We start from the raw sequence: 59,510 nt of genomic DNA on the forward strand, positions 1-59,510 counted from the left end.
CGAATTCAATGACAAAATCTAAAGGAAACAAAAACGCAGAAACTATAAACTGCAAAACTAAACTCTAAGCCATCTCCAATCAAAACTACTCCTCTAACAAGTCTTCCCTTGCTACAACACAAGCTAATTGAATGAAAACTTCAACTCAATTCAATCTCTTCCAGCACCAAGGAAAACTTTCCTGGAAAAGCCGGTGAAGATTGGAACTGCACAGCTCGAAATTTCGCAGATCTTGAATCCGATTTCTCTGGATCGATACTCTCTGATAGAGAGCAAGCCACTATCACCGAAGAATTCCCCTGATGATGGCTGAAACAGAGGACATACGAACAGATCTGAGCTCCGGAGAGATGTTCGCCGGCGTGTGCAAAAGATCCGAGCCTAGAAGCAAAAGAATGGAAGCTCCAACGCTAATTAGACTCGTTGAGAAGTAGATCTGAAGGAGGATGGGGCCGAAATCCTGAAGAAAGACGCCGGGACGCGGAGCTGAGCGCGGAGGAATCGACCAAGAAGCTGGAACACTGTATCTTCTCATTTAAACAGATCTCAGATTTGAACCGATGGCTGAGATTAATTTGGAGCTAAATCAACGGTGAAGAGTCATCCAAAATCCGATCCGAAGGTACTGATGTTGATCTAGGGTCTGGATCTACTCTCCTGTAGGTCGGATCGATCAGATAATCACTGGATGGTCCAGAACCGCCCAGTCTTCAATGAACGGTCCAGATTAATCCGGCTGGGTCAATGGCTGGATGAACTCAGATCTTGATCAAAACTTCTGGATCTTCATAAATGGCTCAGATCTACTCCCTATTAAGTTGGATCGACCAGATCTTCAACGGATGGTCCAGATCTGTCCTATTCTTGATGAACGGCCCAAAATGACCCAAAGCTTGATCTTCTTGTTTGAACTCCGATTCAAGCCCAATTTCAGTCCAAATAGATCCAAATCCAAGATCCTTTGATGCCTACAAAATAAGAATTAAATATTAGCACCAAATAACACCAAAAATAAGATAATTTGCAATTATGCCCAAAAATACACACAATGTACAAAATGTGGTGTAACCATGATTTAAACTATGAAATCAACATCAAACCATGCATATATGAATCAAAATAATGCAATGAAAATCATGGTTATCAGTGTACCATGCATGGTATATTGAGGCATAATTCCACACTCAGCAAGGTAATTCGCAAAAGGTCCTGGACGCTGTTCACCTGATCCATCATATCGACCGTAATATTCACCTCCACGGTCGAATCGGACAACTTTAATTTTCTTACCTAGTTAAAGTTCAACTTCGGCTTTGAAAATTTTGAACATGTCCAAAGATTGTGATTTCTCATGAATAAGGGGTACAGATAGCAAAATCTGGAATAGTCATTTATGAAGATAATAAAATATGTGTGTCTATTCCAAGATGTCATAGGGAATGACCCATAAATATCCGTATGTATTAGCTCTAAAGCATCACTACAACGGCTAGCCCCCTTATTCCTTTTGTTAGTGGTCTTCCCCTTGATACACTCTATGCAGACATCGAAGTCTGACATATCAAGGGAATCGAGAATTTCATGTGACATTAACCTTTCTAGGCGTTATTTGGATATATGTCCTAAACGCCTATGCCACAACATGGAAGAATTCTCGTTAGTCAATTTACGTTTTGTACCTATACTATGCATTATTACGTGGTCAACTGTAGGAGTAAAGGTGTTCAATTTATAAAGCTTATCAACCAAGGAACCATTGCCAACCAACACTGAATTAAAGAAAATACTGAAAATTTCATTTCTAAATGAACAAGAATAACCTGATTTGTCCAAACAAGAAATTGAAATTAAATTCCACCAATCGACTCGACTTTAACCTTCTTTCCATTTCCTGTATAGATGTATCTTTCACCATCAAGCGGAAGTCGGCTCCTAAGACAACCTTGCATAGTGACACTTATGTGAGTAGTAGCACCGGTATCTATCCACCAAGTGTCAGTGGGTACAATAGCTAGATTGACTTCTGAACTAATAAAATTGAGAAAACTCTCAGAATCTGCAGTTTGTTTTCCTTTTCCATTATTGATCCTCTTTCTCTTCTTGCTTGAACCTTGAGATCTAGATGCTAGGTGAGCACTTTCAGGTGTCTCCCTTATGCTTCCTTTTCCAGTATACCACATGGTTACCAACTTCGTAAGAAGTGTGGTAGTGTCGACCTTTTCATTTGAGGTGAATTGGTCTGCTAATTGGTCCAGGAAACTCCTAGCATCTTCTCTCTCAGTTATCGAGCCCTTTATTGGTGTCGGTATGGAAAGCTTCATGATACTCAGACACATGCGATTTGATTTCTCCCACAGCTGAAATTCAGCCCTATGCTCTATAGTGCTAGCACTAGTCAAAGGTGCGGGACGATCATTCCTTAATGCATAGTCTAAGTCCATGTAGCCTAAGACTACGGTCACATATTCTTTTCATTCAGCAAAATTCGAACCAGTTAGTGTTGAGATGTTATTAATACTGACAGTTATAGATTGTACTGAAATTAAAGAAAGAAATTTATTTAAGCTCATGATTTAACTAAAGCCAAGAACATATTAAGTAATATAAAATTATGCAAATAAAATAAAATTTTAAATGCATATAAATGGGCTCTTTATGAGATACCAAGTACAACATAATGTGCCTTCCTTTGGGCCGATACATTATTTGTTAGCGATACTCTCTAATATAACTCAAACTTTAATTGGCCACACAATGTGCCTTCCTTTGAGCCGACCCATTGTGCGCATAATATGATACTTTATATGAGTTATATTTTGGTTCATAGCTTACAACGACCTTAATCGACCACATAATATGCCTTCTTTTGGGCTGACATATTGTGTGCATGATATGAACAAAATAATATTGTGTTCTATAGTTGTAAACTACCTTATGCATATATCTGGCATAAAAGTAATCTTCCTTTGGGCGGATTACTTTTAGCATAGATATACGTCTACCAACACAAAATGCACTAAACCTACCTAAGGTGTCTTCCTTTGGGCCGACACATTAGTTCAACTTAATAGCACGTTGTGTAGATAGACCCAAGAAAATACTAGGAACCTAATTCGAACAGAAATTATTTAATCAGTCTTAACAATATAAAATTAGACTTATTAATTGATTGATACCTTATGGTAATCGATTGGTATGATCCAATCGATTATCCCAATCGATTCGAAAGCCTACTATATGCGACTACGTGATTATACATAGAACCCTTCCTTAAGAAGCTAAAGCTTCGAGTTCTATAATTAAATAGTATTATTTAATACTATTTAATCCCTTAATTATTTTTTTTTCGTTTACTATTTCACGTTGTTGAAATAACCAACGAAAACAATTTTTTTTTTTTTTGCTTTTCTTTCTTTTACTGTTTCAAATGAAACAGTAGCTTTTTTTTTTTAACGAACACTGTTTTGTTGAAACCGTGTAATCAATTAATAATAAATTTAATTGAATCGATTTAAAAAAAAACTTGATTGAAACAGTAAATAATCAATCGATTAAAAATAATTTTAATCGATTGATAATTAACGTAGTCACGAGTTTAAGGCTGAGAAATTATTTAAGAAAAATTCTTAATCAATTTTTTATCAATTTTGTTTGATATTTTAGACTTGGTAATATATTGATCGATCAAACCAATCTATTAAACCATTACTACATGGAAAATCAAGTCTTTTCCTAGATTTTCTATACAAAAGATTTCGACGATCAAATAATTATATTATACTAGAAAAACTTAATCTAGCATACAAACAATAAATCGACGAAAAATTCAAACTTTATAGCCAATGAAAATGATGAAACAAAAACTTGGCTCTGATAGTAATTGATGATTCTCATAAAACCTAAGCCGCATGAATTCTAGACAATCATAGTAAGAATTCGAATAGGAAAAATAAGAACATATAAGCATGGATCTTCGTTTCATCGAGAGCACGATATAAGGAAATAAATACTATAATTACAAGGAACCTGAATGCAGCGGAATCGTCATGGTTCTTCGTGCAGAGCTCGTCGATCCAACAATCCTGCGGAAGAAGAAGGAGGAGAAGAAGGAGAAGAAGGTTGGCCTTCCGAAGGAGTTAGGGTTGACGGCGCCGGATTCTCTTCGTCAATGGGGAACGAAGAGACGTCTCAAGATTACCCTAATCCTCTGGGGACCAACCCATTATATAGTGCACATCTATTATCAGCCCATCGATGATAATAGATGTGGGACTATAAATCCATATATACTAAACATCTATTATCAGCAAATAGATGATAATAGATGCGGGACTATAGGTTCTACACATATGAGATCCACATCCAATTACCCGAAACCCACTAGACATAAGTTAGATCACTTTAAAGGGTTCGGATTGTATTCACGTGTACAACTTACAAACAAACCCACCAAATAGGGATAATTTTATCCAACATTACCCACTTCTTCCGACTTGGTAACACAGTAGCCAGCAGCAACCAGCAGCTTCAAGCTTTTCTTTGGCAGCGGCCGAGAAGACTTGTGCCTTGATGTTCACCTTAACTGACAAATCCCCATCTGCCAGAACCTATAGCGAAGCATGTTAGAGTGTATACTAAAAGCCTAGCTTTTGGTATAAACATTTATCTAGAAATAAGAATCACATTGGTCAAATGTCTACATTTATGATAAATGTAGTTGTTCAATTAATTTATATTGTAGATAACATGGTGTGTGGTGTCACACACAGAGGATCATGTTATCAGTACCTTATAAATTATAAACAGTAACTCACGACCATAATGGAAAGGAACAAACCATTGGAAGGTCGTAGTGTAATTAGGTATTAGTTTATCTTAACTATATAATTACACTAGTACACTTAGAGTGTATTGAGTAGGATCATTTGAGGTCGTTTCTTTTATACTGGCTTTATAAAGAAACAAAGACCTCGGTTATTATGGAAGTGTGTACTCTTAATCCTAATATAATAACAAGCACATATATTTGATATTTATTTCTTTAATTTATCAATGGTGAGATTTAGTTCGATAAATCAATAAGCTCGATAAGTTGGGAAATGATATCGCTTATAGTGTGTGTTGTTGATTATAGAAGGAAACTGTCGAGATACTAGGTTGATAATGTCCTCAAGAGGAGCTCATAAAGATTGTCATGTTAAACCCCGCAGTGGACTTCGAGTCCTGATAATAAGGTTGAGTGGTACTACCTTGGACTTAGATATTAATTAAATGAGTTGTCGGAACTCACTTAATTAGTGGACATTCGATATCTTAAACACGGGGAGACTAACACGCTCATAATAAGAAGGAGCCCAAAATGTAATTTGGGATTAGTGCGGTAGTTCAATAATAGTTCTCTAGTGGAATGAATTATTATTGATAAAATTAAGTTGTGTTCGTGAACACGGGATTAATTTTATCGAGACCAAAACCTCCTCCTCCCTATCGTAGCCTCTTATTTATAGAGTACTATACCCACCTATACCCACCTTCATACCCACAAAATGAGCTACGGGATGAAGCTGAGGAGATCAGATCAAGGGTGCCAAACCATTGGTTCATGGGTGGCCTACTAGAACCCAAGCTTAGGTGTCGCTCTATTTAATTTAAAAGAATTTTAATTTTAAAATTTTCTTATGTGAAAGATATAATTTATTGAAGAGATTAAAAATTAAAATATCTCTTTTATAAATCTCTACAAAGATTAAAGAAAGAGATTAAATCTCTTTCCTTATTTGTAGATTAGAAAGGATATTTTATTTTTCTTCTTTATAAATTATTCACATGTTGAAAAATTAAAATTATAGAAATTTCTTTTATCAATCATAAAGGGATAAATTATTGGAGAAATTTTTTATAAAATTTCGGAGACAAATTAGGAAGTTTTAATTAATTAAAACTCTCCTTGTTTTGTTTTAAAGTGGCCGGCCATTGTGTTTAAAAGAAGAAAATTGTTTTAATTAAAATAATTTTTCTTTATGAAAGAATTAAGGAAATTTTGTAATTAAATTTCCTAATTTGCCTAGGCCAAGGAATAAAAGAAGAGGTGAGGGTGCCTTCATGAAAACAACCTCTATTATTTTTCCTCCTCTTTCTCTTGTGGTGGCCGCTTCTTCTCTCTTTCTCCTCCTTGTTGGCCAAACCTATCTTCTGTGGAGCTTTTGTTTGTGGCCGGATCAAGGAAGGAGAAGAAGGAGGGAAAGCAAGTCTAGTCTCTAGCATCCCTTGGAGCATTGGTGGTGGCGAAATTCTTCATCCTTGAAGAAAATTATTGTGGCCATCCTTTTCTTCCTCTTTTGTGGTGGCCGAAACTTATCTCTTGCTTGGAGTTCTTGTGGTGGCGGATACTACTGGAAGAAGAAGAAGAAGAGAGAGAAAGCTTGTATCCTGAGTTTGGGTTTTGTTCTCCTTGGTGAAGCTTTCTTTGGATTGACGAACCTAGCTAGAAGAAGAAGGTGCTTGGTGGTTTCTCATCTCGGAAGATCGTTGCCACACAACGTCCGAGGTTAGAAGAGGAATATGGTAGAAGATCAAGAGGTCTTTCTAAAAGGTATAACTAGTAATTTTCTTTCCGCATCATGCTAGTTATTTATGGAAATAATACCAAATACAAGAGGCTTACGATTCTAGTATTTCGAATATGTTTTTCGAAGTTGTGTTCTTTTGTTTTATTTTTCCTTGTGATTTGATTGTTCTTTTTGGTTAACCTAAAGTTATTTTAGGAAATTAAATATTAGATTTCTATAAAAGGTTTTGTCTAGTCGGTGGTGGTTTCTCCCATATCCAAGAAGGCCATGTGCCTCGCCACGTCAGTACTGGGAACCAATTATGGAAATTAATATTTAATGGAATTAATAACTTAAGGTGATTTGGGTCGAACATGTTAAGTTCCGCAGGAGATCCAAGTCAAAACCTAAAAGAACAAATAGATTAAGTTTTGGATCAAACGTGTTAAGTTCCGCAGGCGATCCAAAATTTAATTTAAAAGAACACATGGTAGCTAGGAGAACAGTGGAACCTCTAGGCTTTCCGAGTAGCAACCAACAAAGCAGACAATCGTAAATAACAAGCTTATGACACACGGTATGTTGATAAACCAAGAATTGGGAAAAGTTTACTTGAAGGGTTCCAGATCAGGCAAAATTGATCTGCCCCAGCTTAGAAGTTGGGCAAGGATCAAAGAACAAAGGGAACAAAAAATTTAAACATGGACATATTGGAACTTCAATGATTGTACGTGGAATGACATTAGAAACAAACAAAAACAATGTGCTTGCTAGCAGAACTTGTAGAATCCAGGAAGTAGGTTAAAGACCATTGAATATAGATCATTGTTGGCCAATTAGCAAATTATGTAGAAGGTAACAAATAGCAGTTGGTGTTTAGTTCATTAAAATCATGATGAGACACGTTTAAGATAGTACAAACATACACTCAAACTATGAACAAATGCTTTAGTTAGGCAATAGGAAATTATGACAAGTGTATATATCAAATGAGTAAGAGGAAAAAAAAAAAAAACTTTACTAGCAATAATAAAATAAGATAAAATTTATTTAAATATAAATGTGGATATAGTAGGGGATATAATCTAATGGCGTAGAAGAATTCATATAGTTGACTTCACCTAGTAGGATAAAACTTGATTGTTATAACTGTACTGACTAGATTCGACTCATGCACTATTTCGAACTAAGACCAGTGTAGAACATTCAAAGCAACAAATCGCCAAAATTTACATGATCTTCAACTTTATTCTAAAGTAGAATGTAAGGTAATTGAGGATTAAATCCAAAATTTATGGAATCTTATTTATTAAATTCTTTATAATTTAGAACATGGAGGGAGGGTAGTATGAAAAAACCTAATATTCTACAGAAGATACCTTTTTTTAGAGAAGATAATAGTTTGCAAGGGAATATCATAAAACATAAAGAAGCATGGGAAGAAAGCAATCTCAATATACCTTTAATGGCAATCGCCTTTCCCTGCCTGATGGGTTAATCATATGTTTGCTTTCAAGGATTCCAATGAAACTTCATCACCTTCATTAAATCCAGCATCTTCAATGTCTTTTAAGTTGACAGGCACAAACTTTGGTAAACCAGCATGCATGCCTACATAGATTAGTAAACAAATGTCATACATAAAGCTAATCCATCAAGAACTTCAAAAGGAAAAAGGTTAGCAAAATAATCTAGGGGTTTATTAGGTCAACATCTAAGGTAACCATGTGTTCCAAAAGCGTTTACTACAAATTAACATAGCTTATAGATTCTTGGTCTAACATCTATATCAGTAAAGTAGAAATAAGCTTGAACTTGGCACCCAATTGCATTTAGAACACAAGACAAAGATGAAATGGCTTAAGTTGATTAGCCATATATGGTCGATTAAACAATGAAATCAAACAAAACACACACTCGCACAAGCAATATAGAATTCAAACTAATGAAACAGTGTTAGTGCAGAAGGGAAAAACCACTGGGTTTAGATTGCTTTAAAGTACCCTACTTTTGTGCACAAAACTTGACAAATGGATACGAAAAAGAACCAAATGCTTTAGCCTATAGCTTAGGGCAAAGACTCTACCTAATGGATCAGCACATGGAATTTGCATGGTGCAGAATGGTGCAGAATGGTGGGCAATATGATATTTGGTATATAGGCACTTGGCATAGAATCTACTGCTGAACTGATGAAATACACACTAGTAAAGGAGCTGCCTTACATTTCATTAATCCTAGTAATTATATCTTTAATGCATCATTTTCCCATACTAAAAAAACTTGACTCTGACCAACTCAAGTTGATATATAGTTGTGATGTTTAATTTGATCTGAAATTCAAAGTATAAATGACACAGTTAGAATTACAATTGTTCTATGAAATCTTCTAATTTAACTTTCCAAAGGTTTGATGAAATCATGCCAAGTTCTTTGAGGGGTGATTGTTTGCATATCGTAAATTGATGGTAGGCCCAAAGAGAATCTGACCATTTAAATGTAATTTTTATAAGTGATGTTGGTCATTTGGAAGCATGATTTGTCTGTACAAGACAGATCATTCTTTAATAGCAGATGGAAGGATAGCATCCTTTTCTTGTCTCAAGGATTGATTGTTGACGGATTGCATTGAAGTAATTGAAAGTGCAAAGGGATCTTGTGGAGGTGTTTGTTCAAGGATACTTTCTTGAAAAGTAATAAATCACTATCAAGAAAAAGAAAAGAAAAGAAAAGGAGGTCGATGTAAGGAGTTTGGAGGGAAAAAACATAGAACTAGGATTAGGAAGAAGTAGAGGAAGGAGCAAACTAGAACCAAGAAGAGAAGAGGAAGAGGGAGAAAGCAGAGGAAGTAGATTGGTAATACTGCTTTTCTATATATCAGGAAGGAGATGGAAAAGAATGGATCTATAATAATTCTTTAAATTCTAACAAGTTGACAGCTTTAAACATTACACATGATGCCTGCATACAGCCATTTTACATAGAAACTTCCCACTATTAATTGATAGCAATGGAAATACCCTAAATTACATTAATTTACTAAAAGTCCTAGTAATTATTTAAATTTTGCATACCTCATGGCTTTGAGCTTTCAATACAAAGAAATAATTGCTAATTAAAAGTGCCTGATTTCCCTTGCTTTCTATAAAACATGGTTTTCCAGAATTTAGGATCGACCTTACTTGTATCATATTTTTTATTTAACAACCATCACTTTTATAATTGTCAATTTTTTGCTTCAAAAAATAGATGGTTATTCTTTGTGAAATGACAACTGGTCTCTCTTAAGTCTTGATTAACTGTTTGGTCACTGTTATTAAACCAATATATTTTTAAAATAATGAAATATTTCATGTTCATCTTAAACTTTCTTTCAATTATGGCCATTGCTTAAAAATTATATAATGCAATAATGTAAGAATAATGCATTTGCATATATACTTTTGAAGTTTTCTTCTAAGCTGCTTGTAGTTTTATTGTTGCTACTTTTCTTTTGATAGCTAGCTCTGTGTTAATCTGTTTTTCTAGGTAATTTTGAGACTGAAAGTTGAGTTTTCCTGCCTTTTGTGTAATGCTGCAGCTGCAAGCATTGTGGCAGAGAATGTTATGCATGCTCTTAGCATCTGGTCGGTCTAGCATAGTGGTTAGTAAGAAAAGCTTTTGATATGAAAAAGAAAAAAATGTGCTATTATTTTCTGAATTATGCACCATTGCATCTGATCACGATCTTTTCTTCTTTATGATGACACGTTGAGAATGGCTACCCTTGACTTTAAGTTATTTTTCAAAGAACAGTTCTGTAGTAACAAAACTTTTACTTGGGAAAATTTTCTAGTTTCTGATACTTATATATGCCATATATGCGTATTTTTTTGTTTGATTTACAGATTTTAAGAAAACATCTGCAGATGATAAGCTGAATTTGTTTAACTCCTTGCTTAAGGTTTATCAAGAAGAAGTTGACAATCTAACAAAGAGGGCAAAATTTGGTGAAAATTCATTTCTTAACATCTACCAGAAACTTTATGAAGCTCCAGATCCTTATCCAGCTCTCGCATCTATTGCTGTAAGCTCCTTTTTCATCAATGACTCTGTATGTTCTGTCCTCTTTCTTCTTTTGATATCCTTTGCTTTCACTTCATTTCCTTGTTTTTTCTGATAGCATAGGCTTACTTCCTAATTAGGAAATCATGTCATGTAACTTCTACATCTCTGGATCATATACTGGCTGAAAGATTGTAGTTCATTTGCAACCTATTCTATTGTTGACGACATCTTGGTTATATTGCTTTCTTATTAGGATCAAGACCAAAAGTTGTCAGAAATAGAGTCCGAGAATCGAAAAATGAAGCTTGAACTCAAAGAGTATCGGTCTGAAGCCACTCATCTGAGGAACCAACAAGCTACAATTAGAAGACTCGAGGAGAGAAATCGCCAATTAGAGCAACAGGTTAGCACAATTGCATTATCTTGCATAGTTTCCTGGATTTCCTTTTCTTGTTTAGCTGCTGTTTGTTTCTTGCTAAGATTTTCTTTTTGTTCCATTCATCTGTTTGTGTTTTAATAGCACTATTGAGTTAATTTATCACTTTATTGTGTAGCTTAAGATCAATTTGGATATAATCAAGAATGTAGAAGAGGAATTATTTTAGTTATGAATTTTTATTTCTTTAGACATACTTTAAGTTAATATTGAGGATGAGGTTAAGTTTGATAGAAATTTGGATTGCCATTGTTGCATTATGCACTTGATGCACTACACAAGGTTTAGAGGGTCGACCAACCAATTTACTAGTCTTAACCAAATCCATTGCATAGTTGAATATGGAACTGATCTGCACTTCAATTGACTTGATCATAGAGATGGATTCCTTTATCAAGGCTTTAAAAGGCATTTCAAAGTAGCAAGTGATTGGCCCATCGCATGGTGCACTGCACATGCAACATAGAGAATTTATATTAGGGTGTTTGTGGTTGCCTGGTTGGAACTAAAAATATTTGTATTGATAAAAATGGTTAGCATACATCCAACAAATATACAAATTATCATCCAGTCCAGTAAATTGACTTAAAAGATGTCAATCGTACGATATAAAACACAATAACGGTGTAGAATAGGTTATACTTGAAATATAATGTTTGTAATTAATATGTGAATTGTTTATCACTTGCAAAACAAATATTTAACAATTAAAAATTATGTGCTACCCTTTCAAAAACTTACTTTAGTATTTCAAATTCAATTTCTCTTCTTTAGTGGAGAAGATCATCACAAATGCTCTTATTAAGTTCTTGATCATCAGGTCATACTTCTTTTCACTGCATAGACAACCCCCTGTCTCACAAGAAACACCAACTTGCTTCACCTTGCTATCCAAATGCCTAAATGGATTGCATATTGTATATGCAATTCAATCCCTAGTCTTAAACTCCTAGGAGGTCAAAGAAAGCTACTTTTTAAAACACTAACCTCTTTTATGGCATATGATTTAGTATCATCATCATCTAGATGCATTTATCTCAACTATTTAGGCTGTGTACGTGGACACATTCTCCCACATTGCTCTTTGTAAAGCTATATCACAATAAATAAATAAATAAATCAAACCAATTTTTTGTGATGTTTATCTCATACACCTTACAGCTTCCACTTTATACAACCTGATGATTTTTGTATCTTGTACATATTTTTGTTCCTTTGAATTTTTAGATGGAAGAAAAAGTAAGAGAGATTGTTGAAATTAAGCAACGCAGTCTGGCTGAAGAAAATCAGAAAACTCTAGAAGTCCTCAAAGAAAGGTACTTATGCTGATAATTACTTTGAAAACTCAACATGCTATCCTGTTATATTTCTCAAACTTGGGTATGAATATCCAACACAGACATGGATCTAAATGTCCAACATAGTTGTTTCCAAATATTTTTGCATATTCTGAATGGCATGCTAGTGTTCTGATTGGAGTGTCAGTTTGAGTTGATGCTGGAGTATGGGATGTCCTAATCCAGACAAAAGAAGATAAATGAAATGTCCAAATACCAAAAATGTCTCATGGTTTTACTAGATTTAGTCTTGACCACTTCATTATCCTATCTTTGTTTTTTTCAGGGAACTCTTGATGCAGGATCAACTAAGGCAGGCCAAGGAAAGCGTGATCAATATGCAGAAATTGCATGAGATTGCTCAAAGCCAGTTGTTTGAACTTCGCACTCAATCAGGTAGCATGTTTACAATTACCTCTATTTTTTCTAGGGACCTAGATGATTTCAGCAACAAATGTAGATGTAGCTGTCAGTTACATGTAAGATCCCAGAAGTCATATTAACTTCAGTTCTTCTGTAGAGGAAGAAAGTGCTGCGAAGGAAGCTGAGGTAAATCTCTTAATGGATGAAGTTGAACGTGCTCAAACTCGGCTACTTAGTCTGGAGAGGGAGAAGGTTACAATTTCTTCATTTGCTTATTTTCATTCTATTCCAGTTGTGTCATAAAGAGTTTGCTGAGTATGTAATGCTTCTGTGTCTTTGATGATTTATTTTATAAAAATCTAGCTTTTATGTGACTTTTTATGCTTATGAAGACTTATTTCTTCTGCCGTATTCTAGTGCTTGCTGTGTCTCTGTTGTCGCTTGATATTCCAATTAGATACCATCATCATCATCTTGTGTATTTGTCTTATCTATTTGGAGTAAAAAAGGCTACATTAATTTTATCCCTCCATTGAACTCTTTGCACGGCTAAATCACTAGTGTTTAAATCAATTAAAATCTCTTTTTTCATCCATTAACTAGGTTTTCCATTGGCCTCTCTCTACACCTTACACCTTCCAATATAATTGGTTCAGTTTAGAATCTATTGGTCTCCTTCTATTCTGTTTGCACTATCTCCACTTATTTATCATTTATTGGAGCTACACTAAATTTCTCCCTTGAAATAGTATTTTTTATATCAATTCTCCTACTACAGAAAAGCAAATTTCTTTTAGGTTGGCCACACAAATTTCCTTAGTTGCTCTTTGTAGCTTAATTTTCTGGAGGACATAATGAAGAATCAATGACAACAACAGCCTAGCTGTATTGTTCCAACATTTTGGAGTCAGCCTTGTCTAACTCTAAGAACACATTGAAATATCTTTTTCTATATATTCATGAGTGATAGCACCATGAGATCCTATTGAACTCCTTGTACATTGCTTTCGATGTTTGCTTAGTTACCAAACTTGGAGTTCACTTTTGAATCTCTCTTCTTTTCAAGCTGAAGCTTGTCTACAGAGATTTTCAGTTTATTTGTATTTCTTATATTCTCTGTATTACTATTCCTATATTCTCTGTATCACTTATTTTTTTTTTATTTTTCTGCCAAGTTACTTTATAATATTTTACTGTTATTTTTTGTGCAGGGACTTTGCGTTCCCAGGTACAATCAACAGACGAAACCAATGAAGACAAGAAAAGATTTTATACTCTATTTCTTACAAAATAGACAAATATTTCTTCACCAATCGGTACAAAGACAACAATTGAAAGTTGTAACTATCTGATTGATAAGTCCTAGACTATTTGGTTGAGTTCAAGTGATCATTGCAGCATTTTCAATGTTTCATTAATGTTCAAGCTGCATAGTAATTTGCATGCCTAGATGTTAAGGCTACCTAGGGCTAGATTGATCTTTGATCTTTAGTTTTTTTATATTTCATTCCTGTATTTTGTAATACCTTTTATGCGTAGATGAAGATCTATACAACTTTTTATTGGTATGTTAAAAACATTTTGCTCAATTCATTTTTTTCCAATTAGCGTAAATTAAATTCCTTGACGTTTGCAACTGTTGCACTCATTTCATAATTGATGAAATTAATTGTTTTGTTTAAAGCAAATTCTTATTAGATGTTGTCATTTTTCCCTGGTTATTATTCAATTCTTTTTTTTAATGCATCTGTTGTAGTGATGTGGAGATGAACATTATGTTGGAGAGCTCCTTGAATGCAAAGGAGAAAATAATCTCTGAGTTGAAGATGGAGCTAACATGGAATCCACACTATTAAAGGAGAGGGAGCAGCATTTGAATGAGATAAAGAAGTTGAATGCACTAATCAATGAAAAGGTTTCAGTTCTTTGTTTATACCTAATTTTTTATACAATAACTGATATGAAGTATAAGTTGCAACATTTTGGCATTTGAGATGACCAACAATTATAGTTCAATTAAAATTTTATCACAATTTCCCGGCACAACAATATGATCTTGGACATGTTTAAAGCTATCACATCCTTTATTAACTCAATTAGATTTGATAAAATAGCAATACTTACAGTTCCTAATCTCTATATCTCTATTTTCTTGCAGGATAGTGCTCTTTTGGACATAAGAAGAGAACTTCAAGAAAGACCAACCACAAGATTAGTTGATGATCTGCTTAAACAAGTTAAAATTCTTCAGGTCCATAAAATGCAATTGATCATTTGATTCACCTTCCTAACATTTGTGTACATGCATTCTTCTTTTGGGTTCCTCTATAGTGTTTGATATTGCATACTCAAAAGTCACGCTTAAACAATTTTGCAATATAACTATACTTTTGAAGATCCATTTAGGTATTTAGCCAGTAGTTGTTTCAATTCATCTACATTCTTCCTTTCTTTATTCTTAGTAGTTTGTTCCTAATTGATGATGTATTTAGCCATGCTTTGCTCCCAGTGTAATTATTCAGAGAGATGGTTTAACATACTTGTAGTTTGTCCATTGGAGGATTTTTGACGCTACAGTTCAATGCTACAAATTTCACTTATTAAGTGTACATATGGTGTTATTCCATACCAATGCAATAGTGATTTCAAAGGTCCATTTTCAATGCTTTGCTCTCAAGTTGTTTCGGTTAGTAATGATCCTAAAGATAACCTTTTATTCTTACAAAGATTGTTCCAGATAGCCTCTGTCACAATATTATTTACAATTTTCCCTTATCATGACTATTTCAGATATATAATTTAACTTAGCTTGTTCATTGATATAGGATATGGTGAGTAATGAATTAAGTCAGCTGAACTCTTTTCTACAAAAACTTAAGCTAGTGAATAGATGAGCAAGCTTGAGTTTCTTTTAAAGATACTGCATTGCTTTTGGATGTTGCAAGTGCCCTTACACTGTTCTTGTTATTCTTTTTAAATTAGCTTATATTCTAGACCTAGATTTCTATAAGTTATTTCTAGATTTTATTTATTTAGTAGCATGATGAAATTTCTGAGTATTATACGTTGTTTTTTTTTACTAAAATTGTATTTGACATTTTTTTATAAAAAAAATTGTTGCAGGTTTATAACTCTACTGAACGAGGAGGATCACTTAATGATTGGGATATTCAGGAAGTTGGCTCAAATGATGTATCTGAGGTGATTTTCCAGTATGTTTTAGCATTTGATTTGATATCAAGTCACTATAGCCTTTTTATCTTTGGATGCTTTTTATATATAAAACTGGAAATTATATTTATGGCTTACCTATTCTGTCCTTCATGGTCTGGAAGTTTAGACTTTTATTTGAGTATATTTTCAGTTCAAATCTTCTATCCTTAAATTTTTCTGTCCCCGTGTACCTTGTCGATCGGATGGATCAGAGTACATCTCAAGACATCATGACATCCTTAAGAAGTGTGTAGTATCCTCGTGATGTGTAAGACATCTTTGAGATGTAATCTGGTCCGTCCGATCGGTAAAGGGACATGGGACAGAGAAATTTAGGGACAGAAGATCCGAACTGGTATATTTTACTAGGCGCTACCCAATTATTTTATCTCTAGCCTAGGGATTTTAACTCAAATGCATAGTTGAAAAGAATATCATGTTGACGTTTTTTTAAAGAGATAACTGTTGATTGTAATGATATTTTATCTCTCGTGAAATGTTAAAAATAGTAGCAGATTTCAATGATATTCAATGTTTTTTACATTTCTTTCTGTGAATAACTTGCGGTCTGTCTTGGTTCATGGGATAGGATTGACAAGGAATGAAATAGGTATCCAAGAGATTGGAATAGACTAAGAATTCTAACTAATAGACAAGGAATAGTTATCCCATTACTAAATATCTCTACAAAAAATATTCTGTCTAGCCAACCTGGTTCAATCGGTACTCTTGTACTATGTATCAGGTGGCCTGATTGGTCTGCTTGTCTTGTCAGCTCTCTCAGTTCATTCAGTTGCTCATTTTGCCTAAATTGTCCTATGCACACGACTGAACAGGTTGCTTTTGTCCCATCTATTAAGCCTACTTAACTTGTCCATCCAGCTGCTTAGACGGTTTAGCCTACATGGCTCACCCGACTTGTTTGTCTCATTCAGTCTAACTTGACTTGTCTGTTTTTCCCTGGTTTTCTTAGCTTGTTCCATCGGTCCATTTCAATCCACTTTGCTTGCCTCACCCATCCTGTCCAATTGCCTCAGTCTGCCTAGCCTGCTCAGCTACACAATTTGCCTGGCTTGGTCAATTCACTTAATCTGCTTGGTCTACCTGAATCATCCAGCCTGCTCGCTGAAGTTATGTATTTCATATTTGGAAGGGTTCTTTATTCATTTTTGATTTCTTTGTCTACTAATATGACCTGTCCCCAATTAGAATTTGATTTCAGTGATATATAATTAGGTTCGTCACTATTTCATCTACTGATTTTGATGAGAGGTGCACCCTCTGTGTGACAGTGGAATTAGGAGACTATTGTAATATTATTATGCTCATGTCTCACTAAAAATCTTCACGTACCAGGAAAACGATCAAAGGTACAAGGAGATTGGCTTACTGGATAAAATTACTCTTAGCAGTGGCCGTTTTCTACTTAGCAACAAGTATGCTCTAACCCATTTTTTTTTTTTTTCAAACACCTTTTTCTCAACCTGCAAATTACCTTCATATCCGCTTTATTTTGTTTTGCTATTTACTCCTTTTTCATTGTTAACCATTGACTTCTGTGAGAAATATGATATCATTGATTATGTATACTGGAAGTTTCAATCTTCCATAATAATAATCTTAGATTAACATGGGGTTGTCTTCCTAGATATGCCCGGACATTCATTTTCTTTTACTCCATTGGTTTGCATCTCCTTGTTTTCACATGATACAAAATGTCAGCTTTGAGCTATCAAAGGTACAATTTCTTCTGCTAGACCTATTTTTCGCCCTCTATTCTGTTTTAGTTTTATTAATGGATTATCACTGTGAGCAGAACAACACCCGGTAATAACGAAGCCATTCTAGATGCTGGTAATCTCACACTAGTTTAGTGGCATCTAAAATCCAAGTTCTGGTACTACGACTTGTCTTGATAGGAACCAGTTATTATATATTAGAAGGAAAATTATTGTACATAATAACGAGTCTTTCTGATTTTCTGGTAATCTCACACTAGACTTTCTGATTGTATATTAGAAGGAAAATTATTGTACATAATAATTATTGTACAATGTCGAGGAACTCCATCCTAGACTTTGTTGCAGAACGGCAAGGACTACGCCGTCACACCTACAATGTCCTCGAAGTGGAGAAAGGAAGTTGAAAAAAAAAAAAAGAAAAGAAAATAAGTGTTGCATGTCATAAATTAACTATATATAATACTTAATTTTGTGAGTGAAATAAGAACATTTGTTCGGCAGTGACATTTTGTTTTCAATATCATCCCATCCCTGATTGATGAAGTTTTCTTCCAACTTAAAATTTTTAGAAGTAAATAGTGGGAAAAACAATTTAATGTGGAAAATTTCCTTCGTATTCTTTCCGCTCTCCCTCCCAAATTCAAAGTTACACTATTAACCCCAAAATAAAAATATTAGAATTTTCTAACGGCGAGAAAGATATATATTTTTTGGGTTAGCCATTTAAAATCATGGCTTTAGGATTGGGTATAGTATTAAAAGTCTAAAAAAAATTAAAATAAAAAAAATACGTTAGGTCAAGTGATCACGGTAAGGTGTGCTCCGTACCATTCTCTTTCTAACTGACCTAAATTGAAGACATTGGGCCGTCCTCTGTTCCTCCCTCCATCTCCCCTCTTCCCTCTCTCCACCTCCCATCTTCCCGACTTTCGCCATGGATTGCTGCGACAAGCTCCTCTCGGAGTCGGGCATCATCTGGTCCGTTCTTAATGCGGTCTACACCAAGTTCTCCCTCATTCAAGGCCTCGAGGATGCTGTCGACAAGCTCCAGAGAACCCAGAATTCGATCCAATGCTTACTCATTGATGCTGAAGCGCTTGACATCGTCAACGAAGCAGTCAAGGGTTGGGTCTGCGACATGAAGACCGTCGCCTTCGACGCCGAAAATATTATCGACGAGTTCCAGACTCTCGTCGATATCACCAAGCACGCAGAAGCTCCTTCTCGTAGAAGGAAGAGGTCAATCCCCTATCTCGGAGGCTTCATGACCCTCGTCAAGCGTCGCAGAATCGCCGAGGATATTGCCAAGATCGAGGACAGACTCGACGAGATCCGTAAAAGCCGAATGAATCTTGGATTGGAGCCCTCGGATGGACAGCGGCGAAGCAACGGCTCGAATGAGATGGTCTGTATTCCTACCAGTGCAAAGTTTGATGAGTCTAGAATTTTTGGAAGAACTAAAGAGTGTGATTCGGTTGTAGCTGCTCTTAAAGCTAAATCAGTTTCGAATCTGCATATAGTTGTGATCCACGACCTCCCTGGAATCGGTAAGACTACACTTGCAAAATTAGTTTTAGCTCTCGTAAATTTATCTTCTTAAATGTCATAAAAGTGAGAGGAGATGGATTCACTCTCATTCAACAATTCCTCAAGTGTTTGAGCTTCAAGTGTTTGTGGATGTGAACTTCGTGGCAGTCACAGCTCTTATTTCTCTTATCGTATACGAGAGATGCCAATGAGAAGAGCAAAACCTAAGGATATTCGCAGAGACAATTTACACAATTTTCAAGACAATGTGGCTCAGAACCATGTGGCTCTGTTGTTACCACCACCTCAGAATGTTCATACAGGATCACCACCGCCTGCCAATCTCCCCAATCTCCAGCACTTGCACTGTTGCACTTCTTTCAGTCTCCCATTCCCACAGGCTTCAGTACCTTGAGTGCCCACTGGCTCATGCAGGTGAGAAATCGGTGCCTCTGAAGGTAGAGTAGGATTCGATTCGAGAGTGGCATTGATTCCGAGGCACCAGTAAGATGTTCCGGTTAGGCAATGAGACTGCCTATCGCTTATGCCGTTACTCGCTATTTGTTGTCTTGCACTTCAGAATAAAGCCTGGCTCCGCTCCTACGCATGCTACTCGAGCTGCAGTTTATCAGGAATACAGGTTTTCTCTGAAGAAGCTAGCACATTGGTATGACTACCCTAGCCCGAATCAAGCCAGAACCTATCAAACTTCTTCGTACTCGATCCGGATTCAACTACTACATAGATCCAACATGAATGGAATCTCTCAACCCAACTGCTGATTCAGGAATCGTCATTTTAGGACACAACCTCGCTCCAGCAGATATATCTCAAAAAAATCCTGTCCTTGAAATACAAAAGACATAATATAATGTCATGGAAGAAACGACAATGGAAGAAGACAATCTTCCGTAATATTTAAGGAATGTAGAAGCACGTGTATTTGGGCAAAGTTTTATCACAGTACGATTGCGAATAAGATGAGACGGCGAACTGATCGAAGAATGACATCAGCACGAATTGTTCACTTAGACCACCACATGACACCTCCACCGTACGCGATCAATTGACATGAACTGCCGTCATCCAATCTCCATGGATCCTAGAACATTGTGAAAGAATGGTATAGTTCTAAGCAATCCAACCATGATTCGGTGTTTTAAGAGTATGTGCTTCAATCAGTGCAACCGGCCCTTCGCGAGATCTCTCGCCAAACGCCGCGCAGGCAAACAAGGAGCTAATGTAGCTGGCAAGAGGCAAGAAGTTGTCATCTGCATTGAATCTACCATCGCATCCGCTTCTCTCAACAACCGATCATCTCGCATCCGCACATCCGCCAAATCGAAATGCATTCCGAACTAGTATTCTTGAGACTCTCCGGACTTGCCGCCATGCCCATAATAATATCAATCGGGACATCGCTGCTGTAAAAGCATGCAGGATGAAAAACCTGTCAAAGGGCAAGCAAAAGTTACTTGCTATCTTATTGATCGACTGAACCCAACCCACCTAAAGTTCATGGCTTCGTAGTTTTAGCTTAGCGATGGCTTGAGCCGGGCCTCTCAGGGAGAAGTAGACCGACATACGTTGGCGGGCAGTCTCTGAGAAGACAGTCGAATCTCGAACTGATGAGCGTAATCCAGCGCCAATGATGATCAGCCTATACGTCAGTATCCAACGAGATCGATCGATGACCATTAACTGCATTTAGTAATGTGCGAGATGGTGCATGGTCCTTGCCTCCTCATAAGAACTCGACCTACTCGTCGACCAGCAGGACCATTCTGACATTTAACTATCTTGGAAAATCAACATACTGTATTTCATCTCGAGGAGTTCTCATAGAGGTTTATGTTAATAATGAATCTGGAACTAATCATCGAGTTGCTTTTTCTCTATTATTTTCCGGAGGTGAATTAAAGACGAGCTAGTTAGGTGACAACAACGTTGGGGCCGTAGGCGTACAGCAGGATATGCTGATTGGATTGGTGGCATTTAATCTTCTTCTATCAATCGACTTCTCCGAATATACAATGTAAACTGATCTCAGATTGCCTGCATGCTCTCTACTCATTAGATGAGAGTAGGACAAAAGATCGATATCTTTTTATAAAAGGACCAGATTTTGTTTGCTATGTGAGCTTGAGGTCCTAATTGATCAATGCAAGGATTCCAGCATTCTAGGATGGGCGGATTTCCAAAGGATTGTCCAGATTATAACTATGGTTGTTGGATCTAGAGGGGTGATGTAGCGTAGTGTATCTAAGTTGCACTGGTCACTTGCCGCCAATGTACCAATGAGCTCGTGTCAATTGTCAAATCCATAGTACACTACAATGCAGAACTGCAGTACAATTTTGGGCTAACATAACTTATCGCTTACGGTCTTCACTTGGTCCGGCTCATCTTTTCATCTTGGTGAGGAATGGAATTGATTTGAGTTCCATACACTTTCGGAAATTACTTCTCCTTCAGATTGCTCTGTGAGCAAGGAGGATGATGCACAACTAAGGGAATGAAGGACTTGAACCTCATAGGTGACAATTTCTTGACGAAAATGCAGCTAAAAGAAATATTTTGCAAGGATCGAGTTCGATCTGCGGTGGAGCAATGATTCCTCTAGTATGCAACAAGGCACAGATAATTGGAAGGTAGTTGCTGATGAATTGCAGCCACATCAGTATCTAAAATGCCTGTGGATCTTGAATTATCCTGGTAGCGAATTTCCTGATTGGATGGCGGACACTTGTTTCTCGAGTATAGAAATGGTGAGACTATCTTGTTCTGAAGAGTGTGAATTCTTGCCACCACTTGGGCTGCTACCTAAGCTCAAACACTTGCATATAGAAGGGATGAAGAAATTGAGAAACTTGGAGAATATGATGGGGTTTCCATCTCTGGAGACTCTTACGATAAAAGACATGCCTGTTTTGGAAACATTTTGTGAATTTGTAGATGATGAATTTCCTGAGCTCATTCAGATTGCTATTTCTGGGTGCCCCAATTTACCTAATACTGATAGGTTGAATATTCCTGGGAGGATATATGTTTCAAGAAATTGATGCACCATCCACTGACAATGGCAATGGAAATGATAGGTATTGATCTCTCATTCTGGGTTATAGCAATGCATTTGATGATTTGTGTGTTTACTATTCAAGCTCAGCCATTGTTTTTTTTTCTGTCATTTCTTGAATTACTTGGCATGTATTTCCTATGCTCCGTAAGATTGTCATTTCACTGTGCCCCAATTTACGTGATAGGTTACATGTTATCAAAATGTCCTTTTGCAGTTCAGGGGAGTTCACAAAGAGTGACCCAATCTATTTTTTTTTAACTGAGTTTTTGCTAGTTTATATACAGAACCTCTGCTTTCTGCTTTTATTTTTATTAATGTCTTCCATATAAATCTGAAGTCAATAGTTCAGCCTACATTACTAATGAATTAATGTCTTATTGTCATTTTCTTGGTTCTTCAACTTCAAGATTATGCAAAGCATCCTTCGGTAAAGTTTAAGAAATTGCAATATTGCAACATTGATTTTTGGAGATTGAAAACACAGATCTTGTTTGCATGTCAGGCACATACAAAATACTTGTGTTACATCCGATGAAGGTTTGTATGAAGGGTTTGATTGGCTCTCCAGCAATATCAAGGTATCTACATTTTCGTTTTTCTAAGTAGAATCCATTATCGATTACTTAAAATCAAAATCATTTTATAGTTTTATTCTTGTAATGTAATAGTTCCTCATAATAACTATGTCTACAGAAATCAAAACTTCTTGAGGCTTTTTATCTCAGCAACAACAATTGTTAGCATTCGATGTTGGGGCAACATCGTGGAAGCCAGAAAATTGTCAACGTGCCTCCTTTTCTTCTGCCTTATGAAAACCTTAATACTTGTCTGTAGAACAAATACGTGTTTGGTTCACTTTTTTCTGCATTGATACCTTTTGATACTTTTTCTGCCAACATCCTTATCTCTTTTCTGAAAGAGCTACATATTTTTTTTCCTGAATTTAATTTCATTTGCAAATTTGCTCGTCTGGTTTATGGATCTTGTGGTTAAATTTGCTATATAATTCAAGGCACAGCACACCAAAGTTTATTAGCATCACATGCAATATGAGAGCTGATATGATCTTATTACTCATCTGGATTTCTATAAGAGAAAGCATTTTCCAAATCAACTCTCTTGATACTCAAGATATTAATAATAACCCAACCTTTTAACCTTGGTAAGCAAATTAGTGTCATTATCTTGAGACAAGACAATCTACACATCTGATAAATGGTCGGCGGCTGAATGGGTGGCGCCTAATTGCTAATAATACTGATAGATTAGTTCGCCGTATTCGTGAAGTTGGGTACAAAGCTCGAAGAGAGAAAGAAGCTCGACTAAGCTCAATACGCGCGATAATAGCGTGATTCGGTGATTGAACTCCACTGATGCTCAACTCCGCTCAAACATTAACTGGTCCAACTCGAGGTCAAAAGGTGACTCAAAGCTCCAAGCCTCAGGAGTCAATTGTGGGTGGAGTGATTGAGCCTTTAACTCTCGTTATTAGTAAATTCCCTATTTGGACTATTTGAATTTCGTTATCTTGGAGAATCGTCACCTTCAACTGTCGCTACGTGTTGGTACGTCTTTCTGCCGGTCCGATATATTGCCACACGACTCAAACGACTCTCGACAACGACTCTCTATCACTCGATCTCCACCGATCTATATGATAGACTGACTACAACCTCTCTCTATCATCGCTCAATCCATGCAACACATGCGACTCACGACTGGACCCTTACCTACTTTACCTTACTTTCGTCCTTGGCTCTGTGTCTTGTTGTCCTCCGGCTACTCTCATCGCCGCCATCCTTCGTGTATAGCGTCCATCAATGGCCTTGTTTGCACGGTCCTGCTCCTTTTGTTACGGTCTCCTCAAGTACTCCGTCCACAACCCCATCAATCTTCAACTGGAGTTTCATGGGTATCCTGAAACAGACTGCACGTCACACATACAATCTCACCAATCTCAAACTTGAAATACAGAAACACATGGTTGAATTTGACTGGAGATGAGATTGCCCAATCTTCTCCCGATGACAACAAACAAATAGCGCAACAAACATGATTTACGTTGCTAAACGCCTTGGACTTGACCCCTTGATCTTTGCAAGGCCTACTTGGAATACTTCGTTCATCAGATGAATTCTAAACACACACAACACACAAAATGCAAACAAAATCTGAGATTGGAACCTATATCATGATACCCTAGACCTCTCGACTAGAATAAAATCCTGTGCAATTTCCCTTTGAAGTTTTCAGGGATCTTGGAATCTATCACTAGGCTGGCTCCTCCCCACTCATAAAGGCACCGCTTTCTAACCTCTCGGCTCCGGTTAACATCAAAATTCTCACATATCCCAAATGATTGTTGAAAACGTGACCCTAAACTCATGTATGTTATAAGCCGTATAATAAATCTGTGGTGAAAAATCCCTCGAGTGAGCACTGTTAACCAATGAGTCTGGTTTGGGTTTATGTGATAAGACAATATATTGAAGAAGAGCCGGCCGTCAAGCTCGTTCGACTAGGTCAGTTTATGTCCTTGTTCAGGGAAGTCGGCTAGTGGTGAGTGAGTGTCTGTCAGGCGGATGAGGAGTTGATGGGTGTAAGGCCTGTCTAGAAGCTAGGCTGAGTCTGAGGCGCGCTGAGGCCACTGTCTGTCCTGGAAAGAGTTGAGGAAGAGCGTGCGGGGAGGGAAGTCCACGTGGGCAGTGGTTGGAGAAATCACTGATGGCGAGCGCTAGGCGAAGAGCTAGGTCGGATGGAGTAGCGTGAGGGCAAGGACCTAAGAGTGTAGGTCCGAGGCCGATCCGGTCTGCTAGCTAGCAGGCAAGTGTGTGTTAAGCCAAATCACGATGGGATCAATGATAAGACGATAAGGACACTATCGACATGGTCCTCCAGTGTAGTCCAGGCGAAGTTCAAGGAAGAAACGAGATGGATCGTCGACCTGGCGACAGATGACGACCCATGAGCAGGTCGATGTCGATGGGATACCTGAGTTGGTCCTAGAGGACAGTCGAATCTGTCAAACTCATCTGTCAAAGCAGAGTACGTCAGTCACAGCCTGCACTAGCAAGTACAGGTTGGCCGATTGTGACTGGGCGTCCTAGCATGACACTCACCATGATTACGAGAGTCCTGTTACGACTGAGCTGGTATCAACTCAAGGTTGGGGCATATGATCGACGCCGATTCAGGCGACGATCGATTCCGCGGTGGATCCGCCTTCCGATCTGCTCCATTCCGTGGATAGCAAGCCTCGCGATCGATCCATCGCATGGACGAGGCCTCGACTCGATGACGACGTGGACGATAATGCTGATCCGCGTGATCGATCCGGATGGTTCGCCGATGAGAAACGGCGCTTTCTCAGAGAGCTGCTGATGATCCGATCGAAGCCCGCAGATGGCGTAATTCATTGAAGCATCCAGCCTGACACGGGCAACATTCTCCGACCGCTAAATGTCGGGCGGCGTGCGTAAAGCGCAATGGCCTCTCGAATTCGCACGCTACAGCTTTCCCTCCTCGCCCAGCAACGCCTCACAGCACTCCCTCGAGCTCCTTTCGATCGAGGATCAGGATAGAAGGGTTGGGTAGGGTTCATACTTGCGCATCTTGTAAGCTGTATTATGTCTTCTTGTACTTATTCCGGGCGCATCACGCGAAAGAGTACTGTGCCCTCATCGGGGAGTGGTAGTTTCATATAGGTATTGAGGTATCCTCATGGATCCTCTTGGAGTCACCTTCTGAATTGGATCAGCAAAATCCTAGTGTTAGCGTGGTTGTATTTGTTTTACGTTTTTGCATATCCTTGAGCAACAAGGAAACCATTTACCCAGCTATTCACCCTCACTAGCTGTTTGTAAGATTAAGTGGTATCGTACACCTTCATTGCGGATAGGGCCATATCAGAAGTTAGTTGGGTGAAGATTGGCAAATTTTCAACAAATTCTTTCAGTTCAAGACTTTATCAAGCTCTTTAATCAACCCAAGATGGGCTTGATTGTATACAGGTGGCTCATACACTCATTGTCAAGTTTGAAGAATCTAAAATTTCTTCTTACGATGGAGATAGAGAAGCAATGGTTTGCTAAAAAGGCCCAGGCTAAAGGTAAAGTTCTCCAAGGGGAGCGCAGAGGTCCAAGGTGCGAGTAACGAAGTGACCAAGCTTTTGGTCAATGTATTGCCAAGCACCAAAATAAATTGGAGAATTTGAAGATGAAGGAATATGGACAAATTGACAAGCATAAAGAGATCCTCAACATGCAAGATCTTGCACTCTTTGGTTAAGATCAATCCGGGAGACTTGAGCAAGAGCCGAGTGTTCCGCAATCAGAAGGTTTCCCGATGTTTCATCTCGCAGACGTGCACGCAAGAGGGATATACTTGTTTCATATTCAAGATGATGAACCTCCACCCCTGGGATTGAGGAGGGGGGGCAGCACTCCGATGGCTAGTGGCCGGAAAGAAGGCTTCTACACCGAGGTGGAAGAAGAAGATGGGTGCCACCTCAGAAATTCAAGAAATATCATGGATGGAGGAGGGGGTGCCATGCATCTACACAAGAAGGTGATGTAACAGTTCAACTAGAGAGTGAAAAAATCAAACAATATGTCATATGCTCTTGTCAGTGTTTTCGGTCAAGGCCTCGATGAAGTCAAACTCAAAAGGATCGGCCTAGGTGAAGTCAGTCAGGGGCCTATTGCCATGTAGTAAAATAGCATGATAGCTAACTTTTATGCACATTTTAATGTCATAAGAATTTTAGGATAAAAAATTCATGCCTTTAAGGAAAGGAAGTGGCTACATCCTAGACATCTAGTAAAGTTCAGGTTCAAGGTCAGCCATGAATGAAACAAAATATGTAAGCTTAATGGACAAAAACTAAGGACTTAGTGATGGAAAATCAAGTCTTGAGGTCAAGACTTGATAAAATGGAAAAAGACCCTAAATAGGATGGAAAATATCCTATTAGGGGAACATAACCTAGGTTTAGCCAAAAGCCATCATGGCCATGATGGAGGTTGAATACCAGGGCTAGGCTAAGGATGTGCCTCCATCATAGAGTTCCATATTATAGCGAACAAACCTGGAGTCTGGTCGAAAAATACTAGGAAGTCATCAAGAGTATAAAGAGTTTTTTGCACAAATGTGACTAAGGCTTCTTTCTCTAAGAAGTCACAAACAAGGTCAAGAGGCTATCCCTAGCCGTTGACCGTAGAAAAGTGTGAAGCCAAACAGGAGGAGGTATATCTGGGGAGTTATCCTAGTATCCTAGTGGTATCAGGAAGTGTTGTCCTAGGGATCACCCGTAGATGAGAGTAGAAGGTGTAGAAGGGTAAGGAGAACAAGGGTCGAGGGCATTCAAGGTTTTTAACCCAAATGAAATGGATTAATTTACCTTTGAAAAGTAAAATGTGCCTAGTGGTGAAAAATTTGATTTTAATCTTTAACATATGGAAATCTAAGTTGGATTTTTCGTATGTTCTTGGGAAATTTACAACCTTAACTTTAAAGTACCTGGGAAAAAAATATACTGACATTTGGGAATATATGCTAATTTCAATTGTAAATTAATCAGGGAATTAGAAATAATTTAGGCTTATTATGGCACGACGACAAATTAATTGTTGATAAGTTGTAAGTTTAGCTAAGGTTTTAAGGATACTTAGATAGTTAATCTAGGTATATTATTTATGTATTAAATCTCTGCCTGCCCATCCATGATGCTTCGCATATATGTCGCATGACATCACGCTATTATTTTTGCTCATTTTATTATGAAAAATCCAAAAATGTCATATCATGGCATGTCATACATACATCATGTAATTATAGGATATTCTTTTTGAAAATTATTTCTTTTTGATAATATTATCATGCATTAAGTTTAATTCCTTGTGATTAAAAAGGCATTTAACAACACTTATTAACAAGTGACATCCTAGGTGTATGATCTCTCAAATGCCTAGATAGATATGATGATCCCTAGATTAGGGCAAAACCAAAATCTACATCTCACTGAGACCTATAATAGATGACTTATGTGTTTAGTACATAGATTAGATACAAGGAGATGGGATGATGAATAAAACTCAAGATGTTGATGATTCTCTCAGTTTTGTCCATGTCAACAATATGTTTTCCATCATTAGAAAGCTAATGTACACAAGTCATGTGCATTATGCCCAAGGAAATGGATATGGGTTTTAAAAGTTTAAATGATTTTCGAAACCTTCGGTGACTATCTCTTTGGTAATCCTGAAGTTAGACACGAAGCTCAAGAAACTCAAAGCAAAGAAACACAAGTTTTAAGTTAATCAAGTTTAATCAATCTTTGAAAAAGATGATGTTTCAAAAACTATTTTTCCTTGATAATATATGCCTAAACAATGCATACGATCTCATTTGGTTTTTATGAATTTTCTGGGTCGGCTCTCAGGATTGGAATTTCAGAATTTCAACGAGCAACTATATCAGCGAAGAACTATGGATGAGATGCTCGAAGTGCAATCATGAAATCCATGGAGTCATCCATCATGTATGATAAAATCTTTGGCTGATTGATTCGATCCACGATACATATCGTCTGAGTCAACGATTCGTTCATCGAGGTTCAACGACGAAGCACAGTCCAACGGTTGATTTGAAAGGAAATGATGGAACCTATTTTTCAGGTAACCATTCGACCCTAAAATACATTTGTATACAAAAGGGTGTTTTGTCGTGTGAAAACAAGTATGGATTGGTTAAGGAAGACTAAGTACAAGTTTAGGTTGAGGTTTGTTTCAAATTGTGAATTGAATTTTTCAACCTCAAAACTTCTAAATTTGAGGTTTCCTAAAGGTTTAGGATTCCAAGTCATTGCAATGATGTTGAACCTCATGTCTTTAGGGAGGGACTCTTCTAAAGATTGAAAAACTAAACCTTCAGAGGTGCTGGAAAGAGGAAACGGCATCATCCCACTTGGGGTCCCATTTCCATTACTTAGAATATTACCAAGACTATGCCTGCCGATGCCTGTTATTTTGCTCTTGTGAAAGAAGTTGGATGAGTATAGACTCTTCTCTTCATCAGTTATCGCTGATATGAATGATGGTAGCAACGAAAAACTTCACCGCAGCGTGCAGTCATCGATGTTTTATTATATGTTAGTTTAAGAACAAGAATGGTACAGGCAGGAATAATATGATGCATCTAGGAAGTAAAATAAGTCTAGTCTTGGAGAGGCAAATGTAGTTCATTGTGGTCATAAGTGGAAGGAGTGGCAAGGATTGCTCAATTCTGTGGCTGGCCTAAGGTTGGCCGCCTAACTTTAACTTATGGGAAGTTATACGGTATTCGCCAATGTTAGGCGTAGCAGTGCAGTTCAGGCCAAGATGAGGTCACTCGTGCCGTTTAGCGACAATGTTTCGACAACAAGATATAGCTAGCGGGCAGGACGGAGGTCAACCTTGGATGAGAAGCAGGCGAGAAAGGAAATCCTGGTAGTCGGTTAGTCACAGGTCTTGCTGAGAAGTAGTCCCGGTAGGAGTGAGTGGTCACGTCCTGGAAGCCAGGAAAGGAAGGGATCAGTGAGCTAGGTGGTTATAGGGCACACGAGCTTAGTTGGGCATTTGAGAAAGGGGCGGTAAGGCGAGGGAAGGCTCACGGGGTCCTATGAAGGCTGGGTACAGGTCTGGCGCAGGACCCAGTCTTGGTGGCTCCCGCCGAAGAGAGGTAGCTTGAAGCGTGAGTCCCAGTGGTCCGTATGTGAAGCAGCTAGCTAGGCTGGGCGTGTTGAGCATGAAAGTGAGAGTGCGCAGCCGTGGAGTGAAAGTCTGCAAGGTGCCATGTCCGGATGGGAGGTGTGATCGTGGGTGACCCGTCATAGCTGGGTGCTAGTCCCGAACGCTCAAGGGGAAGCACGCACGAACGGCGCATCCAGGAAGCGAATGCAGGTCATCATCAAAGATTGCTGATAGTCCGGTCCGAGGTTCAACGTGACCCGATGTGCTGGTAGCGAGATGAGATGGTGGTCGAAAGGATTGATATTGGATGATCTAGGTTGAACAATCCACGGGATGATATCCGTGTGTGGTGACTATGCTGTGATCGTCGAGACTTGGCGGAAGCGAGTAACGAGGACGTCCATCCGGGCAAGCTCAAGAGACACGCTGTCCTACGGGGTCGTGGACATGTGTCGATGACCGTCAGGGCACCTACCAAAAGAGTCAACCCCGCGTTACCAAGCAGTCTAGAGGTAACCTTGATCGGTTGGGCAAAAATTATTGCGTCAGTCTTTGGTGTCGACTTTGGAATCGGGATCTGGAATCGCCGCCGGATCCGATCCACTCCAACACAAATAATGCTTGAGTGCTTCCTCCGATCCGATCCGGATCGTCATCGATCGTGGAGTCCAGGTCCCCCGATCTGATCGGAGGTCGGCCGACGGATAGATCTGTCAAAGCTAGCCGCTTCTCGCAGAAAGGCCTCAAGATCAGCGATCGGGATTCTCGGCAAGATTCTTGAGCCACGGAGTAGCAGCATGTTATGGATCCCCCGATTGGAACTCCGAACACGATCGCGAATCGGGATCGCTGCACCGGATCTTCGGGTTTCGGTGCATGTTGGTGCCCAGTATCGCTCCGTCTCTGTTCCTAGCCATCCACAGCTCTGGACGTCGCTCTTTCCGGATCTCCAAGTCAATTAGTCATCTACTTTGTTCCAAATGCAAGGAGTCAGGTTATTTGCCGATCTTGGTCGTACTTTCTGTCCTAGGGCTTGTTCGCTCGGTGATGAGGGTTCAGCCTCGGTGGAGGTGAGTTGTTTATAAGTGGAGGAATGTGGGTAAGTGGATCCTGCTTAGTACCTCACACTTGTATGAGAGGTGATGGCCTGCAACCAATAAAATCCTAGTTAGATTTATTTATCGATTGTACGATCCCGAGAAACAAGTTATTCACTGCGACAAGAGCCGCTGCCTTCGCCTCATAAAGCAGGTGGTCCTAAGCCTGTCATATAACTACAGTGCTTCGTGGTCTACGTCAGATCTCGAACCGAATTCGTGACGACCGAATCACCTGCAAGCGATCAACCCCCTTACGAGCATTATCTTCCTTGTACATTTGTCACGGCTGTCACGCAGTATTTCGGCACAATTGAGACAGCATACATTGCCCAATCAAAATGAGTCAAATAAACATTCTCCGGACATTCTGATCAATTCAAAAATTATAAGTCCTAATATAGTTACTCTACATCTATTTTTACAAAATCAGCCTTTTTCGGCACGCATTCCAACATACCTCGCACATACTTTCGAATATTATTCAAATTTTAGGAGTCTAATTTCTTTTCACTGGAAAATACATTAAAAATGTATCTATCACCAATCCGATACAAAATTCAAAACTAGCTAAATGGTTTAATTGAACATTGTCCTCTTGATGTATTTACTCATACTAACCCACAATGCATCCCTGACATTGGTTTATATGACATATACATCCAAACATTATCATGTAATACATGTCATTTCTATAAAACCACACAATGTTGTGAATTTTTGGGCTACTGAGACTCAATCAACTATTTTTCACATTCCATGCCCTCTAAACTCCCAAGTAAAATCCACTTGAGATCCATTTGCCATGGGTCCCAATTGACTCTTTCGAGCCCCTGGGGCTCTGCTCTTAACTGTGATAACTTAGCTATCCACACATGAGTGGATTGTTGTCGACATGCGAGCCCATGGTGTGTGAGGCATGACATCTTTCACCTTCCTTGGACACCATGTCGTCCTGGTTAATTTCTTACCATTAAATGACTTTCCCTCCCTGCCATTGGTGGCTCTGGCTCTTTTCATAGCCACACCTAGCATAAGACTTCTTAGATTAAGACACTAGATCAGTATCCTAGACCTCATCTATCATTGTGCTGGTCGACTATAACACCTAAACCCAGACATTGAATCTTTCTAGGTTCTTAATATCAAGTTTCTTGAAAGTTTTTTCCCTTCTAAGTTCCTAATCCTAAATTGACTTGTCCACCTTTGGACATTCCCTGATCTTAGACCTCCTATTCTAGGCATGTGTGTCTTGGGATTAATGCCCTTGATTTTCCTTAGGTCTACCATTCTAGATTTATCATGTATAGGTACCTTAGGGTTGATCCACATTTACCCTACTTCTATCATAATATCTAAATCCAAAATTTTTCATTGCTATATAATGATAATCATTATTTTTCCTAGCATACATGAATTAAATTTGAATTTGAATTACACTTCAAATTGGATACCTTACGAACCTTACCCCTCCCTCTTGTTGACCACTTGGCTCTCTCTCCTTTCTTTCTCCCAATTCTCAATTGTAGCTGTTAGCTTGATCTCCCTTCTTCTAGGGTGGTAGTGACCTTCCTTCACACACACAATGAATCTTCCTTCGGGGCATCTTCGTTCATTCCACACTTATAGTGTTTAAATTAACAGAATGAGTTTAGGATTTACTCTTTTCTCACAATGGATACCACCTCGATAGTGTCCATTCTCTGCACCTCACTGCCATATATGGTATTTTCGACTTCACTGGATTGGTTGCTAGGTGCTAACCACCTCCAAGACTTCTTCTTCATCCTCCCTTCTCTCCTTGTTGGATTCTTCTTCAATCCTGAGAATGTGTGAGAGATGATGCCTCATCTTCATCCACTTGTGGGTGACCATCCTCTTCTCTGAGGCTGAATGCATGATCGATCTATCGCCGCCGTTCCTCCTTTCTTTGGAACCAATTGATAATAGACCAACTTTGAGCTTTCTGTCGTAGGTAAGCTTCTCCCAGAACCTCTCTTCACTTTCGCGAGATCCACAATTTACCACACTATCAGAAGGTAAATTCAATATTGATATTACCTACTTGCCTTTGCCTTTAGGTGATGTTTTCGCGATGGTCCGTGGTTCCCTTTCCTTTTCTTCGACTTGTCCAAACAACGATCCTCGACCATCATGGTGTCCCAATCCGTGTCCCAATCCCAACGTGGTATAGAAGACCTCCATTTCATCATCCAACAGTGATGCCCATGCATGCCCAGTTCACAAATCGTGTTCAATCAAGGTGTCATCTTTGTCATCCCTCCGACTGGCTTCAAGGAGGCCGTCTCTCTCGATACCACTTGCTGCAGGCTAGAATCGTGTGCTGCTCGTTCAGCCTATTGTAGTAGGGCCATGGATTGTTTCAATTACCTAAGCTTCCTTCACAACGTCAATTAATTCGTGTGGCCTACTTCCAATCAAATGCGAAATGAGTGGAATAGTACAGATACCACAACACACGTTCTCGACATACCCAAACCCTCCACTCTCGGGCATCCCTCCGATCGTACGATGGATTACCGGCGCTAGTAGTTGCCAACAACTCTTAGAACGACTCTCCTCTCCTGACTCACTTTAGTAAATCCTTGCTTGGACAGAGCTTGAAGAGAGGGAAACTCTCGATGGCTTAGTGATTAGTCAGGCACTACGGCCAGTATTAGTTGCCTTATCACGCCAAACTCACTTCTGGACACATGAGCTGGAAGCGGTTCAAGATGTCTGTTTTCACGACTGCACTGCCTGTTTTCTGCTGTGCAACCGTGCGCTAAAGGAGCTCGTTGGTCGCTATCGTTGGCTGCCTACTGGCTCCAGGACTACTTTCACGATGTTAGCCAGCGGTAGACACTGTCGACACTGCACTGTATCCTCCTGAACCTTGCTTCCTCACTCGACCTTCTTTCTATTTCTCCTCTCCCATCGGGATGCAGATGCCAAGCCGGCGTACCTCATCCCTCTCAATGCCATCACCACGAAGTCGTCGTTGTTCACCACTCTTCCACCTCACTTTGTCCACACCCCTGATGCTCCATCCTTCACGGATCCGAAGCCATCAACTCTTGAAATGTGTCCTAACACCACCCCATCGCGCTGCATCACATATCAAATAGCGGTAATAACTAACAACTTACCTAAACCTCACAAACCCTTGAACTGTACCATTGGGATTATCTCACATATTTAATGACAAATCCATTGTAATTGTATGCATTGTATGGTAGTTTTGACTGATAATTCATATATATTCTAAAAAATTAATACAAAATGTTATGTTAGTTAATATATATTATAATAAACCGAAATGATGGCGTGACATTTAATTTTGCGAACCAAAATCGTGCTATTTCTCTTTGTCAATCTTCCCTCGCTCGTAAAGGCCAAAATTACATCCCTTTGTGCAGGCCTGGTTAGCCACGACTTCATCAATCCGAGCGTTCAGTCGTTAGACACTTTTGTTATCTTGTATCGGCATATCCTGCAAGTGTGTAAAGAATCGCTAGTCAGTGGCGCCGCGATCGCGGGACTGTCGTAGTCCAATGCAAACACGCTTAGGGACGACTAAATACACGTCACCAGCCCAGCCCGCGGCAACCGCATGTGCACGCTGTACGCGAGTATTCGCAAAGAGTCAGCGTCAGTGCAAGAGTGTATGCGATCATGCACGCCTTTGTAAACGCTCCTCAGAGGTCAACCGATATCGGCAGTTCCATTCCGGACATCGGATATCTTTCGCGGGATTCCGATAGACTAAGCCCCTAAAGCAATGCCCCGGAAGGCGGCTCAGTCTCGCCCTTTTATTACATCGTTGAACTTTAGCTCAAGCTCCTTGCTATATGTTATATTTGTCTCTCGACTAACCTCTCTCTTATCTGGAAGTTCATGAAGGCGATCGGCCTGATCCAGGCCCCGAGGTGTTGTTCAAACGGCACGCTTCTGGCACCCGCGCTCGTCAGACCGTCTGGGGAAGCGCCCGCCAAGGGACCGGGCTTGGCCTCTATCATAGGGTCTAATTGCTTGCTTGCTTAGGCCTACTTGGTACGAAAACAGAAGAAATTCCCATCGCTTGAACTCATAACGCTTGTTTCCACGCCTGCATGCTTCTCAAAGGACATACCGGTTGGACATTCTCTCCTTTATATTGTTCGTATCTTATTTTGCTTTTTCAAGCGGCCAAGCATTCTTTAAATTATAATCATCTTTCAATGAAGTGATTGCCACGAACCGGAGTCCTGTATCTCGCAGATGGGGTAGTTGCTCGAACGGCGAACGACTCTGCTGGTTCCCGGGTCTGTCTAAGTAAGTAAGTATATCGCCACTATTCTCCACAGTTCGAATCGATATTCACTATCGACCTCTATCACGCTTCACATCCAACAAGGGTATTCATGCTTTGTCAATTCGCTGTCCCAATGTAAAAATATTATTATTCTCGCTTAATTCAAATATGATATTGTTATTAATTTAGGAATTTCTAAATTGGTGCAACACTAATTTAGATATTCCTATTACCAGCCCTGCTAATCCAAGACCAAGTCTGGGATATTCTTAGATCTGTTTACTTTGTATAATGTCTCAACTAGAGAAGGAAGGTGTAAGTAGTACTATCGTATACTATTCGAGATGACTTCGACTTCCACTTTGGATCGGAAAAAAAAAAGGTGCAAGTATTTAAAGAGCGTATGGTTCGGCAATGGTTGGCGGCAATGTTCACCGAGCGACCGATACCGAGCTCCGCCAGCCAATGATAAGCAACTTGAATGCAACGAAAGACAGTAAGATTCGGCGGAGGCGTAAAACAAAGCAATAATCAATCGCTATACATGACAAGGACGATTTGGAGGAGCTTCGAACTGGACATCAGAATGCTAAAGAATTCGGGACGTTAGTGCGACGCTGTGAGGAGAACGGCTTAAGCTAGTAATAAAAGAGATTATATTTTAAATAAAATATTTAATAATAAAAATAAAAATCAGGAAACGTAGAAACGGGCGCACAAGCCAAAATCAAGGACATCCTCAACCACTCCAAAGCCACTCCACGCCAATAGGCCAAAAATGTAGATTTAATAAATAATAAAATACATGCCCAAATGCTCGATTAAGCCAATATGGCATCATCATCGATGCCAAATTTCAAAATCTATCTAAGTTAAATTACGCTTTTGCTTTTCCAGAGCTTTTCCTGGAGTTAGAATTATGAACAAACGAGCCAGAAAGGTATTACTTTTCATTTAGACCATCCAAGAGCATCCAGGATACTACCAATCTACGTGAACTGGTAAGAAAAAATGTCCTGGAGAAAAAGAATTCCAAAAGGACATTCAAAAGATCAAGCTTGCTCTTAACAAAAAAGAATGTGACTGCATGGATGCAAAAAAGAGGATAGAAAGCAATGTCCAATCAATATCCAAAAAAGAAGGCCCTCGAAGCGTGCGTGACTTCTGACCCTGACTCCCGAGGTAGACCGTACGAGGTGAGAAGTAGCCCGTGAAGTACAGTCAAACCTCTTCGATTCAAGTGGCGCTAAGCTACGGGGAACGATTACAGTTCCCGGATGTGCGAATAGCTCCCAACTGCATGCACGAAAGGCAAGTCTGATGAGTATATTTTTAATTTAAACAAAAATTTTAAAATTATCTCTGTAAATAGTGTTGATTATAGAAAATGAACAATACCCTGAGGAAAAACAAGACCTCAATGAAGGAACAAGTAAAAATTCAAATCCAACCTCCAACCAAGATATAATATTCAAATTCATCATTAAAATCGAAATTAATACATAAAGAAATACTAGAAAATTCACTACAAGATCAAAAAATCTAGACTTAATCTAACAATCAAAAACACATGTTGTAATAAGATAAAACTCGGGACTTGATAAGTTTAACTCAAATAAACCTTTAAGTCATTAATATGTAATAAATCAACTAATCAAAACTCGGCTCTGAAATTTAATCAATATACATACCTAAAGAAAAATATATTTTATAAACTCGAGACAAACCAGATCGAAAAAAAATGCAAATCAAAGAAAGTCAAGATTTAAAACGATAAAACTCAGCAATGAAATATAAATTATCACCAGGTTAATTTTAACTACAGAAAAATCGACAATAAACCTAAACGAAATAAAAGTATTAATTCATCTGTGATTGGGGAGGCCCGTATATAGTGGCGCGTATCACCTTCGGAATACACCTAACTTACACTAGTGTAACCTTAAATAAACCACGACGCAAGACATGTAACCTAGGATTACTACCTGCGGGATGATTAGATTAGTAGGCGAGGACTTGAATCAACTGGGGTACAGTGATGAGCAGAAACCTGCATCGCGTATGTGTCGCGTATCGCGTTCCTGAAAGTATGCATCTTGGCTGAAAACTCGAAGAACTCAATCAGGTTACCTTAATGGATCCTCAACTAGTTGTGTTGAAGACCTCAGTGGGACTAGGACTGAAACCTCCGAAAGGTTAGATGACGCCCATGTGACTCACCTTCTCCCAAGAATGCTCTTGATCATCACAAAGCCTCGAATCTAGCTTGAAGTTAAACTAAACTATGCCAGTCAACCTCTATCTCACCTAACAGGAGATTGAAACCGAACCCGACTAAGGATCTCAAAATTATATTTGAAAACCGTCCGAGAGACGAAATTAATTATTATTTATATTTTTCGAAATTTATTTTTGAATGATTGAATTATTTCAAATTAATAAATAATTAAAATTAATTTAAATTCAATTCAAATTCAAATTATAAATTTAATCAATTAATTAAAAAATTAAAAAATTATTAAAATGAAAGTTAAATTTCAAAAGGTTTTGATTCAATTAAGTTAAATAATCAAGGAAAGATACAAATGATTACAATAAAATAATAAAAGATAATAAACCTAAACCTTCAGGACCTTTAATTCCTACTCATGTAGGACCACCAGTGGAATTGGGTCAATAGATTCGCCCCATGGTGGAGGAGGTCACGGAGATACACTACTCCTTCCTTACTGAACTCACTCTAAACATGGTGTGACGATGCAAAAACAAATTTAATTAATACTAATTAAAAAGTATAATATTCAATGAAAAATATTATTAGTAGATATAAACTTTCTACTTTAAATCTGAATCTCTCTTCGGTTGTTGCGCACATCCCTCGAGCACAGTTATAGCTTAGCCTTGTTAAGCCAAGTTAGCCGAGTGGGTAGAGTCTAGATGTCAGTCATGCGGAGTACCATGTTGAATGCGGAGGACCTGACGCGTTAGTTACTGAGTGAGGAGTCCGAAGCTAGCTGGAAGGCGCATACGAAAGTCCCCCGGAAATGGGGCATCCCGTTGGTAGGAGTCGGTGTGCCCAATGGCGTAGAAGCCGGTGAGAGTCCACCGCCGTGGTCAGCTGGAGGCCATGTCGTATGGTACAGTGGAAAACCCTATGAAGGAGTTAGGTGGAACCCTAGAAGGCACTAAGAGTGGATGAATGCATGTGATCTGAGCCCACGTGAATCCGTCCACGTTGAACTGGCGACGACGGACATGACGGTGTTGGGAGTGACGGTGTTGGGAGCGACAAGGATAGTTCCAAAGAATGCTGAATTCGGTCCAGTGGGCGCGGGCGTGAACCTCACCGCGTCGATGACAGACCTTGACCTCAGTGACCTGTCACATGATTCCACTGCAGAGCGTTGGCCGGATGACGACAACTTGCACCATGATCCACAACACGTGAGATGACGTTGCATGACCCATGTTGGATAGAGGTACCAACAAGACCTTAGAGAGGTTTGGGACGGTTTTGTTCGGTTTTGGGAGCGAGGATACAGAATCCAGATACCAATCGCTGATCATCGCTGAGATCAGTGAGAAACACGGTCGGTCGTCATTTCATGGATCGTCATCGGCCGACGATCGGCATCCCCGATAAGCCGGATCGGTGTGATCATCAGCTCGCGGGCGATCATCCATTATATTCCGCGGATCCGAAAGTGTGCACGAAAGAAGAGCGTTCCCCGGAGAGGCATTGCCGAGTCATCGTGAAACCACGGGTTTAAGCGAACATTCAACCGTGGCGGATTAACGCCTTCAGTGTGGACGGCTACGATCTCGACGGCTTCGAGCCTCGAGCCTTTCTCCAGCATTCGGATGTCCATGGGGGAACTGGAGGCCCTGATGTGAGGCTGAAGGCTTTCTCAAGAGGCTTGAATTGTGGAGGTAGTTTTTTATACTTTTGCTTGCCTAACTGCTTGTATTATAACTTTGTAAGGCAGCCTTGTCATCTAGATAGTCTCAGTGTGTTTTACAGTGCATGCGCGTGCGTGGTGTGTGGATCCGACTCAGTCACCTTGTGGAATTGGATGGACAAAGCAAACCAACATTAAGTTGCCAGTGCTACGTTTTCAGATTGTTCCTACTCCAGATCCGACGACGTAACTTGAAAAACACCGATTTGGCGACGTGACGGGCACCAGGTTGATTTGACAGGCTATTCACTCTCAGCTATTTTTGGTAACTATCGAATCACCATCATAGGAAGGGTCACATATCAAGAAAAAAGCTGAGGTGAAGGGTGGGTTGTGAAGGAGGTGGGGCAAATTCTTCAGTTCAAGACTTTATCAAGCTCAACTTTAAGATGCAATTCCAAGATGGACTCGGATTCAATCCACGAGCATCGATTCTTGGAAATCAAGAATCAAAAAATCTTATGATGGAGAGAGCAATGGTTTGCTAATGGAAAGGGCTTGCTCCGAGAAATTGTTCAAGGGAAGTTCTAAAGAAAAGTAATAAAGCTTTGAAGGTCTCTCTACGGGCTGACAAAGACGAGCTTTGGTCAATTCGAACACACCATCCTTTAAGTGGAGAATTTCGAAGATCAAGGACTTATGGAGCAAATTGGTCAAGCTTTTAGAGATCAACCTTTGGCAGGCAAATCAGGAGAGGTGACTCTTCTTTGGAAGCAAGAAGAGTTAGGGTTGAGAGATGCTCAACTTGAAGAGAAGGAAATCAAAAGCCTTCTCAAGATCGAGTGAAGGGAACAGGAGGGTACCTCTTGTTTCATATTCAAGATGATGAAGCTTCCACCTAGTCTGAGATTGAGGGTGAAACCGTGACCGATCAGAAGAAGAAAGAACCTTTCCCAGAGAGAAGAAGAAGGAGGAGAAGCTTTACACGAGTCAAGAGAAAATCAAATGGAGGGAATCCAGTCCGGTCAAGAGAGAGGCTGTCCCATCCAAAGATGCCACCCTAAGCAAAGGTATAAATAATTCAATAATAATAAAAATCATATTATATGCTTTGAATGTAGGAGAACATGGGCACTACAAGAGCAAGTGCCCCTAAATTAGCCAAGAAGAAGGCCCAAGTGGCACCAAAGGGCAAGGAGTGAAGCCTAAGGAGATCTGACATTAAGAAGAGCAAGGAGCATATTATATGCTTCTCTTGCAATCAAAAGGGGTATTATCGTAGTCAATGCCCCAAGGGGAAGAAGAGGGTCAAGGCTCAAGGAGGCACTAGTCAAGGGGGAGCCTCCAAGGTAAAGAAGAAGAAGATGGTGCCACCTCCGAAATTAAAGAAATAGCAAATGGAGGAGCAAGTGTCATCCCTACACAAGAAAGTATAAATGTTTCAATTAAAAATAAAAATCATATAATATGTTTTGAGTAAGTTGGCACTACAAGAGCAAGTGTCCCAACTTCCAGAAGAAGGGTCAAGTGGACGCCTTGAGGCGCAGGGAGACCAGCCGGGAGCAAGGGCATTCCCGAACTAAAAGAAGAGCAAGCATCATATATCAGAATCAAAGGCATTACCTTGCAGTCAATGCCTCAAGGGAAGAAGATGGTCAAGGCTCAGGAGGCATTAGTCAAGGGGGAGCCTAGGTAAAGAAGAAGGTAACATTTATTGAGCTCCCTTTACATTATGGTAAAAGCATGATAGGTCTAACTTTTATCATTTTAATGCATACTATAAGAATAGAAAGCATGAGGGCTTTAAGAAAAAGCATGTGGCCCTACATGCTAAGACTATCACTCCTAGGGTTAGGAATGTAGGTAAAAGTTTAGGCAATAACTCTAAGGATTTTAGATACAAGCCTAGAAACCAAAATGCTCATGGACTTAATGAAAACCCAAAATCTAAGGATTTAATGATAGAAAATCAAGTCTTGAGGTCAAGACTTGATAAAATGGAAAAGACCCTAAAAAGGATGGAAAATATCCTAAAAGGGCAAAATGAGCAAAACCTAGGGCTAGGAAAGTCAAAACCATCAAATAGCCATAGAGGTTTGGGATACAAACAAACAGGCTAAGAAGGATGTGCCTAGTTATCATAGGGTTCCATATATAGTTATGGAACAAACCCTGGGTTTAGTGGTCAAGTCAAGAATACTAGGAAGTCATCCCTAAGAGTATTTTGCAACACCAAGTGACTAAGACTTCTAAGAAGTCTAGAAAGTCACCAAAAAGGTCACAAGGGAGGCTATCCCTAGGGTTGACTTAGAAAATGTGACCAAGGCTTCTGAAGCCCAACAAGGTCACTAGGAAGGTATCTGGGGAAGTTATCCCTAGTGAGTACCTAGAGCATCCAAGGAGCACCAATAGGTGTTGGGTCCCTAGGAGCATCTTCTCTACCCCATAAATGGGTTAGAGAGTGTCAACTCCTTAGAAGGGTAGTTAACCCAACTTTGAGGAAATTGACACTCAAGGAGCATTTTCAGGGTTTTTGTTAACCTTTGAAAATGAAATGGAACTTATTTACTCCTTGAAAGAGTAAAATGCTAGTGGTGAAAATTTGATTTAATCTTAAAGGCATAAATTAGGAAAACCTAGAGAAATACCAAGTTGGGATTTTTTCTCATAAATTTAAGGCACAGGCCTTGATTTATTTGTGATTACCTTTCTGGAGGAAATGAATATGCCAACATTTGAGATAAGCTTAATTTCAAATTGGTATAAATTAATCAAGAATTAGAAATGCCCATTTAGGTTTTGGCACTCTCTTGAAGACTTTGGGCAAATCTAGGGTTTAAGTTTAGGATTAGCTAAGATTAACGATACTTAGATGGGTAATCTAGGTATATTTTATTTATCCTAAACCATGCCATGATTGTTTGCATCTTATGCCATGACATCATATTTTATCTTATTTGTATTTTGCATTCATGACTATCATCATGAAAATACACAAATACCATCAATAACGCGCATCATACATCGTAGTTATAGGAATCTTTTGAAAGCTATTTTATTTTGATGTATGCATAACATTATCATGCATTATGTTTATTTCCTTAAGGACATATGGCATTAGTTAAACAAGTGACATTTGTTTACAACAAGTGGAATAAACAAGTGACATTTGTTTAACAAGTAAATCAACAAGTAACATCCTTGGTGGTTGTTTCTAACCTCAAAATGCCTAGATAGATATGTATGATCCCTAGATTAGGGCAAAACCAAAATCTACATCTCACAGAGACCCTATAAGATGACTTGTATGTGTTTTATAGCACATTAGATACAAGTGAGATGTTAGATGATGAATAAAACTCAAGATGTTGATTTAGTGCATTCTTTTTGAGTTTTAGTTTCATCAAACACATAATTATGTGTTTTCCCATCATTGGAAAAGCTAATGTACAAATCATGTGGTGTATTAAGCCCAAGGAATATGGTGGGATATGTTTTAAAAAAAAAATTTTCAAAATGATTTTGAAAACCTTGGTGACTATCTTTGATAGTAATCACCATTGAATATTAGACAAACTTGAAGAAAACACTAAAGTTTTTGCAAGTTTTCAAATTTGTGTCAATCTTTGAAAAGATGATGTATTTTTCATAGAAAACTATTTTCCTTGATAATATATGCTAAACAATGTCTCACCAAATTTCATATTTAAGAATTTTAGAATTTTCTTAGGGGTTGTATCTTCATGGAATTTCAGGCAATCTCAGCGACTCCATCTGGATCGATCATTGATCCAGGTTGGCAGTCGGCGAAACCGACGCGGATTGCTGTTTCACATCAGATCGCGGGTAAACTCGTTCGATGTATTCCAACTAGTCGGATTCTCGCCAATCGAGAACGTTCTGAATCTTGAGGGCGGGCGGAGCTCCATCTTGATCCATTTTGGTGGGCCCAGTATTAATTTCTAGTGATAGTCTGATTTAAATTCGCTAACAATGATAAAATAGTGTATAAAAAGGGGTTACTTGGTGGAACCGGTTATGGTTAAATGGGCTAAGGAATCAATTTTGTATTCGTCATGAGAGGCAGGAGGGGGGACTTCTCTGGCTTTAAGAGACTAGGTTTAGGATTGCATGGTTGAAAGGATGACATTCTACATGAGAACCATGGATGAGGTGGTTAACTTCATCATAAGACCTTCGTTCACGTTGTGGAATCTGGAGGAGAACGAACTTGTATATTCGTTAGATAGATTTTGGGATCAAGGATCTCAATTTGTCTACACCTGAGGAAAGTTAATGGGGTGAGATATATCCTCACTCTGGAAATCAAGGGGGTGTGCAAGGTTTAGTGTGTCCCGATGAACATAGTGAAGTAAATAAGAAGTTGAAGGATCACAGATCAATCATAAGGATCACAGTTGTGACGAGTTGCAACTCTGCACGAGAAGATCCATTGGGCATGGGGATGATGCCCAAAATGATTGGGTAGGCAGGGGAGTTGAGATATGTTTTTATTGCCCTGAGTGATGATGAGAATGAAGAATGAGTTAGAAGTGTGGAGGTTTCATCTACCTAACATTCTTAGAGAAAGACACACGTAACTTTGGTTCATTAGGCAGTGAATAGGGGGGCTGTGGATTTACAATGTGGTGATGTAATGGTGATCAAAATGGTAGATTGAGGTGATCTGTGGTGTGCAGCATCCAGGTCGCGTTAAGGGAGAGGTTAGAGGTATGTTTGTCCTTCCCCGTGTTCTGCTAACCGAGTGCTGGCTTAGATCGCAATAAGAGATGTTCGAGATGATAGGCCAAGGTCAAGCTGGCCAGGCAAGGTCAAGGTGGGCTGGGAGCGCTAAGCAAGTTCGTAAGAGTCCCTAGTGGTGAAGGCTGGCAGGCGCGGAAAACCAAAAGTGAGTAGCAGAAGCTCCAGCTGATGAAGCTAGGCGTCGTGGAAAGCTAGTTGAAGCGCTAGAGAAAGCGTATAGCTAAGCTGAGATGCAGGAATGGATCGAATGGACTCCCTCCGGAGAGTGGGAGAGCCGGCCAAACCGCTCCGATGGGATGGCGAGATGAATCGAGAGGCAGATCCAAGCAGGTAGACATGCAGTGGAAGCAGAAGTACTCGCCTCGGATCGACGTTGTCCTTGACGACCTGACATGAACGCGGACCCACAACAGCGGAGTTCACCGTGTCACCTGGGGATCCACGAGGATCAATTCAGATCACAAGACGTACCAACAGCAACATGTCGTTCGACCGCATGCTAGAGGTTTAGCCACAATCGATCCGATACGGGATGAATTCAGCCAGAAGATCAGATCGTCGGTATTAGTAGGTCTCAGCGTGTCGGGAACTGCAATTCTTCCAGTAGCATGGCGGTGATCGATCCGCGATCGATTCGATCGATCAGAAGCTCCAAACGATCGACTGAACTTATTCGGCCGTGCGGGCTCTTCGTGCCGGGATAGTGTTCTTCTGATGATCGATCGGGACGTCGATCCGATCGGCGTCCCATCGATCTCTGACCACTGTCGCCGGATCGCACGTCCGCGATCGATCGAATCGAGTCGGTCACAGCCATCATCGCGCGCACCGAGCCTCCGCGGGCACAGCGCATAGCTCGGGCAAGAGTGCAGCCACTGGCCTGGGCCTTCTCATCGTCTCCTCATTCAAACGCCTCGCTCCTCCACCGTCCGATACTCTACAGCTCCAGAGGCTCTCTGGCTTCAGTCATTCGCGAAGATGCTATTCCAAAAAGGTATACCATCTGAGTGCAACATTATCTTTCTCGAGAGTCTCAATTAGCGTACATTAGTTACGTGTTACATAGGAGCGCGGTCGTGTGGTGTGGATCCTGACTAGTCATGTGAGGTGGATACCACTAAACCAAATGGTCAGGTGATTTCTTTCCGTCCACAATATCCGAAGAACAGCGCAACCCATAACACTATTCACCCCCCCCTCTAGCTACTTTTGGTCCTAACACTCCTGAGTATATGTCAATTGTGTGATACTAGGTATAAGGTTAAATTTCTATCCAAAGAGTGTTTAATCAAACATCTAGATAATCCTACTATAAGTCTAAAAGGTTTTAGAAAAGACAACATCTATGCTATCAACTTAACCGCCTCTTCAATTAAGTGTTATTTAACACAAAAAGAAGAAACTTGGTTATGGCATAGGAGAATGTCTCACACCAACTTTAGAAATATAAGTAAATTAAATGGACTAGTGAGAGGCTTACCGAAATTACCTAACCTAGATTCAACCATATGTAAGCTTGTCAACAAGGTAAACAAACAAAATCCACTCACAAACCAACCAATCAGCCACAAACCAACTCGATATTAGAACTTCTACATTTAGATCTTTTTGACACCCATGGAGTCAAATCCATAAATGGAAACTTATACTGCTTAGTAATAATAGATGACTATTCTAGGTTTACTTGGGTTAAATTCTTAAAACATAAAAATGAAACTTTTGAAATCTTTACAAACTTTTGCAAACAAATTGAAAACGAAAAAGATATTAAAATTAAAAGAATTAGGAGTGACAATGGGGGAGAATTTAAAAATTATAATTTTAACAAGTTCTGTCTTGAGAATGACTACCATCACGAATTTTCGTGCCCTAAAACCCCCCAACAAAATAGAATTGTAGAAAGAAAAAATAGAACTTTATTAGAAGCCTCTAGAACTATGTTAAATGAATATAACTTACCTAAATATTTTTGGGCAGAAGCTGTTAGTACAACCTGCTATGTGCAAAACAGAACAACATTAAATAAAAGACATAATAAAACTTTCTTTGAAATATTTTATAACAAGCAACCCAACATAAAATACTTTAAAGTATTTGGGTGTCCAGCCTACATCTTAAATACTAGAGAACACTTAGGAAAATTTACCTCTAAAGTAGAAAATGGAATTTTTGTAGGATATTTACAGAATATATAATAAAATTACATTAAAAATCGAGGAAACCACAAACGTAAAATTTGAAGAAACCCAAGGACAAAATCAACTTCAACCTATTAAAAATAATAATTCTGAAGAAACCAATCAACCCCCAGATCATGAAGAAGATGAACACAATCAAGCAAATCAACCTCCAAGAACTATAAGAATTAACTCTAACCATCCAACTGATCAAATAATTGGTGACCTAGACCTAAGGGTTCAGACCAGATCTTCCTTTAGGAACCTAAGTCAAATTTCCCTGATTTCAAAAATTGAACCCAAAACTATAACCGAATCCCTACTTGATCCAGATTGGATCATCGCTATGCAAGAGGAACTAGCTCAATTTGAGCGTAATGAAGTTTGGGATCTAGTACCACCACCTAAAGATAAGAAAATAATAGAAACAAAAAGGGTATTTAGAAACAAATTAAGTGAATCTGGGGAAATTACTAGGAATAAAGCTAGGCTAGTTGCCAAGGGGTTCAGTCAAGTTGAAGGACTTGATTACGATGAAACCTATGCCCCAGTAACCAGATTAGAATCCATTAGAATGTTACTAAGTTATGCAGCCCATAAGGGATTCAAACTATATCAAATGGATGTTAAGTCAGCCTTTCTCAATGGACTGATAAAAGAAGAAGTTTATGTAGGTCAGCCTCCTGGATTTGAAAATCTAGAATATCCTAATTATGTCTTTAAATTAAAGAAAGCATTATATGGACTTAAACAAGCACCCAGGGCATGGTATGAAAGGCTAACATCTTACTTAATATCCATAGGATTCAACCAAGGTCAAATCGACCCAACCTTGTTTGTTAAATTACTAAATAATGATATATTTATAGCACAAATATATGTAGATGATATAATATTTGGATTAACTAACTCAGACTTTTTAGAAGAATTTATCAACCTAATGGAACAAGAATTTGAAATGAGTGTTGGTGCAACCTTAGGTCAAGGTTGACCTGGTTGACCCGACTCGAGGTGACTTGACTCGAGTTGTATTTTGATGTTTGACTTGGGAAGATTGTCGGTGCAACCTTAGGTCAAGGTTGACCTAGTTGAGTTGCATGTTAATGTTTGACGATGTTTGACGAGAAGAGAGTTGTATTCTTGATGTTTGACAAGAATAGGTGTTTGGGAGATTGTAGGTGCAACCTCACCTAACCTTAGGATGACTGACTGGTGGACGTGACCGTCACGCGGAAAAGAGTCAAGTCGCGAAAGAAAGAGTCACAAGTGAAGCGAGACTCACATAAAAGTCCGTAGAGCTTCAGCAGCGCTGAAAAATCAGAAGAAGCGGAGGAGCAACACGAGGCGTAGAATCGAGCAAAGTAGCCATGCTTGGGTCCTTCGAGTGAAAATAGGTCTAGGGTGGAGCGGTCCTGGATGTTAGGCCGTGCATGTTTGCTGGGAGGTCCTCCTGGATTAGGCGCCTGGATGTTATGTTGAAGTCCTAACCAGCAGTTGAGAGTCCTAGTCCATCCTGGTCACTAGGTATGTTAGTGATCCCGGATGCAACGTGAAATGGTTAGGCAGCAGCCAAGGAGTAGTATCCGGGGTCAGATGGGAATTCATCGATGGTATGAGCAGTTGCGATTGGAACAGTCAGGTTTAGAGAATGATACGATGTGCATGCTGCTGGAATGGTACCACAAGTCAAGATTGAACCTGGATGTCGGCTTCGACTTGGTTTCTTGGTAACACGACATCCAGGATCGATCGGTACGATCCTGAAATCTCGTCAGCCAATAGCGTGAATCACATTATCGGTGGCAAGAATCGGTGGGGCGCCGCCGGTCTAGCCCGGATAGCATAAAGTCGCACGGATGTCGGGGCAGGAAGCGAAGTCAATCCCTAGCGGACAAAAGGTTCGTAAAGCCGTGTGTTAGCCGGATGTCGACGTCTCTGATCATATGCGTGAAGTCTTCGATGATCAGTTATAGGTTGGGAGAGGAATGACTGTCTGAACGAAGCTTGATACTAGCGTCTGCCGAGACGCCATCGATCGTTGAGATATTCTTTAGGGCCCCTTGGCTACAGTCACACTTCTATCCCGCGGGCGCTCCTTGGTCTTCGTGTCCCCCTGGTCTAGTGTGGTCGTGAGCTTTGCAGCCATCCGTCGAAGCCGCACAATCCACGGATCAGTCCAGGTCCACGACGCGGAGCTTGAATCGTTTCGAGTTGCTTGTTGCATCTCTGAAGTTTTGAAGACTCCCGGTGATCGGCGAGAAGGCAAGCTACATGTTTACATTCTGTTGTATTTTGTTCTTTCTATTCTCTTGTACTCTTAGCTCAGCGTTGCTGAGTGTTGTGGTGCAGGTTTCTCCACCCACAAGGAGTTTGATTTAGCCTTGTTTCCGGGACTCATCCAGCCAGTTGATAATAGTCACACCTTACGGACACGCCGAGAGTAGGAGTTTCATCTCCTAAACCTCGTTACATCCTTGCGTGAGGTTTGATTTAGTTTCGCTTTCCCTAGTTTGTGAAGAAGCGCGAGCAATTGGGGTCGACTATTCACACCCCCTCTGCCGCAAGAGATCCCAACAAGTGGTATCAGAGCAAAGGTTTGCTCTTCATCGGATTAACACCCGGGGAGCACGAGCTAGAGGATGGATATACTCGGAGAAGATGTCACCATTCCACCCTTCTACGAATGCGGTGACTTCGCGTATTGGAAGGTAAGGATGAAGTACTTTCTTATGACTAACATAATGAATTGGTTTTGTGTACAAGAAGGTTTTACTCCTCCGGTGGATAAGGAAGGAAAACCTCTTGAGAAGAAGGAGTGGACCAGAGAACAAATTCACAAATCCGAAATCAACGAAGAGGTAACGAGAATAATTGAATTTTCATTGCCTACTAACATCTTGTGTAAGATAGGTTACAACAATGCCAAGGAATTATGGGATAAATTGACCAAGTACCATGAGGAGAGCTCCACTTTAAATCATGAAGAGGAGACAAGTGAGTCATCAAGTAGCTCACATCATGGAGGAGAGGAATTAGAAGTTGAGGGTTACTCAACATCTAAGGACGAAGAGGAGGAGAGTTCTTCTTCAAGTTCGGAGCAAGAAGAAGAAGCTTCTACCTCCGAAAGGGATGAAGAAGAGAGCTCGCATCCACCCTCAACCCTAGGTAACTCAAGCAATTTAAGTTCAATTAAATTACACATTATGTGCTTTGAGTGTAGGGAACATGGACATTACAAGAGTAAGTGTCCGAAGAGGGTAAGAAAGACTCCACCGGCGCCAAAGGTCAAGGAAGTCGGAGTCCCGAAACGCAAGGGCAAGGAGCACATCGTGTGCTTCCAATGCAAGCAAAGGGGACACTATAGGAGCCATTGTCCGAGGGGGAGGCAACCTCACAAGGGCAAGAGACCGGGCACATCGATAGGGGGAGCTAAGGCAAACCCTAAGGTAACCTCTAAGGTTCATTTTTGCAATTCTAATAAAATGCATGCTAGGAATTTTATTGCACTTGTCGATAATAACAAGCATGATAACCTTAGGAATCAATACATGTGCTTAGGAGCTAAACATGTGAGTCTAGATAAGGATAATTCTAGAAAGGCTAACCCTAGGATCAACCCATCTAAGGCTAAGGATAACCTAGGTAGGAATCCTAAATCAACTAGACATATGCCTAAGAATACCTCAAGGAAGAGTGATAAATCAAAAATTGAGGTATTAGAAAAGGAGAATCAAGTCTTGAAGTCAAGACTTGATACCTTGGAAAAGACTCTTAAGAACATGGAGAAGTCATCCCTAGGGTTTAAGGGTCAAAAACCAATGTCCAAGGACAAGAAAGGTATGGGTCACAAACCTAAGTCCCAAGTGGTCAAGCCCACCTATCATGATGTTCCATTCGATTATGGAACAAAACCTAGGGCTAGGAAGACCACCAAGGTCACAAGGGGAGTCACCCCTAGAGTTGATCTTGATGAGTCCCAAATGACCAAGGCTTCAAAGCCTAGGAGGGTCATTAGGAGGGTTGCTAGGGAAGTCATCCCTAGTGAATATTTAGTGAACCCAATGAGCTCACATAGATATTGGGTTCCTAGGAGCATCTTCTCTACCCCATAGATGGGTTAGAGAGTGTCAACTCCAATTAGAAGGGTAGTTAACCCAACTTTGAGGAAATTGACACTCAAGGAGCATTTTCAAGGTTTTGATAACCTTTGAAAATGAAAAAGAATTATTATTTACTCCTTGAAGAGTAAATTGTGCCATATTTGAAAAATATCGATTTTAATCTTATTTGGCACAATTTAAGAAAACCTAGAGAAATACCATAATTGGGATTTTGGTTTTCTCTTAGGGATATATGGGCAATCTAGGGTTAGATTTTAAGTTAGCTAAGGCTAAGGATACTTAGATAGGGAATTTAGGTATTTTATTTGTGCTAACTTGCCATGATTGGTTGCCATATGCCATGCCATGACATCATATTTATTTTATTATCATTTGAAATGTCATGATAATGCTTAGGCTAGTTTATATGTCACGCTTTATTTAAGTTTTCAAACTTTATGCCATGACATCATGACATTGGCACATGTTTTTACTTATGATATCATTATATGCCATGTCATCATCTCTTGCATTATAATCAATGAAATTGATTTGAGGACAAACATATAATTTGATATTGAGATCAAATTGGTGTTTAGAAAATGTATGAGAACTTAGCCTAAGTTGACCTTAACCCATATCTCACATCAAATTGACTTGAATGTGGTTTGATACACCTTAGATGTGTGTGAGATATTAGGATCATGAGTTAGGATCAAGGTGCATTGTCCTTGTACCTAGATGACCCTAATTCAAGAAATTAAGGATCATAGGGAAAGCTTGTGTACAAGTCATGTACATCTAGCCCTAAGATTATGGTCCTAAATTAAAAGGTTTAAAATCATTTCAAAATTGATTTGAAAAACCTTGATGAAGCTTTCCTAGTGATAGCATTCATCATTGAACATTGTGATACAAAGTTGAGTTAAACTTGAACTATTTCAAAGTTTTTGAACTTTGTATCAAGATTGAAAAATGGAAACTATTTTCATAGAAAACTATTTTTCCTTGATAGTGTATGATATGAGGAATGTATCCTCAAAGTTTCGTAATTTTTGGAATTTTCTGTAACTTTCCGTGAGTTTCCGAACTTCTCGAGAAAATCAATCTACGATTTCGATGGTCCCGGGATGTCGATCCTGATCGGTCCATGGACGATCCGGTAGATGGTGATCGGTCGGCCCATCATGTACGAGTGGATGCAGAGCTGAAGCGGATCGATCAGGTCGACCTTCGTTCCGATTTTTCACCGTCTTGTGCGAAATTTCAGTTATGAAATGGTGTTTTTGGATTTCTAAAGGTTTGGAACTCTCAAAGACATTGTTGGTGCAATGGTCAAAGGGGGAGTTGACCTTTAGGGGGAGTTTTACCTAATTGTCAAGGGGGAGTTGACTTTTAGGGGGAGTTTTTACTCCTTAAGACTTTTAAGGATTAGTGATATGAGTTTAGTATCAAGGGGGAAATTAAGAGTTTCAATGAAAGGTATGGGGCTTTCATTAGGAAGAAACTCTTGACCTTGATACCCTTCTTTTTCTTTTTGATGTGTGTCAAAAAGGGGAGAGTGTTCATTGGAGAATTATTGGAGAACCCAAGTTAGGTTATCGGGTTAACCTAAGCTAGGGGAAGAATGTCAAGGAATGTTCGAGGAAGAACATTGGAATTCTTTTTGATGTGTGTCAAAAGGGGAGAATTTGGACCCAAGTTAGGTTATCGGGTTAACCTAAGGAGAATGTCGAGAGAATGTTCAAGGAAAGAACATTGGACAGGAAGATGGTTGAAAACCTAAGTTAGGTTGTCCGGTTAACCTAACTTGATTATGGGTTTTTTCAAACATCAAAAAGGGAGATTGGCAACCTTAGGTCAAGGTTGACCTGGTTGACCCGACTCGAGGTGACTTGACTCGAGTTGTATTTTGATGTTTGACTTGGGAAGATTGTCGTGCAACCCTTAGGTCAAGGTTGACCTAGTTGAGTTGCATGTTGATGTTTGACGATGTTTGACAGAAGAGAGTTGTATTCTTGATGTTTGACAAGAATAGGTGTTTGGAGCAACCTTAGGTCAAGGTTGACCGGTTGACCGTGATTCGGAAGTCAGCACAAAGTCGGGCAGAGACTGGCACCGGAAAAGTCCAAGCATGGAGACTTGGCACGGGAAAGTCCAAGGTGTGCTTGGCATCGAAAGTCCAAGCAGGTAGCTTGGCAGCGAGGAAAGTCCTTGAAAAGTTGTTAAGGAAGAGTCCCGTGGATGAAGCTGGCAAGGAAAGTCCGGATGTTAGGCGTTGTGGAAAGAGTGGCTGGAAAGTGGAAAAAGTCCTAATCGGATATTAGGCGAATCCTAAGGTGAAAGTCCCAGGTGAGGAAGGGAAAACGGATGGATCTGTGATGACGACATCGGTGTTTCGAGAAAGTCCAAGCAGGATTCGACCCTGACACTTGGCGGGAATTCTAGCGTGTCAAGGAGGACCGATGCTAGAATGAAGTACCAACAAGTCAAGATTGACCGGATGTTGGTTTGGACTTGGGCGAAAACCATGAACTAGATCGATCGATCGGTGATCGATCCAAAGGATATACTCGAACATCGTACCGTCACTACATCAAGAGCTGATCGATCGCCCGATGGATAATCAGCCCGTGAGCTTCGATCGTGTCGATCGTGAGCGAGGTGGCGCAGAGATGATCGGGCCAAAGCTCGACCCGAGACCTGACCGACATGGCAATGAACCGGTTCACGGACAGGTCGTGGACCGTCAAGGTCTTCCGATCGGCCGTAAGACCGATACGTTACCGACCGATCGGATCGGCGATCACTATCGAGAGTTCTAGGCCGCTCAACGGTTCGCCAGTTCATCTTCGCGGTCGGCAGTATAAAGCGGTCTGCCGCCTACTTCTTCTTCTTCTTCCTTCCCCGCTTGCTGAGTGCTTGAGCGCTGAGCTCTGAGCTTCATCGCTGCGAGCGTCAGCTTCATTCGCGATCACCGAGCGAGTTGCTTGTTGCATCCGTGAAGTTGCTACTCATCCGACCCCGAGAAGGCAAGCTATCGTGTTTACATTCCTTGTATTTTGTTCTTGCTATTCTCTTGTACTCTTAGCTTGCTTGGTGATTGTGGCGAGGTTTCTCCACCCACAAGGAGTTTGATTTAGCCTCCTGGGACTCATCCATCGACGGATTGATAGGCTTCGTCCACTGACACGCCGAGGAGTAGGAGTTTCATCTCCGAACCTCGTTACATCCTTGCGTAGAGGTTTGATTTCTTCTCCTGTTTTCTTTCTGCATTTAGTTTCCGCTGCGCTAACCCTAGTTTGTAGAAAGAAACGCGAGCAATTGGGGTCGGCTATTCACACCCCCCCCTCTCTAGCCGTACGAAGAGATCCCAACAATGAGTTTAGTAGGAAAGTTGACATATTTTCTAGGATTACAAATTAAACAAACAAATGAAGGAAATTACATTTGCCAACATAAATACACTAAAGAATTACTTAAAAAATTCGGAATGGAAAATACAAAAGAAATAAAAACACCCATGGCAGTAAACACTATCATAGACAATGACCCAAATGGAAAACCAGTGGATCTAAAGTATTATAGAAGTGCAATAGGTAACTGCAAGCTGACCTGATATCTTATTTGCAGTTAGTATGTGTGCTAGATACCAAACCTGTGCTAAAGAGTCCCATTTGACTCAAGTCAAAAGGATTTTTAGATATCTTAAGGGTACAACAAACGTAGGAATTTGGTATCCTAGGACCAATGACTTTGAATTAATAGGATATTCTGATTCAGATTATGTTGGATGCAAATTAGACCGCAAAATCACAAGTGGCGGATGCCAACTACTAGGCCCATCACTTGTTAGCTGGTTCAGTAGAAAGTAATATTGTGTTGCACTATCTACAACTGAGTCAGAATACATAGCCACAGGAGAATGTGTAGCCCAATTATTATGGATGATGCACACTTTAAAAGATTTCAACTTAAAAATCACAAATGTCAAAGTTTTAATTGACAATATTAGCTCAATAAATTTAACAAAAAATCTAGTGCATCATTCAAGAACCAAACACATTGAAATCAGACACCACTTTATCAGGGATCATGTTACTAAGGGTGACATTGAACTCAAATACGTTGAGTCCAAGTCAAACTTAGCTGACATATTCACTAAACCACTCACTGAAAGTGAATTTAGCAATTTGCGTAGAAAACTAGGAATGTGCTTAATAGACTAGGAGTTTCAAATTTCAAAAATATTTTTTTTCAAAAATGGTTATTCTCAACTTATAGGTTAAAACATATTTCGCTTTCAAAACTTTCCTATTTTTAGATTTTTAAATATATTTTTTAGCCTTAGACTAGTTCAAAATTCTTAGAAAACATGTACCCATAGGACTAGTTTTGAGCATCTCACCAAAATCCTAGGCTTACCTTGCTTGTGTTTGACGAACATAGAAAGGGGTGAGATGTATAGGCCACTTGCCTAAGACTTAAGATGCTTATTTCAGTGCATCGATATAAGTCTGGGCGTTAAATACAAAATATACATTAATCAAGTTTTAGTTAAACTTAACTTGACTAACCAAGTGAAAGCTGCTATCTTCTGATAAGTCAGTCAGTAATAAACTAGTTAGACATTTGATTTAATGTCAGGTTCAGGGGGAGAAATAAACTACTTCGGTTTTTCAAACTTAATTTTGAAAACCAAACTTTTCAAGTATGTTAAACCATGTTTTTAAAACTAGTACTCGTGAACTTTGAAAATTTGATTCTGGAAAAAGAATTTTATAAAATTATTTTGAAAACTCCTTTGTTTTAAAAATTATTCTACTTTGAATATTTTTAGCAAATACTTTTAAAATTTTATGTCAAGTTCAGGGGGAGGAATTAATTAAAATTTTCCCTTTATTTAAAAATATTTTAATTTTGTGTTTGAAAAATGTTTTCTTAAAAATTTCTTAAACCTAGTTTTGAAAAACTAAGCTATTTTACTTTTTATTGAAAATTGATTAGACTTAGTTTTTGAAAATTGAATTTAAAACTCTAGTTCTTAAAATTTAATTTTACTTAATTTTGACATTTTAATTTGAAAGTTAAAATTTTATAAAAATTAGTTTTGCTTTGTTATTTGATTTTGAAAACTTATGTTTGAAAACTTGAATTTTTAACTTTGACCTAAAAAAAACTATACCTGAAAAATTAGCTATCTCTCAAACTTAGTTTTTGAATTTTGATTTTGAAAAATTATGTTTGATAACTTAACTTTAACCTTAAAAATTATACTTGAAAAATTAGCTATCTTTCAAAATTACAAAGTTATAAATCAGTTATGTTTCAAGGCTTAGTTTTAAGATTTAAGAAATAAAAGTAAAATAATCTATGTTTTAAACTCCCCCAAATTAACTTGACATTATTTCTTACTTTGTCTGAAATCTATGTGTATGCTTACTTAATCCATGCTTATTTTTTATGAATACCAAAGGGGGAGGGTTATGTGGTTAAGTTAGCTAAACCAATTTGAAAATACAAACTAACTTTAAAACCACATAAATGCATGTTGTTTCTTGCATATGTTTTCACTAAATTAACCAGGTTGTCATTCCATCAAAAAGGGGGAGATTGTTGGTGCGGTTAGCACTAACGATTTAACCCAGGTTTTGATGAATGAAAAATCAGGTTAAGTTAGTTTGTCGTTGTCTGACACTTTGATCAAGTAGTGCGTGAGAAGTCTGCAGAATTGGTCGTCCTGGATGGCACCGGAACGCTAGGTCAACCGCCTCAGGCGGATATAGTTGGCACGAAGTCCAAGCGTCGACGGCCGGGCTCGGACGAGCACCAGTCCAACTAGGTCGATGAGTGGACCCTGAAGTAGGCGGCACGTGGGCCGGGCGGTCGGGTCGGCGGGCTGCGTGTAAGTGAGGTAAGTCACCGAGGAGGGGATGCGAGGAGTTCCCTGAAGGGAACATTAGCGCCGATCCGACTTAGATCCATTTCGGATATCTAAGTCGAGATCGTGACTAGATTCCGGTCTCCGAAGATGTAATCTAAGTCATACTTTTTCTATTACATTGTTGAACTTTAACACTGCTTTCTGATTTATATTTGTCCTGACTAACTCTATTTCAGGAGAAGGAGTTGCTAATGGGCGCCCGAAGGATCCGGCCCCGAGGTAAGTTTTATCCAACTTGCGCGGCTGTCACGTGGAGCTTGTCTGTTGCCACGACCCGCCAGTTCCGAGCCTCATATAAAAGAAGGGTCGAGGGGAGCTTCAGAAATCACTCTACTGCTCTGCGCTCCAACGACGCTCCGACAATACGCTTCTTTCCTTTTCTTTAATTCTTGTCGGTATTTTCTTTATTTTGCTAAGCATTCCTGTACTTTAAATTGTAATCATCTTTTGAACTGCTAGTGATTGCCCAACGAAAGTACTCACGGAGTACGGGCCTTCGAGTAGGAGTCGACACAGGCTCCGAACGAAGTAAAAACACCGTGTTCAGTTTGTCTAAGTTTTTTTTATTCCACTGCGCTTAACTCTTATTAACGCTGGTTTTCGAATCGATATTCACCCCCCCCTCTATCGACGTTTCACGATCCAACACTAACTCCCTCCTTCGTCTGCAGAGTCTCTAGACTCGTGTTCTCCCTTTCGTTCTCCACCCTCACGTTCTCGAAGAGAGGAGTGCCATTCTCCACCCTCACATTATCTTCCATTGCTACACCCTCACATTCTTGAATAGGACGGCTCATCCATCTGTAGTGAGTTTTTTTTCCTTCGTTCGCATTTTTGGTTCATTCGTGCTAACCCAACCCTAACTCATCCACACCTCCTTCCCTCTCCCTTCCAAGGAATCGAAGAAGCACATCAAATTACAACAGCAAGGATCAGTGACTTTGAGTTTGAGCACTCTTTGAGGTAATCAACTTCTTCTTCGTCTTCTTTAATGTTCAAGTTTGCTAGGTGAAATTCAAATGTTCAGGTTCTTGAAGAACTTGCCTTTTTATCCCATCTTGTGTATATCTAACCAATTAATCTATATACTTTTATTTTCTAAGTTGTTTGAAATCTTAATGACTACAGACTTTCATAGTAGTTAGATTTGGACTCAAATCAGTAGATCTGGTTAGTACTAGATTGCCATTTTAATATCTAACCAATCAATCTGTTATCAATTAAATGCCCTTTTACCTCTCCTACTATATTTCTACTACATTTTAAGTGTTTTTTAATAGAAAATGCTAAGCAAATACAGCTATTTGTAAACCGCTTGTACACTATTAAGTGTTTTTGCTTCCAGTTCATCTGACACGATATTCTAAAATCATGGCTTGTGTCATGTTTAATCTCATGTCATTCCCCTATTTGTTCGTATAGGCATGGGGAATTCACTTGTTCTTTTGGTCGATTTTTAATAAATGTAGGTGAAGAAAGTGTAATGGAAGAAAGAAAAATTGATTCAAATGAGATAAAGAATAACAATGACCATGCGGATCAAGACCCATCTCCATCTAGCGTAAATGAAATCAAACTTTCTGAAATTGGAATGTTATTTCATTTGAAGAAGAAGTTTGTATTTTTTATAATTCCTATGCTCAGAATGTTGGTTTCGGTATTTACAAATTAGGTGGGAGAAATGGAGATGATGGAAAGGAAAAGATATTTCTCTATTGGATGTGCCAAAAGTGGTAGGAAAGTATCTCAAGCAAAAAAATATTTTATACCCTCGATGTTGTACTAAGACAAATTACAAAGCTAAGATTAATGTTGCTATTCGAAATGATTAGAATTTTGTAATAACTAGTGCATGCCTTGAACATAATTATATCTTGAGCCCTAGAAAGTCATGACATTTTAGATGTAATAAAGTATTGAATTTAGCTATAAAGAGAAAATTGATATTAAATGATCAAGTTGGAATAATCTTAAGCAAAAGTTTTCAATTTTTTGTAGTTGAGGCTAGAGGCTATGAGAATTTGACATTTGATGAGAGAAAGTGTGGAACTTATATTTCAGAAGCCAGAAGGTTGAGGTTGGGGAGGGAGATGAGAATTTGGAGATGCTGAACAATCGAAAGAAGCATCTACATCCGGTGCAAAAGCGATACACTCTTCATTAAACGTAAGATCTCGAGGTCATCCATCCACCAAGAGGAAACAATCTAAGATTGAACAAATTATGAAAAAATCAGTTGCAAAGGCTTGAAAGAAGGTAAGTGATGCATATTGTAGATACCTAAATTAATTGTGTGGCCTTGGTTTAGTTAGTTTAAAATTTGTTTCTACGATATATGATGGGTTGAAACTATTGCAGGGAGTTGCTGGTTTTGATCCCAATAATGCAAGTTTTATTTACTAGCAGTTGTTAATGCTGGTCGCAATACTAGCTGTGAGTTCCATCTTTAACATACTTGCTACAGATCAAATTGATTTATATATTGATTCTTTTGTTTTATTTATCATTTTTATTCGAGTAGATCATGCCTTCTTTAGTGACTTTTGGAAGAATATGAAATCCTGTTTTGTTTCTGTTACGATATATGATTTGTTGAAACTATGCCTTCTCTAGCGATTTTTAAAATTTGTTTCTGCGATATATGACTTGTTGAAACTGTTGCAGGGAGTTGCTGGTTCTAAGTTGAATTGGTGGTTGAGCTCATGTGTATATGAAATCTACTTCATTGCTGAAATTACTATTAACATGGTTATTCTACTTGTAATGAAAGTGTTTCTCTTTTTGACATAGTTTACCTTTTTTTGATGTTTGAATTTGTATCCTATGTTAGCATGCAGCTTTGTTGGTTTGTGAATCAAAAATCAATTGATGTTTGAATTTGTAACCTATGTTAACATGGAGCTTTATTGGTTTGAAAACATCAATGCTAGAGTGGCCTTGTGTGCCTGTATTTGTTTTCTTCTTTTTTTATCCAACTCTTTATTGTTTAATCTACAAGTTGAAATCAGGCTATCAAACTGAATTTGATTTCTCAAAGTTATGAAAAAACTGGACGTGAAATCCGACTCTTTTTTGTGTGTGCCTGTACTTGATTTCCCAAGTATTTGATTCTTGAACGGTTCCCATCCATTCTCTTTCGGTTGCAGTTTTGTGTATTCCAAACTGTAAGCTTTGGGTCTCTGAGCTTTTTGAGTCACTGGCCATATCATTTCATTT

General features: G+C 39.2%; 1 protein-coding gene and 1 pseudogene across 2 annotated transcripts; both read left to right on the forward strand.

The window, feature by feature from the left end:
- Nucleotides 1-8,050: 8,050 nt before the first annotated feature.
- Nucleotides 8,051-17,818, forward strand: LOC122034061 (annotated as a pseudogene).
- Nucleotides 17,819-18,527: 709 nt separating this feature from the next.
- Nucleotides 18,528-23,319, forward strand: LOC122033445. 2 transcript variants are annotated; one of them, XR_006126548.1, is made up of 5 exons: nucleotides 18,535-19,091; nucleotides 19,168-19,233; nucleotides 22,236-22,311; nucleotides 22,795-22,870; nucleotides 22,986-23,319. XR_006126548.1 is itself a non-coding variant. In XM_042592465.1 (4 exons), exons 1-4 carry the CDS (start codon nucleotides 18,621-18,623, stop codon nucleotides 23,031-23,033), a joined length of 795 nt encoding a protein of 264 aa, XP_042448399.1. In that variant the 5' UTR covers nucleotides 18,528-18,620; the 3' UTR covers nucleotides 23,034-23,319. The 2 variants fall into 2 exon arrangements, 1 of the variants encoding a protein (XP_042448399.1); XM_042592465.1 differs by having other exon boundaries at nucleotides 18,528-19,233; nucleotides 22,254-22,311.
- Nucleotides 23,320-59,510: the final 36,191 nt, after the last annotated feature.

This window comes from Zingiber officinale, chromosome 11B (genome assembly GCF_018446385.1).
Source record: "Zingiber officinale cultivar Zhangliang chromosome 11B, Zo_v1.1, whole genome shotgun sequence".
NCBI lineage: Eukaryota > Viridiplantae > Streptophyta > Magnoliopsida > Zingiberales > Zingiberaceae > Zingiber > Zingiber officinale.

Excerpts from the sequence above, each read along its gene's own strand:
- LOC122033445 (XM_042592465.1), top strand. The coding sequence starts at position 18,621 with ATGGATTGCTGCGACAAGCTCCTCTCGGAGTCGGGCATCATCTGGTCC. Across the intron at positions 22,312-22,794 it reads AATGGCAATGGAAATGATAG|GCACATACAAAATACTTGTG; the intron begins GTATTGATCTCT and ends TTTGCATGTCAG. Across the intron at positions 22,871-22,985 it reads GGCTCTCCAGCAATATCAAG|AAATCAAAACTTCTTGAGGC; the intron begins GTATCTACATTT and ends CTATGTCTACAG.